At 41.4% G+C, this 72,089-nt stretch overlaps 2 protein-coding genes and 2 non-coding genes across 6 annotated transcripts in view; 2 read left to right on the forward strand and 2 right to left on the reverse strand.

The window, feature by feature from the left end:
- Positions 1–6,845: 6,845 nt before the first annotated feature.
- On the forward strand, positions 6,846–55,380 carry fam110b (family with sequence similarity 110 member B). Of its 3 annotated transcripts, none has more exons than XM_088311389.1 (5): positions 6,846–6,984; positions 41,977–42,123; positions 44,865–45,504; positions 48,047–48,459; positions 50,176–55,380. In XM_088311389.1, exons 3-5 carry the CDS (start codon positions 45,382–45,384, stop codon positions 51,080–51,082), a joined length of 1,443 nt encoding a protein of 480 aa, XP_088167515.1. In that variant the 5' UTR covers positions 6,846–6,984; positions 41,977–42,123; positions 44,865–45,381; the 3' UTR covers positions 51,083–55,380. The 3 variants fall into 3 exon arrangements, with proteins under 3 accessions (XP_088167515.1, XP_088167517.1, XP_088167516.1); XM_088311390.1 differs by lacking the exon at positions 6,846–6,984 and adding an exon at positions 32,783–33,109; XM_088311391.1 differs by lacking the exon at positions 41,977–42,123 and having other exon boundaries at positions 6,871–6,984.
- trnat-agu (transfer RNA threonine (anticodon AGU)) lies at positions 11,098–11,170 on the reverse strand. The gene has a single exon. It is a non-coding gene; the product is annotated as a tRNA-Thr (tRNA).
- Positions 17,610–17,682, reverse strand: trnat-agu (transfer RNA threonine (anticodon AGU)). Its single transcript has one exon. It is a non-coding gene; the product is annotated as a tRNA-Thr (tRNA).
- A 2,815-nt stretch (positions 55,381–58,195) lies between the features above and the next one.
- atg10 (ATG10 autophagy related 10 homolog (S. cerevisiae)) overlaps positions 58,196–72,089 on the forward strand; it is a 20,407-nt gene continuing 6,513 nt past the window's right edge. The window contains exons 1-4 of the mRNA XM_088311524.1: positions 58,196–58,339; positions 65,046–65,152; positions 65,244–65,384; positions 68,610–68,781. Coding sequence (XP_088167650.1) covers positions 58,306–58,339; positions 65,046–65,152; positions 65,244–65,384; positions 68,610–68,781 — 454 coding nt within the window. The 5' untranslated portion in view covers positions 58,196–58,305. The remainder of the gene's footprint in view (positions 58,340–65,045; positions 65,153–65,243; positions 65,385–68,609; positions 68,782–72,089) is intronic.

A 72,089-nucleotide genomic window follows, 5' to 3' on the forward strand; every position in this document is an offset into this window, starting at 1 on the left:
GAAGCTTTGTGTGGCCGTGTCTGTGTGTGTGCGTCATGACAGAGAAACAGTGCTGTCTTTCAGCTAGTATATACTTAGCGACTCTTATCACGATCTCTTCTTTCACTAGTCTCCTAATCCTCACCAGCTGTGGAAGACGAAGCAGTGTAGTTTATATTATGAAGTCTTAAATATTTTATCAAAACTATCAATTAAACTTGCAAAGATAGCCTTCATTGACGTTATAAACTGATTTCAGTGTGGCGCTTATGTTTAATGGAGGCGTACAGGATGAACTGTGTGACTGGACAAATTTGAGAACTTGTACAGTAAACTGTAGATAGGTTTGGAACAGGGTATTATCATGATCAGCAAATACTTTTGCTATATTAAAAAAAATACAAATTAAATGCACTGTGTCAGAGGTCGTGGATTCGATTCGGGCTGCTGCCTTCCTGCGTGGAGTTTACATGTTCTCCCTGGGTGGGGTTTCCTCTGGGTACTCCAGTTTCCTTCCACATTGCAATTGTTTGCATTGATTGGACACTCTAAATTGGCCCTAAAATTGATTGTAAGCGTGAGAGGTTGTTCATCCTTGTGTGCCCTGGAATTGGCTGGCAACTAGTTCAGGGTGTCCCCCGCCGACTGCCCATTGTCAGCTCGGTTAGGTTCCAGCACGCACACGACACTTGAGAGGAGAAGCGGTTCAGATAATGGATGGATGGATGGACGGATAGACAGACGGATGGATGGATGATTATTATTATAATAATGGTGGCCAACTGTTTAGCACATCCCGCTCACAGTGCACAAGTCCCGGTGAGGGACCAGCTGCAGCCTTGCTGTGTGGAGTTTACTAGTTTACATGTTCTCCCGGTGCCTGAATGGGATTTCTCCGGGTATGCTGGTTTCCTTAGGTTAATGGAACACTCTAAATTCTCCCTAGGTGTGATTGTTTGTGTGAATGGTTGTTTGTGTGTGCTACGATTGGCTGGCTGTCACCCAGTTCAGGTTCAGTTCCCGAAGAAGGCTGGGATAGGCTCCTGCATGCCAGCCACCCGCATGAGGAAAAGTGGTTCAGATGATGGATGAATGGATGAATCAAATTTTTCGGGTCCAGAACATGCACAAAATCTCACCAAACATACCACACACATCAGGGCTTGCAAAAATTTATATTATATTTGAAAGTTTTCTTCTATGATTAAAGAATAAATGGCTCCGTAGCGCCACCTACAGTGGGGGAAAAACACAATCTTGGTACATTTGACCGATGCCAACAAAAGTTGAGAGGCAGGTGTAGCATCATAAAGGCAAACATAGTTTAAAAAAAGACCATTGCAGCCATATGCTAAGCTGTGCAGAAAGTGTGCAGAAATATTTTTATGATATAAATGGTCAGCAACAGCATGTTAATTAAATGGTATTTTGCTCTATTGACATTCTGCCAGTTGATTGGTCACTTCTTTTAAGCTTTTTTAAGCTGATGTATTTTTAGGGTATAAAGAGCTCTTAAATACATGAGTGTGTGGTCATGTCACATAGAGAAAGTGGCCGCAATGGCTATTTTTCACCACTCAAATACATTCACGCACAAACGACAGCACAGATCTCATTTAAATTAATATTAATATTGTATCTCTACAGTATGTCTGCGATATTGCAAGCAATCAAATCTGGTGATTGATTGTGAACTTCACAATGTGAAGGGAAGAAAATAGTGACTCTCGAATGAGAGTCAGCGTCTGACCATCAGGTTGGACCACACTCTCTGAGAACCACCCTGTGGCAGCTCTTAGAAGCTTAACAGGTAGTGGGAGAGGTTATCCGACTCCTACACACACACACACACACGCACACACACACACACACACCCACCCCCTCACGCACACATACAAATCACAAGTTCATATTTCCTTTTCTGCATTCTCAGGTCTTTGTTTTTTGTGTGTCACCTGGTAAGGACCGTTGAACACAGTTCTTAGAGCGACGAGCTAGCAAGCAAAGTAAGTGTTCTTTTTTTGTGACGTGATGGTTCCTGCATCACCTATACACCAATATAATTGTTGTTTTGTTGAAAATAAATGTGCGTTTACTGATTAACGACACTCCCGTAATCCTTAGGAGACAATAAATTGCTTTCAAATTCTAGTTCGTGTAAACCAAGGTCCATGCTCAAGCAAGCAGAAAGTCTCACTGTAAATTAGTTAAGGTTATCAACTGCTGCAGCACCTCGTTACACACAATATAGTAAAAATGATCAATTTTATATGTTTATATATATATATATATATATTTTTTTTTTATTTTTTATTTTTTTTAAATGGGACACATTACATTAAAGGGACAGTGTGTAGGATTTAGTGCCATCTAGTCTAATATCCCACGACCCCTGGCTAAAATGGCATAGGTAGCCAGCCTGTCTATATACAAGTGAAATGTCTGTGTTCTTCACGCATTTGTTGCTGGATTTACCTCCTTTTTCTTTGACTGTCTTAAATTGAATAATTCCAGTGAATTCCTCTCGTCTTCTTCAAAGAAGGACAAAGGATTTAAGCTGTACATATGTAATTTTGAAGGTAAATGAGTGCGCGTTTCCTCAGGTGTCTGCACTGCTCTCTTCTTTGGAAATCTTGGTTTTCTGTCCCAAACACTTGGTCTTGAAGGGGACATAGAGTAATTGTTCCACTCAAACAATACAGGCACAGCTCCTCTTTTTAAAAAATGATGTTGGCTTCCACATGTGTTTTTTAAATGCCTACGACACACCCGAGTGTTGCATGTAATTTCAAAATTGTCCCTCCGGATGCTGATGATCCGCCGTCGTCGAGTCTCCTCCTCCAAGGAGAATCCCGAAAAGCTACTGTACTATTGAATTTAGCTGAAACCTGACATGAAAGCACACAACAATGTTGATCTTAAGGGCTCTTTGTTTGCTGGTATGTACGACGATGTGGTAGAGCATGTTTTTCTGCTGATTGAAATAAATAATGTGTTTCTTTTTAAAAGAATTGGCTGATTATCTGATCATTTGAATCAGGTGTGTTCCAGCAGGGAGGGATGGAAAACAGGCAGAAACAGGATTGAGGACCCATGCATTAATACATTACATTTGTATCGTGTTCCCTCAAACGCTGCATCCCACCTACGAAAAACTATAGAATTACACTTACGGTAAGCATTCATACATACAGAGAGTTAGATTGCTTTGAATATGTGTCATATTCTGATGGTGTAGTGCTACCAGGGGCGCCAAAAAGGGGGGAATGATTGACAGGGGCCCAGAAATACCCTTAATAAGGTAAGAGAGAGAAACTTTTACCAAAACTACAAAATTTTAAACCCTCACAATGTGCGAACAATCTGGGCATCATTCTTGACTCTGAGCTCAGTTTTACTCCTCATATTGTTTTTTTATCACCTTAAGAATATAGCCAGAGTCCACCCATTTCTCTCTCAGGCTAACACGGAGGTGCTGATGCATGCTTTTATTTCCTGCCGCTTAGATTATTGTAATGCCCTGCTCTCTGGTCTTTCCAAAAAGAGTATTTCCAGTCTACAACTACTTCAGAATTCACCCGCACGGGTGCTGACGAGGACCAGAGGGCGGGCACAACATTTAAAATCGCTGCATTGGCTCCCCGTGTGTTTCAGGATTGATTTTAAGGTGCTTCTATTAGTTTTTAAATGTCTTAACGGTCTTGGGCCATCTTATTTATCTGACCTTTTCTTCTCGTATCAACCCTCGCGGACCCCGAGGTCCTCTGGCACTGGTCTTTTAGTTATTCCTAGGGTGAGAACTGGAACACATGGTGAGGCTGCATTCAGCCATTCTGGTCCTCGTCTATTGAATAGCCTGCCGGAGGACATCAGGGCCGCAGAGACTGTTAATAATTTTAAAAGGAGGCTCAAGACTCACCTTTTTAGTTTGGCTTTTAAATGATTTATCTTAGCCTTTTAATCCAGGACTGTCATTTTATCTACTATTACTGTCTTTAATTTTTTAGCTTCTTTGTCTTTTAGTATTATGATTTGTGTCATTGTCATGTGTCATTATCCACACCGCTTATCCTGTACAGGGGAGGGTGCTGGTGCCTATCCCAGCTGACTACGGGCGAAAGGCGCACTCCGCCAGCCAGTCACAGGGCAGATGTATTATCATTTTTCTTATATAATTTAGCTCCGTCATTTTATATTATTGTCTTTTAATTCTTAGCTTCTTTGTCTTTTAGCATTATAATTTTTCTTTTATATAGTTTAGCTCCAGTGTTTCCTCATGGGGGGGCCTCTGCGCTGGGAGGGGTGGCTGGCCTTCTCACGGGGGGCTTCATCCCAGCGGCTCCTTAGGCCCGAGGGACCGGGGCCCTCTGCAGGGGTCTCGGTGATGGTGGCGCTCCCTGTGGCCGTGGGCTGTCATCCCTCTCAGTGCTGAAGACCTACCCTGGGTACATTTTCTCATATGGGTTATCTGTGCCTTGCCATGTCTTTCTGTCTTTCTATTAAGACAGTTTATTAAGTTGTGTGAATGCGAGTGTTCTGTGTGTATGCGAGTTATGGCGTGCATGTGGATGTGTCTGGTGTTTATGTTGGGTGAGTGGAGTGGGTATTAGTTTTTTGTTGTAATTTGGATGTTTTTATTGTACAGCACTTTGAGATGCATTTTATGTATGAAAAGTGCTATATAAATAAAATTAGATTTGATTGATTTGATAAAACTATCATCCTGACAAAATAATATGATAATAAATTTACAATTACCCATATATTTAAATTACAATGGATTGGTGGCAAGAGGAAGGGTATTATTTTAGGAAGCTTTTTCAACGCCCCTCCCTCTCCAGTTATATAAATTGTTCAGTCTCCCCGGTCCAACCTGCAGAGACCAACCGCCAGTCCGGTAGCCAAAAACGGAAAGCGAAGTAGCTTAGACAGGAGAAAGAAGCCAAGGGTCAACAATATGTCACCCAGTTCTTTCAGAGGCAGGGTGTATTAGGGTTTCATGTGATGGAAATGTCAGGGTCGCCGGTCGGCGAGGAGGGGGGTGGACCCAAAATGCGAGGAAGCAGGGATAAGGGTAACTTAAAGGGAATTTATTTTACAAAACAAAACCAAAAGGCAAACAAGGTACTAGGACAAACAAACGTGGCAGGGTGCAAAATAACAAAGTCGAACTAAACGTGACTAAACAGAACAAAAACCAAGGAACAAAGACAGTGAAAAAAACTAGGGACAAGAGCGGGAGCAAGAGCGGGAGGAGCAAGAGCGGGAGCAAGAGCGGGAGCAAGAGCGGGAGCGGGAGCAAGAGCGGGAGCAAGAGCAAGAGCGGGAGCAAGAGCGGGAGCGGGAGCGAAGCGAGATCAAGAACATGAGCGTGAACGAGATCAGGGAGCGGTCGTGACAGTCCAAACGGAGCAATGAGTTGTTGGAGTGAGGTGTTCATATAGTCCAGTAATTAGGGGAGCAGATGGGTATCAGGTGTGTGAGGCTAACGGGGAACAGGTGCGTGGCTGGTGGGGACGGAGTGCTGAGGGGAAACGCCCCTACTCAGCTGACAGAAACCAAAACAACAACAAAAGGCATGGGAGACGCAAAAACAACAACAAAAACCCTGCCATGACCGACACGGGTCATGACAGGAAAGTCCTGGAGTAACAGCTTGCTGATTCCTGTGATGTTCACATTACAATAAATCATAAAAGGCAATTGGCCATTTTGTTTTTGGTGGTGTTTGCAGAGATTTTATTTGTTTCTCCACATATTATAATTGTATTTCATTTTAATGGAAGAGGATATTTAGTATTTATGTTTTTAATTTTTAAAAATTATGATTTTATATTCAATTATTTAAAGAAAGTGACGGTTTGGGGATACAGGTCTCAGTCTTGCAGCAAAAAATTGAATCTACATGAATTCCATTATATTTTCAGTGCTTACACTACCAAGTAACTGTCATATTGTTTTGACAAATTAATAAAATGTGAAATGGTATAAAAATTCCTGAGTGGTACATTTGCCTGACTTTTGTGCGGGCAGCATGGGCTCGCATCCAATCAATGAAGGTGCCTGTGAGTGCCCTGCAACTATCTGGTGACCAATTTGGGATATATTTCGCCTTTCGCCCGAAGTCAGCTAGGATTGGCTCCAACACTCGTCCGGGATCCTGTGTCAAACTCATTTTTGTGGCTGGGCACATTATAGTTAGAGTTTCCCTCAGAGGGCCGTTATGACTGTGAACTCATATAAATATATGATCACCTCATGTTATCGCATCCACACAACAAATTGAAGGAAGACAGTTTTAAAATCAGAAGCCAGTCAATAATTTTTTGTTCAACAATTCTTCCATTTATTTCAAAAGGGGAGGATTGGTAACGGAAAAATGGCAACATCTCATATCTCAATATTGTTAAACGTGAACAAAATGTGCGAGAAACATCAAGTTGACACATATGATTTGCCCTATGCGGGCCAAATAAAATGAGGTCATGGGCCAAATCTGGCCCCCGGGCCTTGAGTTTGACACATGGGCTGTCCAGGATAAGCAGTGTTAAAGATGACGTGTCAAAGGCATTTTTTACAATGCAAAAATGGTAGAAATGCTGAATTTATTTCTTTGAAGGGGGCGTTTTAGTCTCACTACAGACTGCTATAATGTAGCATCTGAACAAATCTCTCAGTAGTTAATTGGATTTTACTTTCAAAACAAAGGTGGACGTATTTGTTGGCTTAGCCTAAGCGTTCAAATATTAAATTCTGTAGTGGTACACCTAGCTTATTAATATTTCTGAATGCGTGAATCAAATTTGATCTTTTTGAAAATGAACCGTGCGATACCGTTGTCGCCTTTTATTGTGAAAAGTGTGAACGGACATTCTCGTGCACATGCTAAATGACGTGCCAGCATTGCTGTAGCTGCGAACAGGATGCTGTCAGGCCGAAAGACGCACCTACCAAGCGGTTGGCAACCGTAGCTCCATCCTTTGTTTTCCTCGGCTAAGCATCAAGGTAAGACCCGTTAACCTACGTTAATACGACGCGAAGCTCCCTGACGCTTTTAATCTATTGACTATGCATCTTTTGCGGTCAACGGGACTTGTAGCTCTTCTTTGCTGTGATGTCAAAACACAGCCATTGTTCTCAAACTGTTTTACAGGCAACCGCTCATTAGCGTTAATTTGTACGTCATAGTTTTATTAGAATGAAGAGAAGTAGTGTAAGTAGTGATTTTGGAGGCTTTTAATGTGTTCGAAGATCTGCGCGTGTGTTGACGCGGCGACGCTGCTAGCTTCCCTGCATGGCGGTGCTGATGTCGGTGAGGGTTAGGCATTGCTTTGCTGCATCACGAGCGCGAGCGTGCGCAAGTATACTTTGTGTTTACGGTGTATCAGCTGCTATATAGCATCCACCCAAAGCCCTCCCTGTCATCGAGCACGGGTCCGACTGTGCTTCCGGTGCACAAACAATATGGAAACGGTTGCTTTTTTATGTTACAAGGTGGCACAGTCAGTGGATTTTGAGCAGACTCGAGGGTAGTGGTGCCCAAATCCTGTCCTCGAGAGCCCCATTCCAGCATGTTTTCGATGTCCCCGCCTCTAAAAAGCACAGATTTTAAATGATGTGGATCGTTAACAGGCTTCGATTTGTTTACTGATCATTTGACTAGGTATTTTTTTTAGAGTTCAAAAAAATCCAGTATATTAGCTTCGAGCCATACATTTTATCAAGCAATGTCTTCCCAATGAATGGAAAGTATAGTGCAGAGGTAGCCAAATTGACAAGAGACAAACAAACAAATAAAGCAACATAGAGCCCACAACACCCCAGCAAAAATATACAGATTTTGACTTCCATTAAACAAAGAACAGTAATTTACAAACTCAGTTTTCATATAAGTATATATGTATGTATGCATGTCTCTCTCTCTCTCTCTCTCTCTCTCTCTCTCATATATATATATATATATATATATATATATATATATAAGTGCTGTCAAGTGATACATTCTTTAACTAATTAATCACAAAAAATTCCATGATTAATTGTGGTTAATCACATTTTTCAACTACTATTTTTTGCTAAGCTTGTAACAGATATTTACTTGAATAATATCTTGGAATTGATGTAAAATCACCAAATGAAGTATATTTTAATTCAGACTGTTCTAATAGCTTTCTTTGATTCTTGAATACGATCTACATGGAGACATTTTTACTGGCATTTTGGAAACATTTCTCAAAACTGCCCACAAGCGCCACACTCCAGCAGAGTCGCTTTGCAAGGCCCAGTGGTAACTTGAACATGGTGTTTTGTTCTGAGACGTGCTATAGATGAACAGCTAATATGGCCCAATATTTGCAAAGTATGCAAATGATTTTTTAAGTAAATCAAACTGAGTTAATTAAGTTAAAATATTTAACTGAGTTAAAAAAAATTTGGATTAATCACCTGAGTTAACGCTTTAATTTTCACAGCCCTAAATTATATATACGGGACTTGTAGCTCTAGATTAATCCAAAAAAACTCAGTTAAATATTTTCACTCAGTTAACTCAAATTGATTTACTTAAAAAATAATTTGCATACTTTGCAAGTATTGTGCCATATTAGCTGTCTTTAGCAGGTCTCAGAAGAAAACACTGTGTTTAAGTTACCACTGGGCCTTACAACCCAACACTGCTGGAGTGTGGTGCTTGTGGGCAGTTTTTGAGAAATGTTTTGAAAAAAATGTCTGTAACGATGTCTCCATTTAGATTGTTTTCAAAAATCAAAGAAAGCTATTAGAACAGTCTTTGAATTGAATATATATATATATATATATATACATATATATATATATATATATATATGTATGTATGTATGTATGTATGTATATATGTATATATATACATATGTATATGTATATGTATGTATGTATTATATATATGTGTCAAAGCTAACTGTAAACAAGATGGCATGCCAGTCAGAGCACAGACTAGAAGGGACAGGACTCCAAGGGGCGATTTAGTATCCTTTAAATTACAAATTTCCTCATTGTGGGACATCTTTATTTTTACTGAACTTGTCTTGTAAGCAAACATACATTGATGCTCAAATAATAATATTGACTGATTGATAAATTGATTGAGTCTGCAAACAAACAAGGGGAAATATGAATTAGTTTCAACTTTCAATATTACAAATAATATTCAGAAACTATTGACAGATACACTGAACACGTGAATGTTCCAAATTATATGAATGTACACAAATGAATCAGAGAAATGACAGCATAACAGCACCATCTAGGGGCCACATAAATAACTATATTCAGTGACGACAAGGAAAGAATGACACATGCAATGCTAATTCAATCACTCCTTCGTCAACATAGCAAGGGGGCGGTGGCCATCTCTACACTCAAAGACGACACAACATACAATTTGAGAAGAATCCATGCCCCTAAAGTCTCATATTAATGACCGTGGACGGCAGAAGCCTAATGCTAGCGGGCTAATGTGGCTAACTAATTTACGAGCATACAAACCGTAATTAACTTAACAATACGAGTACAACTAGATGTACGTAGGTTTTTGTCATCAACCTCAAGGCTTAAATATTAAGCTGAACTGTAAAGGATGCAACTGACCTAAGTCAGAAACAGGAATATTGCATACAACAATGCGAGAGAACAATGCACGAACGTGATCTCACACGAACCAAATTAAAGAGAAAGCTGAGCCTTTACTACACATATACATAATTACCCATAAATATGCTTCAAATTTCAATCAAATGTATTCTGTCCCACTGAAAAAGAAAACCATAACTGATATAAAGTGATCAGAGCATGTATGTTGTGATGATGTTCAGTGGTCATGTTGAAGATTTGACAGCCTTTGTGCGCATGGTGAATGAATAATTTTTCATCCAAGTGAGAATGCAATTCGTTAGAATTACGAAATAATTTGTGCTTATATTTTAATTTTTCAAAACAGCCACTTAGCGTTATCGGTACCAGGACCCAAAAAGTGGTATCGGAACAACATTAGACGGTACTCTTAATTTTTTTTCAGAGAAACCCCAATTATGTTGCTTAACTGGGAGCAGACAAAACACTCACCTAATGACATTCTACACAATCCAATGATGATTCTGATATACCACATATCCTTGCTTGATACCAATTCCTTCACTTGCTGTCAGATACCTCAAAGAATTGAACTCACTGAATCGCTCAATCAACTCACGACCACAGCTTTACAAGACAAGTGCTCTAACCACAAGATTAGTGGTCTAACCACTGAGTCATTTTAGCTATTGGGTTCATTAAAAAAATGCTGAACGACAGTAAGATGCCTTAGCATACTAACTAGAACCACAGAGCAAAGAGATGTTCTATCGATGCATAGCATTAGCATTTTGGTTAATGAGCTCACATTGCATTTTTAGGCGATAACACGAGAGAGGCTATGTAGTGGCTGAGGAGGCTTACACGCTTGGCTCCTCTTTTCACCCCCAGAAGCAGGGGCTAACCGGCGGCAGTAACTGAAAGCAGAAGGCAGCAAGCAGAAAGAAAAATGCAACATGCACTACTACTCCAACACTACTGTACTTCACACACTGAACCCACAACTACTGGTTAATTTGAGCAGTTTGCTAATGCTCAACACTGAGATACAAGTAGGAGTAGGACAGTAGGAGAGACTATTCAAATGACCACATTTCATTGTTTAAGACAAATTCCTATGCGGGTGTCAGGGAGATGTTCTATAGAGATGGACACTTGATAGCAAATACTTGGACTGCTAACAGGCCACTATGAGAATTTAACTCACAACCCCTGGTTTACAAGACCAGTGCTCTAGCCACTGAGCTATGAGGCCTAGGATTTTTTTTAACGATCCAACAAAAGGACAGCAGAAGGAATTTTTTTCAGAGAAACTTTGACTCACAGGAGACAAAAACCATACCTGTTTATCTTCTACAGATTCAGAAAATGATTCTCATAACTACGACTCTTCAAAAGACCACATATCCTCATTTGAGAAAACTTCCTAAGCTTGCGTCAGGTAGATATTGAAGGATGACTATTCAAATAACTAGTTACCCTCACTTGAATCCAAGTACTTGTCTTGCTCAAAGGCCTCAGTAAGATTTGAACTCACAACCCCTGGTTGACTAGACCAGTGCTCTAGCCACTGAGCGATGAGGCCTCGCATAGTATTGTGCCGTTAGCATTTTTGTTAACGATTTTACAAATGCTCAGCAGAATATTTTTCAGAGAAGTACTTTATTTGACTTACAGCAGACAAAAACGATACCTGTTTCCCCGTTTGAGACAAATGCCTAACGCTTGTGTCAGGTGGCTGTTGTACAGAGATGGATGACTATTCAAATAACCACTTGTCCGAACTTGAAACCAAATCCTCGGCTGGCTAGCCGGCCGCAATGAGAATTGTACTCACAACCATTGGTTTACAAGAGCAGTGCTCTAGCTAATGAGCTATGAGGCCTTACATGGTGGTGTGCCGTTAGCGTTTTTGTTAACGATCTAACAAAAGCACAGCCGAAGGAAATTTTTTCAGAGAAGTACTTTACTTGTCTTACAGCAGACAAAAACCATACGTGTTGATCTACAGATTCAGAAGATGATTCTCATAACTTTGACTAGTCAAATAACCAGTTATCCTTATTTGAGACAAATTCCAAAGCTTGTGTCAGTTAGATGTTCTTCAGAGAAGATGACTATTCAATTCACCCAGTATGCTCACTTGAGAGCAAATACTTGGCTTGCTAACAGGCCTCAGTGAGAATTGAACTCATGACCCCTGGTTTACTAGAACAGTGGTCTAGCCACTGAATTATGAGGCCTTGCATGGTAGTGTGCCGTAAGCATTTTTGTTTTCGAGTTAACAAAAGCACAGCTGAAGGGATTTTTTTCAGAGAAGTACTTTATTTGACTCACAGCAGACAAATATGATACCTGTTGATCTTCTACAGATTTAGAAGATCATTCAGGTAACTAAGACTATTCAAATGACCACATTTCCACGTTTGAGACAAATTCCTAACGTTTGTGTCAGGTAGCTGTTGTCCAGAGATGGATGACTATTCAAATAACCAGTTGTCCGCACTTGAAACCAAATACTCTGCCTGCTAGCCAGCCTCAGTGAGAATTGAACTCATGACCCCTGGTTTATAACACCAGTGCTCTAGCCACTGAGTTATGAGGCCTAGTACGTTAGTGTGCCGTTAGCATTTTTGTTAACGATCTAACAAAAGCACAGCCGAAAGGAACTTTTTCAGATAAGTACTTTACTTGACTCACAGCAGACAAAAACCGTTGATCTTCTACTGATTCAGAATATGATTCTCATAACTAGGACTATTCAAATGACCACATATCGTCATTTGAGACAAATTCCTAAGCTTTGTGTCCGGTAGATATTCTACAGCGATGGATGACTATTCAAATAACCAGTTATCCTCACTTGAAACCAAATACTCATCTTGCTCAAAGGCCTCAGTGAGAATCGAACTCACGACCCCTGGTCTACAAGACCAGTGCCCGAGCCACTGAGCTATGAGCTCTAGGACGAGACTGTCGTTAGCATTTTTGTTAACGATCTAACAAAAGCACAGGCGAAAGGAATTTTTTCAGAGAACTACTTTGCTTGACTTACAGCAGACAAAAACATTACCTGCTCATCTTCTACAGATTCAGAAGACCATTCGGATAACTATGATTATTCTAATGACCACATAGCCTCGTTTGAGACAAATTCCTAAGCTTGTGTCAGTTAGATGTTCTCGAGATGGACAACTATTCAAATAACCAGTTATCTTCACTTGATAGCAAATACTTTGTTTGCTAACATGCCTCGGTGAGAATTGAACTCACGACCCCTGGTTTACAACACCAGCCTTATAGCCACTGAGCTATGAGGCCTTGCATGGCAGTGTGCCATTAGGATTTTTGTTAGCGATCTAACAAAAGCACAGCCGAAAGAAATTTTTTCAGAGAGGTACTTTATTTGACTTACAGCAGACAAGAACCATACTTGTTGATCTACAGATTCAAAAGCTGATTCTCATAATTTCAACTATTCAAATAACCAGTTATCCTCATTTGAGACAAATTCCGAAGCTTTTGTCAGTTAGACTTTCTTCAGAGAAGATGACTATTCAAATGACGAGTTATCCTCAGTTGGAATCAATTACTGGGCTTGCTAACAGGCCTCAGTGAGAATGGAACTCATGACCCCTGGTGTATGAGACCAGTGCTCTAGCCACTGAGCTATGAGGGCTTGCATGGTAGTGTGTGCCGTTAGCATTTTTGTTGACCATCTAACAAAAGCACAGCCGAAGGGAATCTTCAGAGAAGTACTTTACTTGACTTACAGCAGACAAAAACCATACCTGTTGATCTTCTAGAGATTCAGAAGATGATTCTCATAACTACGACTATTCAAAAGACCACGTATCCTCGTTCGAGACAAATTCCTACGCTTGTGTCAGGTAGATGTTCTACAGAGATGGACGACTATTCAATTGACCCGTTATCATCACTTGATATCAAATACTTGGGTTGCTAACATGCCTCACTGAGAATTGAACTCACGACCCCTGGTTTAAAAGACCAGTGACCTAGCCACTGAGCTATCAGGCCTAGGATGGCAGTGTCCCGTAAGCATTTTTGTTTTCGAGTTAACAAAAGCACAGCTGATTGGATTTTTTTTCAGAAAAGTACTTTACTTACAGCAGACAAAAACCATACCTGCTGATCTTCTACAGATTCAGAAGATGATTCTCATAACTACAACTATTCAAGATAAGATAAGATAAGATAAGATAAGATGTCCTTTATTAGTCCCACAATGGGGAAATTTGAGGTGTTACAGCAGCAAAGATATAGATCACACAGAGTCGGCGGCGTAATGTAGCCGTTAATGTATAACATTAGCAGCAGACATTCATAAAAAGCATGCAAATATACACAGTATAAACGTATCTAAGTGTAAGGAAACACTCCTAATGCCTGTCCATTATACAGAGGGGGAAACGCTGTAATGGTAAAAACTACTGAATGATTGAAAATACGGCAATCATAAAAATATTGCAATGATAAAAGTACTGTAATGGTAAGAGTACTGAAATGATAGAAAAGTACTGCATGATAGAAAATACTGCAATGATAAAAGTACTGCAATGATAAAATATACTGCAATGGTAAAAGTACTGTAATAGTAAAAGTACTGCAACGATAGAAAAATACTGCAATGATAAAAGTACTACAATGATAAAAGTACTGCAATGATAAAAGTACTGTAATAGTGAACGTCCTGCAATGGTAGAAATGCTGCAGTGATAGAAGTACTGTTATAAGAATACTGTAATGGTAAACAAAATACATCATTGGTCAATATTTAAGTACACCATTGGCTGAAAGTACAGTAGTAGTATATATTGCATCCTAAGACTGCACAATTGCACTAATGCCCTCCCGTTTGTAGGCCTGACCCAATGTTCTTGTTAAAAAGTCTGACAGCAGTCGGCAGGAAGGAGCGGCGAAATCTCTCTTTGGTACAGCGAGGGTGTAACAGTCTATCACTGAAGGAGCTGTGGAGTGTTCTCAGAATGTCATTGAGTGGGTGGGCTGGGTTGTCCAGCATTGATGACAGTTTTGCCGTCATCCTCCTGCCCCCCACTGAGTCCACAGAGTCCAGGGAGCAGCCCAGGACAGAGCTGGCCCTCCTCACTAGTTTGTCCAGTCTCTTTTTGTCCCGGCCCGAGATGCCTCCTGCCCAGGAGACCACTCCATAGAAGATGACTGATGAAACCACAGAGTCATAGAAGTTCCTGAGGAGTGTTCCCCGAACGCCAAAGGACCTCAGCCTCCTGAGTAGGAAGAGTCTGCTCTGACCCGTCCTATAGAGAGCGTCTGTGTTGTCGCTCCAGTCCAGTTTATTGTTCAGATGAACACCCAGGTACTTGTAAGTTGAGACCCTCTCAACGTCTGTTCCCTGGATATTCACTGGTGCAGGTGGAGAGTGCCGACGCTTGCGGAAATCCACCACCAGCTCTTTGGATTTCCCAGCGTTGATTTGGAGGCGGTTCTGCTGACACCAGTCCACGAACCCCTGCGTAACCCCTCTGTACTCCCGATCGTCTCCGTCAGTGATGAGGCCGACAATCGCAGAGTCATCAGAGAACATCTGCAAGTGACAGGTTGTGGAATTGTATTTATAGTCCGAGGTGTAGAGGGTGAACAGGAAGGGAGCCAGAACAGTTCCCTGCGGTGCTCCCGTGCTGCAGAGGAGCACGTCAGACACACAGTCCTGTGTCCTCACGTACTGTGGCCGGTTTGTGAGGTAGTCGTGGATTCATGTGATGAGGTGGTGGGCCACTCCCGCCTGTTCCAGCTTGTCTCCCAATAAGGCGGGCTGGATGGTGTTGAAAGCACTTGAGAAATCAAAGAACATGATCCTCACCGTGCCCCCCGCCTTCTCCAGGTGGGAGAGTGAAGTGTGGAGCCAGGCTGATGCCAGGCTGGTATGCGAACTGGAGTGGGTCCATTGAGGAGCTGACCAGGGGGCGCAGATGGACGAGGACCAGTTTCTCCAGGGTCTTCATCAGATGAGACGTCAGCACCACTGGTCTGAAGTTGTTGAGCTCCTTCGGATGGGGTGTCTTTGGAACCAGAACCAGGCAGGATGTTTTCCACAGCTGAGGTACTCTGCCCAGCTTCAGGCTCAGGTTGAACATGTGCTGGATGATTCCACACAGCTGGTCTGCGCAGGATTTGAGGAGCTAATCCCATCTGGGCCTGCTGCCTTCCTCGCCTTCATCTTCCTCAGCTGGTTCTTTACCTGAGATGTTGTGAGGAACAAGGCTGAGCAGGAGGAAGTGGTGGTTGTCTGATGAGGCTGGGAACTGGAGGCTGTGGAGAGAGAGAGGGTCTCGTTCGCAGTGGCAGGAGGGGTTGGTGGGGGCTGCAGCAGGGGAGCCTGAGCGGGGTCAGGCATTTGATCAAACCTATTGAAAAATAGGTTCAACTCATTTGCCCACTGAAGCCCCCCCCCCTTCTGGGTCTTACCTGGTTGTCCGTGGCCTGAGATGGTCTTCAGGCCCCTCCAGACATCCCTGGCATTGTTCCGCTGCAGTTGTTCTTCCATCCGCATCCTGTAGGACTTTTTCCCCTCTCGGATCCTCCTTCTCAGCTGACGCTGCACTCTCTTCAGCTCGTCCTTGTCGCCTGAAACAAAAGCCCTTTTTTTCTCCTTCAGGAGAGCTTTAATGTTCGGTGTGATCCAGGGTTTGTTGTTGGAGAAACATCTTACAGTCCTGGTGGGAATTGTGTTCTCCATGCAGAAGTTAATATAGTCTGTAATTGTGTCTGTTAGACCATTAATGTCCTCACCGTGAGCTTCGCTGAATACCTCCCACACAGTTGTGTTGAAACAGTCCTTTAAGGCCTCCTCGGCTTCTCCGGACCATCGCTGAACTGTGCGTGTCACAGCTGGCTGCCTGCGGACCAGAGGTTTGTACACAGGCAGGAGAGCAACCAAGTTGTGGTCAGCTTTGCCCAGCGGGGGGAGGGGCAGTGATGTGTACGCCTCCTTGGTGTTGGCATAGAAAAGGTCCAATATTTTATTGTCTCTGGTGTGTGAATGAAGGCAGAGAGGAGGAAGGAGAAGCATGATTGAAATCACCAGAGATAAGGAGCAGGGCATTTGGGTGCTGTGTTTGTAGCCTGCTCACAGCTGCAGTCAGTACGTCACAGGCTGTCTCACTGTTAGCAGAGGGTGGCACGTACGCCGCCACCGCGATCACATGACTGAACTCTCGCGGTAAATAGAACGGACGCATGCTAACAGCTATCAGCTCATTGTCCCGACTGCAAAGTTGATCCTTAACAGTTATGTGCCCAGGGTTACACCATCTATCATTAACAAACACAGCCAGCCCTCCCCCTTTTCTCTTTCCGCTCTCCAGTGTCCTGTCCGCGCGTAGTATTTGGAAGCCGTCCAATTCCACGACGGCGTCCGGCGTTGGCTCTGTTAGCCACGACTCCGTGAACACCAACAAGCTAGCCTCCCGGACAATCCTCTCGTGCCGAGTTAGCGCTGTTAGCTCGTCCATTTTATTGGGGAGGGATCTAACATAATATAATAACGGACGGGAGGACGGGGTTGTATCATCTCCTCCTTGCCTGGCGTTTAGCCCCCGCACGACATCCCCGTCTCTTCCTCCTGAGCTCGCGGGGGATATCGGGTCTCGCTCCGGGAGCCGACGCGGGGTTAGCACGGAGTGCTAACAGCTGATCTCTTGAGTACACGATCGATCCGTAGCTCCGAGTTTCATCTCCGGACACAATCGCGCAAAAAACAGCCCCCAACAGCAGTAAAACCACCGCAAGTTGTATGTCCACTGCTGAGATGAGGTAAAAATAAAATAAAACAGGGTAAAGGGAAAAAACACACGAAAAAGGCTCAATAGTGAGCCACGCTGCTGTAAACAGGCAGCCACTCGCGTGGCGCCGGAACCGGAAGTGACCACACATCCTCATTCGAGACAAATTCCTGAGCTTGCGTCAGGTAGATATAACTAACCAGTCATCTTCACTTGAAACCAAATACTTGGCTTGCTCGAAGGCCTCAGTGAGAATTGAACTCACGACCTCTGGTTTACTAGACCAGTGCTCTAGCCACTGAGCTATGCGGCCTCGCATGGTATTGTGCCATTAGCAGTTTTGTTAACGATCTAACAAAAGCACAGCCGAATGGAATCTTGAGATATTCAAATAAGTACTTTACTTGACTCACAGCAGACAAAAACCATACCTGTTGATCTTCTACTGATTCAGAAGACGATTCTCATAACTAGGACTATTCAAATGACCACATATCCTCATTTGAGACAAATTCCTAAGCTTGTGTCAGGTGGATGTTCTCCAGCGATGGATGACTATTCAAAAAACCAGTTGTACCCACTTGAAACCAAATACTCATCTTGCTCGCGGGCCTCAGTGAGAATCGAACTCACGACCACTGGTCTACAAGACCAGTGCACTAGCCACTGAGATATGAGCTCTAGGACGGTACTGTGTCGTTAGCATTTTTGTTAACGATCTAACAAAAGCACAGCCGAAAGGAATTTTTTCAGAGAAATACTTGACTTGACTCGCAGCAGACCAAAACCACACCTGTTTTACTTCTACAGATTCAGAAGATGATTCTCGTAAGTACTATTCAAATGACCACGTATCCTCGTTTGAGACAAATTCCTAAGCTTGTATGAGGTGGATGTTTTACAGTGACAACTGTTCTAATAACCAGTTATCCTCACTTGAAACCAAATACGCGGCTTGCTAACAGGCCTTAGTGAGAATTGAACTCACAACCCCGGCAAGACCAGTGGTCTAGCCACTGAGCTATGAGGCCTTGGATGGTAGTGTGTCACATCTTAAGACTTGCAGCGTGTTGTCTCCCTTGTCCAGTGCAGATCCAGTGTTAGTGTACAGTACAACTCCAGGGGGATCCTGGATGCAGGTAATGTGCTTTTGCTGCAATTGCCACACCCGGGACATGCTCTCATGGTTAATGAGGTGCAGTCCAATGCTGTCAGTGAGAGCCCACATAGAGTCCAGCAGACCTTTGATTAGGGCACGGGTCCCCTCAATCCCCCGGGTTCTCCTGCGGCAGTGGTTGGTTAGCTCACTCGTACTGATGCTTGCCAACACCTGGGCATCTGTTAGCTCATGGCCCTGCTGTTTCTTCCTCAGCTCTGCTTGCTTGGCCTCTTTCAGGGCAGTGACGTCCGTCTCGTCCCACTCAAAAATGCAGCTTGAAAGTTTAGAGCAGAATGTGCCATACTGTGGATGGTGTTCTGTGGTGAGGCCATTGGTGAATCTCCCCATAAAATGAAAGATATCCAACCGCACAGTAGACGTCCATGGCCGAAACGAACGGAGAAATGGGCTCCCTCCTGTATAATTCCACAAGATCGCTAATAGAATTAGCCACTTCACTAGAGCTGGGGAGATAATATTGGTTCCCAGAGATTGTAATCTTCAAACAAAACAGTTTCATTCATGTATCATATTCGTTTTTTTTAATACTAAATTGGAGGATAACTCACCTCTGTCACTGCAGCAGTCTCTGTCGACATAGATAGCGTCTGGCTGTGGTTCACCAGCATCCCTGTAACGCTTGACAATTCCCTGACACAGGTCTTCCAGCCCAACCCCTTCACCAGTTGTGAGAACTGAATTGAGGATTTGACCATACTCATTTCCGACATTGGTCATCCACGCCGCAGTTTTCTAGTTATCTAAATTGTAACATCAACAGCACACATATATACAATATTTAGCCAACCGTAAAACTGCATATTAAATCAAGCTTATAGTAGTTTACATTTACTTTCTTGGTGGAGTCAAGTTTCAAAATTCTCCCGAACACTGACGTGATGACAGCGTTTAGTTCATCCACATGAGCCACAACATTGTTGGTATGATTGTCTTGAACCACTGGGCCAAGGGCAGTGGGGAGAAGGCGGGAGCTGGCGGATACACAGTTTTAGACTGTGTGAGTACAGCTGATCTTTTATGGAGTTCACAATCCTTCAAATAATCAATCGTCCTCCTTGCCCACTCCTCACTGTGTGCCTCTTGGAAGGCCGGCTGCAGGAAACTGAAACTATTCCTGGCTGTTTGAGGATGCAGAAGTGTGACACATTTTCTGTCCAGTGCTAAACGTTTAGCTAACACAGCAGGGAATTTGTTGCAATTGGAGGGATCGAGCTGTTTTAAAATGTCAACACTCCAAGGACAGAATGGTATTTTGCAGGAACTGCACTTTCGGTAGTCCCCCCTATCAAATAATATTTGGAGTCCACATCGATGACCTCTCTGACCTTGGGATACAGGCCAGAGTGGTGCATCTTTCTATTGCACTGTACACATTTCAGAGGGATGCCACACATGCGCATTGGAGCCCACAGGAACATCCTCTGCCTAAAATAGTGGTGGGGGTCTGGGGGTGTAGCAGATCTAATAGGGTTTGGAGGATAGTGCCATGTGTTTCTTTATGTTTTGTTTAAATTGCCCATTTGCGTTGTATAGTACACGAGCAATCCATTCCTGGTCTGTAGGTTTAATAATCCGACGAAACTGCGGCGGGAAACGGCTTCCAGGGCTTTCCTCTGGAGAGTACAGAGGTAATGGGTGCATTGGTTGTGCAGTAGGCAGGGCAGCAGCAGGGGCAGGAACATGTGGTGGACTGCTATGAGTCGCTGGTGCCATCTCAGTAACTCTGGGAGGGACGGGAACATCTTGGGGTGAGGGTGTGATGTTGCGCATCGCTGGAGCTTTCTTTTGGGCTTTGGAAGGGGAAGGGGCAAGGATTTTGGAAGGAACTGTTCAATGACAGAAATCCTGGTGGAATGCCAAGTTAAGAGCATCCAACAACTTCACACCACAATGTTCACATTGTTCCGCAATGTGATAATCTGAAAGGTGCACCGTGTACTGATTAGCCAAAACTTCTTGTCCACACAGTGAGCAGCGAATAGACTCCCCCTCATTTGCTGCAACTGCCGAAGATGTGGTTGCAGCACTCGACCCCGGCTGACAATGAGGAGCCTGAAAAGTCTCCATGTTTACAGCTGTTGCACTGCCCTGTGGATCTGAACTGGCAGCTGATCTCTCCATCTCCTTGGTTGTTGACTGGGAAAACAGAACAGGGTTTTACATGAACAGTACACTTTTACTGAGCCAAAATAAAACACATCATCAAGTTTAAGGACTAAAGTGTCATCCATTTTCTATTATAGTTCTCTTAATTGCGCAGTACAGTTTTGCAACTAAATTATATATAAATTACCTGATGGTAGCCACATTTGCATGAGATTTTTTTCCCAAATATGTCCAGTTTGGGGACATTTTGACCTGGAAGGGGGTTGAGGGGGCAACCTTTAATTTTTTCCAGCGTTAATCTCCATGTTTTGGATCCGGGCTTCTGGCCAGTTGTACATGTGTGTTTTCCCCGAGCAAACAGGGTCATCACCCCTGCCCAGTAGGAATCTGGTTTTCCGGTCTTGGTCATTTCTGCTGAAAAGGGACAATTATGGTTATTAGCCTAGTAGTAGTATAAGGTAAAATTACTCTACCACCATAAAATAATTACGACAAACGTTAACAGTTCCGTTGAAAGTAAAAGTTATCCGTAATAATTAATCTACAATAAATATGTAAAGTAGTGGCTTCGAGCCACTACCTTACATCTACTAACTAACTATTCCGTGGTAGTTCACAGCATACTTTCTGTCGGTTTCTGTTTCAACGAATATCAGTCTGGTCCGGTTCGTATAGCCACTCGCCAATAAGCCACGTCGCCCGCATAAGTTACGGTAGTAAGTATTAAGTTACGGCCGCTATTTTTATATACAACACATACATATGCAACGTATTATTTGGCATATTGATCAAAGTTAAAAATGTCATTCTTATAAATTATTAGAAGCCTACATTATACGATATAGCAGGCATCACCAAATGGCGGGACCGCGGGATGATTCGGACCGGACCCATGGCCAATCTTTGATAATTTTTTTTCAGGGCGCATTCGCAAACGTTGGCGCTGCAATTCTAGTAAATACGGAAAAGGCGTCACTTGTCAGGATCGCTTTTCGGCCGTAATCAGGTATCTACAATTACAGCCGTCGCAGGGACGAGAACGAAAAACGCTGGTGGACACAATCACACCAGGAAAGAAAAGCGACGAGTAAACTTAAAGCGCTTGCACAGCAAGGGATACGAAAAAACGAGGATGGCTTACCACCAAAGGATAAGAGAAATCCAAACAGCAAACGAGAACGAAAAGCGAGCCGAAAAGTAGCTGAGACAAAAACAAACGTAAACGCAATAATCTACACACGGAACAAGAGGGGCAAGAGCTAGAGCAAGGAGCATGAGCGTGAGCATCGCAGGATAATAATCCAACACAGACAGGTCTGCGTCGGTGGCTTAAGTAGCCCGAAATCAAGAGCGCGATGTGGTTCAGCTGCGCGGCTCGTGGGCGCGTCTCTACCTGCCAGTTGATGTGCGGCGGGTACGAGCGCGGAGGGAACGCCCACTCGGCTGAAACACAAACAGACGGATCGTGACATCACTGATTTGAGCCAATCAAATCTTTTGTTTACAATCCACTGCCAATTGCGCAGCAGACCGGAAGAGAGTGCTGCTGACAGTATGCCTTGATAAAAAGTTAGCGAGGTCGATGCGTCTTGTTTTAAATGAATGGACGGAGAAATTTAGTTTCGATCTGGCTGCAGCCAATTTAAAACCAGTGTGCATCATATGCGCCGAAACCGTCGCAACATTGCGATGCGCCACTACGAAACAAAGCACCGCCCTTTTGTGCACAGTTATCCGCTGACGTTTGAGATGAGCGCATGCAAAAACATCGAACTTCGAGTGCAGTACAACAGATTTTTACATTTTCGTTTACATCCCAGCGGCATGCAAACGAATATTCAGTAAAAGTATCATGGATTTTGGGGAAACATAAAAAACGTTCAAGTGATGGGGAAGTTGTGAAGGAGTGCTTAAATATGGTTGCACAAACATTATTTAAAGGAAAACACAAAACCCAGATGTGTGAAATAATCTACCAAATCCCAATGGCCCTGACTCCATTCCAACCCAGATTTAAGTCACTGGCAGGGCAGTGACAAACTCATTTTTCTCATTAAGAGAAGTTAAAAAAATATTCAAAAGAAAAAGTGGTGTCAAAGCTCATTTTGAATTAGTTTTTCATGAGGACAGCCATTTTTATTGATTGTGTACTGAACATGTTCACCTGGTTTACTTGGATAATTAGGCTTTCCGTTTTTTTTAGGCTGATAACTTTGAGAAAAAAAGGTAAAAGATGTTAACTCAATGCTTAGCACTTGATATATTTCTGCAGGAGGTATTTTACAGTTTTTTTCTGGAAGCGGCACCCTTAAATTCCTGGAGCCGCATTTTCTTGAATGTGAAATAAACGCCTTATATTTGTTTGACTGGCAAAGGTGTTTAATGGGAACATTGCTAAATATTTCTTATATAAGTGTGCTCTGTTGAAAATGACTAAATATTGAAACTATATAAAAATGTGAACATAGGCTAGGCATTTAGGGAATTTGGACTTTGGTTCGGACCTTTTAATTGGAAGAAATTTTCGTCGTGGACCTCTGTGACTTTTAATTGAATACCTCTGCGATATAGGATATCACCTGCATGGCGACTCGTTATCAGTACCTACGTTGAGTTATCAAGCGGTTAGCATACGACGAACGTCAACAGTTACGTTAAAAGTAAAAGTTATCCGTAATAATTACTCTGTAATACATGCTAACTAACTATTCTGTGGTAGTTCACTTTCTGCCGGTTTCGGTTTCAACTAACCTCCGTCTGGTCCGGTTCGTATAGCCGCACGCCAATAAGCTACGTCGCCCGTATTCTTCAATAATTATGTTATGGGCGTAATTTTTGTGTGTAGCACATACATATGCAACGTGTTATTGGGCATATCGTTAAAAGTAAAAAATGTCGTGCATTTAAATCATTAGAAGCCTACATTATACGCTACTGCCTGGACACGGCGACTCGTTATCTACCCACGTTGAGCTATCAAGCGGTTAGCATTAGCGCATTTAGAGTGGAATATATACTAAAAATCACACACGCAAACTAAACTTTACAGTGCATTTCATGGTAGCACACTTAGTTAAATCTTACCTGATGTGAAGTATGTGCTGCGAAGACGAGCGTCGTTGGTGGGGAAGTACGTGCTGCGAAGACGAGCGTAGTCGATGAACTTGACTCGTAGCGACTGGGGGGGGGGGTCTGTTTAGAGTAGTTTGTGTCATTCGCGAACGATTCGTTCAAAGAATGAATCTTTTCTGTGAACGTGACTCGTTGAGTGAACGATTTGTGTCGTTACTTCCCGTTCACGAACGATTCTGTGAGTGAACGATTCGTGTCGTCACTTTCCGTTCACGAAGGACTCGGTGAGTGAACGATTCGTGCCGTCACTTCTCGTTCCCCAACAGGTCAGTGAGTGAACGAGCTGTACTGCCATTCTCGTTCAAACATTATGGCTACAATGTTTTTGATATAGCAATGAAAATCCAAACGCACAAATTATAATAAGAGGAAAACCTTTGTGGGGATTTTTTGCGTGATGAGACTAACCGTCATTGGTTCATCCGCCCCGCCCTCCAAGTCAACAAAGAGCCATGATTGGTTCATTTCATTTACTGCGCCTTCAAGTCACAAAGTCGAAAGATGATTGGCTCTTTTACCCCCTTTGCCCCGCTGTTCGGAACGTGTTAGTGTTAGGAATTCACGTTAGGAAAGGTTAGGACTTTGTTAGGAAGTGTTAGGATTCGGTGAGGAACTGTTAGGACTTGGTTAGGAACGTTTGAGACCATAAGACCATGCACGTATGGGTGCCGTGAGCATTTTTTGTTAACGAGCTAACAAAAGCACAGGTTTTGTATGCAGAAATTTCCCCAGAGAAAACCCAAGTACTTTGCTTGACTCGCAGCAGACAAAATGCATACCTGTTGATCTACACATTCAGGGGATTCTGATAACCACCTAGCCTTGCTTGATACCAAGTCTTTAACTTGCAAGCAGGCCGCAGTGACAATTAGACTCACGATCTCTGGTTTACAATATTATTGATCTAACCGCTGAGATTTGAGGCGGTTCTTGTGAAAGACGTGTCATCAATTTAGCCATTGAGTTCATTCTTCAGGTTTCGGGCATTAGTGCAATTGTGCAGTCCTAGGATGCAATACACACTACTACTGTACTTTATCCAATGGTGTACTTATATTGACCAATGTTGTATTTTGTTTACCATTGCAGTATTCTTATCATTGCAGTATTCTTATCATTGCAGTACTTTTATCATTGCAGTACTTTTATCATTACAGTACTTTTATCAGTGCAGTATCTTTACCATTGCAGTATTTTTATATCATTGCAGTGTTTTTTTTATCATTGCAGCATTTTCATTTATTTCCCCTCTGTGCCATGGACAGATATTAGGATTATTCCCTTACACTTGTATATGTTATGGCATGTAAGTGTGTATATACATGGGGATTTGTGTTTATACGTATATACTGTGTATATTTGCATGCTTTTTATGAATGTCTGTTGCTATTGTTATACATTAACAGCTACATTACGCCACCGCCTCTGTGTGATCTATATCTTTGCTGCTGTAGCACTGAAAATTTCCCCATTGTGGGACATCTTTATCTTTATCTTTATTAAAAAAATGCTGAATGACAGTAGAATGCCTTAGTATGTAAATATTATGTATAGATGCAGCATTAGCATTTTGGTTAGCTAACATTGGATTTTTAGACAATAATACAAGAACTTTGATAAGCTTTGAGCAGAAAAGAATCTGTTGACCAATGACAAGACAATTTATATTTTTTATTTGAGTTGGATTTTTTCTGTGCAAGAAGAATGGAAACACTTTCTTGTATTACATTAAATTTAAAATGTAAAAAAATGAACTCACCGGGAACACACAGTGGTATTAATGGTTACAAGAACCAAATTGGAACATATTTTTCTACTGTCCTTCAGAAGCTGCTTGATGTGGCTAGATGACATCTCTATTTACTGTGGTATTGGAAATAGTGCCCTATTCCTGTCTTTGGGACGATTCCTGGGCTCCAGAATATCCTTTTTAGAAATAATGATCAGTGTTGTAGGCTTAGTTTACACAAACAGGATTTTGGGGCAATCACTGATCAGATCAAAATACAATCACCGATCTGATCAGAAGATGGAGCAATATGTTCAATAACAGAACACTACTTGCATTCTGATCAGAAGGGCCGTTTCTCCCAACTATGCCTATCCAAGTCTCACTGTCATTGCCCGCCTGAGCAAGGAAGTCTGCAATGACCCGCGTCTGGCCAAGGGAAAACCGAATCTATTGTTATAAGTCAAGGGGCCTCTGAGCTGTTCCTGGTCTGGCCGCTAACCTCTGACCTGTTTGCCATGGTTGACTCGAGGGCGTGGAGGCGAAAAGTTCCGCCTCCCAGTGCAAAGGCTTTATGTGCACACGACACGCGACAACGTCCCTGGAGTGAACAAGGTGGTGTTTGCTGTAATGTCTTATTTCGTGGACCCGATCAATTACGTTGTTGATCGGACAAATTGTGACAAATACATAATTTCAACCAATCCGGATTCACCTGATCAGATCTGTGTCAATCATCTAATTATAGTTTATGTGTGGAAATGACAACGCACATAATTTGTTACAAACATTTTCTTCCATTCAAAATGTAAACTTTGTCATGTAGTGTAGGATAAGTCATGGAGTTTTATTTCAGGGCCCCAGTGGTAAGCCTGCTGACAATGCTCTGCTTCTGTCTGCATTCATGATGACTAAAGCTGGATAATTTAGTGCAGGCAAACACAAACAGTCAGGACTTTTCCTGGCTCAGATTGGAGCTTCAGTGTTTGGCCCAGGGCTGCTCTGCTGAAGAACTGTTTCGCAGTTTATTTTTTTTTTGCAACTCATTGAAAATTAGTATACTTAAATCTACAATTCACTTTCTACTACCGTAAGAAAATTTCAACTAGGAACTTGCCAAAATATAATTGACTTATGTAAGATGATTTTGAATAAAGAAATTTTGTCAGGAAAACATCGGAAGAGGGATGGTGGCGTGGCTGTATAGCTGAGCAGAAAGGGGCGTTTTGAGTATTGGTTTCTCCAAAACAAATTCATAAAATTGAAAATGAAGGCTGGTTTTATTATCATATAAAAAAAAATACATAGATTTTTTGAGTGACAAATGGGTCATTTATGGACCACTTCTTTGCTGGTACTATATTATTAAGAAAAAAATGTAATGCTGGCGCACACTACCTTTCGGTGAGGTTTCTGTCTAACCTAACGTATATTGAGATGATTTGGGATGGTCGGGAGGTTTAGATCAGGGGATGTTGCTGATTTTAGCCATTGTGAGACTTGTCAAGCTTTTACAGACTCAGGTGATTAAGGGACTACAAATAAACTTGACTTTGCTTCTGTTTTGACTAGCATCTCTCCTATTGGATAGGCACGGAGAACACGCTGCAGCCCAAATTGAATGGTGTTCTTTTTGGGCCTGTGTGCCACCTATCACACACACCTCGTGTGCCACCAGACTCTGCGGCATAATGCAGGGCTACAACAGCACTTGCACAATGAATGGGTTTGTTGACATGGCATCAGAGGCCGGCATTCCAAACGTCATTCCATCAGTATTTCTGGCTGACCCGCTTACCTTGTTGATGACATCCAATCGGCATCAATAACATAATTTCCATATCACACAATCACCGCACAAACTGACATGCAGCCCAAAAAAATTAATAAATAAAAGCAAAACACGCACACACACACACATACGCACGCAGTGTGGTGATTAAAAACAATATGGACACATATCACACATCATGTCTGTTGGGCTAAAAGGGATACTACGCTGTTTTATTTATTTATTTATTTATTCATTTAATTCTTTGTATTTGGCTGGCACCTGCGCGTGACGTAGTACTTGTAAGTCCGTTCCCGACGCCGTTTGGCCGTCGCCGATAACTCTGCTCTCAAATGGGGCTATGGGTACCCCTGGGGGTACTTGAAGGAACTACAGGTGTACACGATATTTTAAATAAAGCAAACAAAAATCCTTTCTAAATAAATATTTAATTAATTAAAAATTGCAGGCAAAATATAAGGCCATAAAACAAATTTTATTTTCAGTAGGTTATTCAGTATCATTATTTTAAAAATTCAGATTCTACCCCAAACGAGAATGGTTCAACCCAACTTGTTATGTCCCACCTCTCGCTACCTGTCAATCACTTGAATACGCAAACAATGGAGTTGTAGTTAAAGTGTAAGTATTAAAATGTTTAAAAGAAGGCCAAACCAGTCGGAAAAATTCTGGTTGTATGTTGCAACAAACTTGAGGCACAGTATTTTTTTTTTTTTGTGGGAGAAACTTGCCAACTTGCACGAAGCCAGCGCATTTGCAGCGCCATCTCAAGACGAAACGTGGATGTTTTGTTCCTAACAGGAGGAAACTCTGAATTCAGATCATCTCAAGATATGATGTGGAAGCTTCTTATGTGGTGTCTTTGCTCGTAGCTAAAGCCAAGAAGCCATTCACTATCGCTTAAGACCTGATAAAATCTCTTCTATGATCCAAAAGAGGACACTGTTTTTTTGTCTACAATACAAATGAAGCTTGAAAGGTTCTAAAGTTTAATAAATCAGACACTATTGGCATGTTTAAAGTCTTGCGCTGTTTCAGGCGTACTTGGCTGAAAAAAATAATTCAGAGGGTGTACATCACTGAAAAAAAGGTTGAGAACTACACTAGCCTATCCTCAGGCTCTGTTAAATATACTGTATGTTCACAGCAATGTTAGATAATATCTTATTATGTAAGCCAGATTTCCTCAGCAGCATCTGCTCCTGATGGTATAGTCCATACTTTATTCAAACAGCTGCAGCTAGGATTTAGTCATGAATGTTTTTACAAGATTGGATTTTAGGAGGTTACGTGTGTAACTCTCGCATAAAGCAGTTCGCAAAAAACGCCGTTAGATGTTTGTTGCAGGAAAAGGCTGCCACACAAAAGGTGCATTGCTAATACTTAAATATAAATATTAATTAGTAGGGATCACAACCGTGGGCAGCAAGTAGCCCCCATAGATCACATCAGTAGCCTTCCGGTCTGTTCTGAAAGCACACCAGTGATGGAAAATTGTATTTCCTTGCATGTTGTAGAAGTGATCATATGAAAATGTAAATTTATAGTAATAAATTGTTGCATATTGATCGTGATGTTTATCCTAGTCACTGTAAGAAATCTTTAAAATTATTAGTGTATTCGCAAATGAATGTCATTCATTAATATAACAGTTGCATTGTTAAAGGAAATTTGAGCAATTTTGTTTTAGGAAGTGTGTACCAAACTGGTAAGGCTTTGCATTAATCCATACTCAAGATTTAGCTGTCAGTTTTAAAAGGGCCACCACACGTCAAATCACACAACCTCCCTAGCAACAACTCTTCAATTTGACTGATGTTTATTGTATTAGTGCCATAAGTAAAAAGCAATCAAATGATAACTGACAGCTCAACAATTTCAAATTTGTTGTATTTGTATTAATTCAACAGAATATGGCAAGGATAAAAATTAGAATGCTTTTCATAACATTAAAAATACATTTAAAAATGTAAACACTTTACATCAATTGAACACAAAGAACATTTAACCTTTTTTTTTTTTTTTACACACCGCTTATAATTTTATTTTTATCCAGGACTTTACAAAAGTCCAAAGGCACCAAAAGATTTAATGTTTATTAGTTAATGCCTTTGGGGATTATAAAATATCATTGAATATTTAATGTTTGACATCCCAAGGACTAGAATGGAAAATGGAAGCCTATAGTGCAGAGGTATTCTATTAAAAGTCACAGAGGTCCACAACGAAAATGTCTTCCAATTAAAAGGTCCGAACCAAAGTCCAACTTCCCTTAATGTCTAGCCTATGTTAACATTTTTATATAGTTTCAATATTTAGTCATTTTCAACAGAGCACACTCATATACTAAATATTTAGCAATGTTCCCATTAAACACCTTTGCCAGTCAAACAAATATAAGGCGTTTATTTCACATTCAAGAAAATGTGGCTCCAGGAACTTAAGGGTGCCACTTCCAGAAAAAACAGTAAAATATCTCCTGCAGAAATATATCAAGTGCTAAGCATTGAGTTAACACCTTTTATCTTTTTTTTTCTTAAATCAAAGAGTTATCAGCCCAAAAAAAAAAGGAAAGCCTAATTATCCAAGTAAAACAGGTCAACATGTTGTGTACACAATCAATAAAAATGGCTGTCCTCATGAAAAACGAATCCAAAATGAGCTTTGACACCACCTTTTCTTTTGAATATTTTTTTTAACTTCTCTTAATGAGAAAAATTAGTTTGTGACTGCCCTGCCAATAACTTAAATCTGGGTTGGAACAGAGTCAGGGCCATTGGGATTTGGTAGATTATTTCACACATCTGGGCTTTGTGTTTTCCTTTAAATAATGTTTGTGCAACCGCATTTAAGCACTCATTCACAACTTTCCCATCACTGAATGTTTTTTTTATGTTTCCCCAAAATCCATGATACTTATAGTGAACATTCGTTTGCATGCCGCTGGGATGTAAACGAAAATGTAAAAATCTGTTGTACTGCACTCGAAGTTCGATGTTTTTGCGTGCGCTCACCTCAAACTTCAGCGGATAATTTTGCACAAAAGGGCGGTGCTTTGTTTCATAGTGGTGCTTCGCAATGTTGTGACGGTTTCGGAGCATATGATGCACACTGGTTTTGAATCGGCTGCAGCCAGAACAAAACTAAATTTCTCCGTCCATTCATTTAAAACAACACGCATCGACCTTGCTAACTTTTTAGCAAGGCATACTGTCAGCGGCACTCTCTAATGGTCTGCTGCGCAATTGGCAGTGGATCGTAAACAAAAGATTTGATTGGCTCAAATCAGTGACGCCTTTTCCGTATTAACTAGAATTGCTGCGTTCAACGTTTGCGAATGCGCCCTGAAAAAATTCATCATAGATTGGCCATGGGTCCGGTCCGAACCATCTGTCGGTCCGGATTCGGACCGCGGTCCGCCATTTGGTGATGCCTGCTATAGTGGTGTGATTAGGTATTATTACATAAGCGAGTAGATCGACCATAGCTTGTAAATAAGTACCTGAAATAGCTAAGTGATTTCTCCTACATCATTCTTCATGACAAAAGCTTACATCAGATTTTATATATTGAAAGAAAGCCCACATTGTTCAGATATTATTAAAGTTGAATGCATTGATGGACTTTTTTTCTATTTGAATTTGTAATTTATGACTTAATGTGACTATAACTCGTGTCTCAATGAACGCAAGAGATGTCAATGTCCAATATAATCCTGCATGGTGCTACATTGGTGCTAGGAGAGGCTATCGCTCTGTTAGAAATCTGTCTAGCACACCTTAAGCCCACCCAGTAATTTATTTATTTATTTAATTAAGAAAGAAATTGTTTCAAACTTCACAAGTATTCTGTTCCAGTACAATTCCTGTTTCCGTGTTTGTGCTGCACCTACACTTTGTGTGTTTGTGTGGGCAGGAAGTGGTGGGGTGAGTCTTTCTGTTATTTGGCCACCAAACAGAATTCTGATTCTGATTCATAGGGGTGGGCGATATGGGCTAAAAAAATATATCTCCATATTTGAAAAAACAAATTCAGAACGATATTTTGACGATATTATACATATTGCTTCACAGAACAATTATGGATAGACAGCGTTTGTGAACAACCTTTGTTTATATTTTAAATTGATTCATACCTCTGCAAAAGATTTTACAATGATATTCGACATTAATATTTTGCTATGAAGAAGTTCAAATTATGTCTAGACTTGCCCTGATTTTTGGGAAGATTTATGTCACTGAAAGGAGGACAAGAACTAAGATGGCTCATTTTTCATCAGCAAGCTCTGTCTATGTATTTTTGATCTGGTAACTGAAATTAGATTCATTAACTATTTTCTTTTTTATCTCTTAATTTTGGAGGAATTAGGAAAGTGATGACTTGAAAAAGGCCTACTTTTAATGAGGAATATGGTCGCGCACCCCTCCGCTCTCTCCATGGATACTGCAGAGTCCATAAAGGGGCCATTTTACAAACACTCCATTGGAAATTGTTTTATTTTCAGTGTTTGTAATGTACAAAAACAGTTCAATTCAAATCAGTTGGCACCAAAATTCAAAACTTCAACATAATAATTAACCTCTCTGTGGCTGATTTATATGATAATGAGGAAATGTAGAAGTGAGCAGATGTACATAGATTATGCTGTAAAGTCACTGCACACTCCTTTGCTGATCACGGTGAGGACGCACGGCATAAAAGCACCAGTCGGGATATTGATAGAGACTGAAGTGAAGCATCACACAAGCGCAAGAGACAAGCACGGCAGCAATTAAATTTAATTTTTTATAAAATATCAAATTGAATTGAAATTGGGAACTGAAAATTAAGTAGAATCTGGGTTGAGAAAATCGTTACGTCCTGAGACGTCAGGATTCATATCTCTACTTTTGGGCAAATTCACACCTTATATTGGATATATCTAATGTAATTTTCTTGTTATGATCCCATTCTTTTAAGCTAGCAATCATTGCTAGTGAAATTAGATGGCTGTTAAAGTGACAAAGTCGACACATTTGGATATTTAGTTATTTTATTTGTACAGGAACAACTATGACGCATATCACACCTGCCTCCCCTTGTGCACACAATCTGAAAGACGGACCTAAAGTCGTAGTGTCTTCTGCTTGTCACATTGGCACTCTTATTGTCTAATTGTTTATCTCTTTTTGTATATTTCATTTAGTAAATAATATTTTATTCATTTATCCCTTATATGTTTCATTTTAGGGGATTATGTATTTCTCGTTTTACTTCTATTATTATTATTATTATTATTATTATTATTATTATTATATTGTTCTGTTAGAGCTCATGTACAGCACTTTGTTATAGCTGCAGTTGCTGTTAAAGTGCTCTATAAATAAGTTTGAGGTTGAGTTCAGTTGAGGCGTACTCTAAATCTTTAAGAATTGATCACTAGCGCTGTGTTAAACCCATTAGCTTGGATACAACTGTGCTTTAGCTTAGTGCTTAGTTACCACTTTCAACAGACGCTCCAAACGGGAGCCAGGAGTCCCTGCTTCAGTGCTGCCCCAAGAAGTTTATTACTATATTTTGGCCCATTTATTAAACTGTATTTGTTTAGCGGTATATTTTGGAAAACAACTATGGACATAGATGTCCTGATGCCTCTGTTGTCAGCGCAACAAATGTAATTTTTTTAAGGTCATTGTGAGCCAAGGTCGATTAACCACTGCTGTTGCGATGGACAACAATGTGTACCATGGTCGTGTGCTTCCTTCTTCGTCAGGTTATCAAATGCTTGATAAGTTTGTGGAATTCCAGAAACTGCTCTTGTGGTAAGATCATTTGTTTTAAAGTAATATGTAGAAGATAGATAGATGGATGGATGGATGGATGGATGGATAGATAGATGAGTTTTGGGTGAAGTTTAGGGTTGAGCATTGGGGACTTAGATGGGCACAAGAGAAGTGTCTGGTGTGTCTTGTAATTATTTCTACAATTTTCAGCATGAGAGTATGCTTCTGACGGTTGAGCGCTTCCCTGTCATTCTCATACACAATCAACACTCGATGCAGATATGGCCCAGCAGAGCATAACTTAACAGAGTAACCTTCGTAGCCTTTTTTTTTTTTTTTTATCTTAATTTTGTCTGCACCTTGAATTCCTGATTCCCCAGCAGACTGCTCCTTGGACTTCAAAATACCAAAATTATATTTTTGAGTCTTGAGTTAAATGCTGTGATGAACATTGTTACAGAAACAAGTAGAGATGCATGATTAATACAATTTTAATTATGATTCGACTTGGGCTCTCATGATTAAATTAACCTGATTATCGGCAATATTTAAATGTAAAGTGCATGCTGTGTTGCATATTTAATCAAGCACATTCTAAACCAATAACCAGATGGCTAAATAAAAAGCGAGTGGCAAGCGCACCCTGCAACATGATATCTGGGCGGCACGGTGGACTACTGGTTAGCACGGTAGCCTCACAGTTCGGAGGTGCAGGTTTCGATTGCGGCTCCGGCCTTCCTTTGTGGAGTTTGCATGTTCTCCCTGTGCCTACGTGGATTTCCTCCCCCGTTCTAAAAACATGGTTGTTCATCTGTGTGTGCCCTGCGATTGACTGGTAACCGCCTACTACCCGAAGACAGCCGGGATGGGCTGCATCCATTATACCTTGGAAACTTGAAGCGAGGTTATGATTGTAAAAACAGTTGCAAAGCATGTTTAGTGTCAGGGGAAATAAAGCAATTCCCAAAAGGAACAAATATGACCAAATTAGTGGAGCAAAGTTTAATTGATGGGTCATTCGACACCAAGTCACCCATTATCCCCAGTGACACCTCTTCAATTTCCCTGATTTTTAATCTCAGCAGTGCCTTATGATGTCAAATAAAAGCATCCAAAGTTTACTCCTCTTAGCTCAAACGGTTTTCAAGTTATGGCCCTTCATATTTTGAGTGCAATGCCCATTTTGGGGATCTGGGAATTGCATGCAAAATTTTGGACCATATTTGTAGGCGCTCATCTTCTGTTTTAAGGTAGGCACAGACCTGTAAATTGCTGTATGTATTCTGTCCCTGTCCTATTTTTACAGATATTAACCCTTGAAAAGTGGATTTGTTCATGACACAAGGCCTTTTTTTATGTTTTGGGCGTCCATATCTTGGGAATAGTTTGTGTAGGTAGGGTTTCAAGTGATTTGTTACATTTGGGAACGCTGCTATGTATTGAGAGCGTTTCAAGGCACTCAGGACTATGGTGGGGGGGCAGGAGGCTCCAAATATAACAAAATTACCATTTCGGATAAAACGTTTCAGTACAGTACACACTAACCTACATATTTGCAGTCTTACATCATAAAAGGATGTTTGTAATGTGTCAGCCAATTCTAGGTAGAGAATGCGAATTTGATCAGACAGTATTTTTCGAGCCTGTTTCATCAAAATGGATTCTTCATAAGTAGTGATGAGAGAAGGATGACCTTTAATGCCCATAATTCTCTTGGTATGTTGTACCAGATGATTAAATTGTGTCTTGATAATTACCATCTGCTTTTACTTTGGAAAAACCGTGATCAACATTTCTACCTATTTTCAGACATGTTACAGACCAAACCAGTAACCGAATCATAACGAAATTTTACGTGCATTTTGTTTTTAAATAAAGGGATGGAAACTGTAAACATGTTTTTATAATACCTATTCATCGATTAACTGAAAAAATAATCGACAAATTAATTGATAATTAAAGTCATTCTTAGTGGCAGCCCTCGAACAAAATTACACCATTGTAAGTTGTTTGCATTGTACTTTTTTGTCATTTCTTTTGTTATTATTTAGTATTAGTGTTCTGTTTGTTTCCCTTGCACACTGTTTTGAACAGACTTTACGGACTGTCTTACTTATAAGTTACAAATATAATAATGTAGATTGCACACACGGCACACGTCACTTCGTCTACCTCTAAGAGCTGAAAGCCTGTAATAAGATTAGAAGACTTGCAGGAATCTGGCAGTGAGCTTGAGTTCTACGGAAGTTGGGGGTGATCTTGGGGTCATTCTTTTCACTTTTACAAGATACGTAACACTTATTTTCATGTTGCTGCATTTTCCATTTGCGGCTACACGTGTTATGATGTACATTATTATATTAACATGAATGTTGGGTTTGATAGTGGTTTCTCGAAATATCTTGTACTGTATGTGGTTGCAGCCTCACGGTGGACGACTGGTTAGCACGATGGCCTCACAGTGCAGAGGTTGTGGGTCCGTCCTTCTTGCGTGGAGTTTGCATGTTCTCCCCGTGCCTGCGTGGGTTTCCTCCGAGTACTCCGGTTTCCTCCGAGTACTCCGGTTTCCTCCCACATTCCAAAATCATGCATGGCAGGTTGATTGGACACCCTAAATTGCCCCTAGGCAGGAATGTGAGCGTGTATGGTTGTTCGTCTATGTGTGCCCTGCGATTGGCTGGCAAACAGTTCAGGGTGCACCCTACTTAGGCGCCTACTGCCCGAAGATAGCTGGGATAGGCTCCAGCACCCCCTGAGGCCCTTGTGAGGAGAAACGGTACAGATAATGGATGGATATATGTGGTTGCATGAAGCAACATCTTTGCGCCCGTCTCCCTGTGAATTATACGACCGCCTTTTTTAAACTATGACAATGGTTTTTCTATGCTAGTGCATCTTGCGACGCTGCCAGCCCAAATGGTACTGTGTACAGTGGTCTCCAAACTTGTTTCCACCAGGGAGCAATTCATGGTAGGTTGGTAGCAAACTGTTCATTCAGCTTTCCTGCATTGCTTATCTTGCCAGATTCGTGGGGGACAATAGTGGGTGGCTGCCAACCGCCAAACCATCCCTGCTCTAGAATGTCATATTACATTAATATGCAGCTCCTGGCGCCAAATCACGAACCTTTTAGCTTTGTCTGGTGGAGAAAATAAGATGAGAGTCACAAAATCCTCAGTTTATTTACAGTTAAACTCGGCACGCCTGTTGGAAGGATGGCTGTTTGGGCATACGTGAGCCCTAGTAAAGACCAGACTTAACATTGCATCATGGGTGAGTTGAATATACAAGAAATGAAGCATTGGCTGTCTGTCGCATAGGCCTACCTGTTGAACTCCTACTCAAAAGTTCAGCGAGAGTTTGGTGGTGTATCTGGGTGTTGGTGATAAATAGCTTTTGCTTTTCATATTAGAGTAGTTACTTGCAATTCCGAAGTGTCACTGATGGTGTAGTGGTACACTCGCCCAAGTTGTGTGCGGGCAGCGTGGGTTCAGTTCCCACTCAGTGATGGTGTCTATGTCTGCCCTGTGACTGGCTGGCGACCAGTTCAGGGTGTAGTGCGCCTTTCGCCCGTAGTCAGCTGGGATAGGCTCCAGCACCCTCCCGTGACCCTGTACAGGATAAGCGGTGTGGATAATGACACATGACACACTTGCAATTCCGAATGTAACTGAACTGTCATTACTGGCATTGGTTTTATAAAGTGTTCCTGAGCCCATGTGGTGATCTCCTCTATAGGGATCGAAGGTCGTGAGCATTCAATGTTAGTTTTCAGCCATGTCGCTTCCATGCAGTGATTTGTCCAGATTCTCTGAACCTCATGGACGGTACAATACAATACAACAATACAACTTTAGATGATGAAATCCCTAAATTCCTCAATATGGACCAGCTGCAGCCACATATGGGCGTTCCCGTTTTTTAACAAGAAAGCCCTGTTCTGACAACGGGAACGCCCCCTCACACCATGGGCCACGTCAGCGTTCTCTATGGCGTTAGATTTATGCCACAATTACGTAAACATAATGTCAAATACCGGAAACACAAACAGTCGCATTCTAACACGCTGTTCTTATTGTTTTAGTAATACTTCAAAAATATATTTTTTCAAATATCTTTGATTGGCTTAACTTTATTGTCCCTTTAGTTCTATGTGCTTCTATAAACGTTTTTCTGTTCGTTTTATTCATTTATTTTTTTATAATCAAAAATCACCTCTCAGAGTTGTGCATTAGCGTCTTCATCATTAGTTGTTTTGGTAGTTGTTTTACAATAGCGGCACACCATTCTATTCATAATTATATTACACCATAAGGAAAGCGCTTTGTTACAGCCCCAGCCAGCTGTTGTGAAATGCGCTATATAAATAAAGTTGTATTGGAATTTTTTTTACCCCACCTCTGAGTTATGAGTGACTCTAACAGCCAATAAGAAACAGCCCTAGTGTCCGACTCCTGATTGGTTAAGAATTGTGGCACAATTGTCATGCCTGCGTCGCAAGTGTGAATCAGTGTTGTGTATGGGTTAAGGAGAAAGAAGCCGTAAGCGTAAAACCTTTTTTGTGTGTATACTTGGGGGTTCTTTTACACACGAAACACATTTTTGTACGCACAAGTCATGTTTTCATGTGCGGTATTTGACATTATGCTTACGTAGTTGTGGCATAAATCTAATGCCATAAAATAGGTCGATCATATCACCAAGGCCCACGGTGCAACACTGTTGTATTAGGAACACCCGGTTCTAACTGGATCCTTGTCATTGGTCAACTAAACGCTGACAGAAACGCCCAGTGGGCATTCTTGTGTTCTAACAGTAACGCCCCAGCTGCAGCCGGACCCTTTTCAAATTCCTTGCAATTTTGGGTTGAGGAAACATTGTCCTCAAACTGCTTGACTATTTTGTCACACAGTTGTTCACAAGAGTTGAAGCTCACCGCATCTTTGCTTGTGCATGACTGAGCAATTCAGCAAAGCTCTTTTTACACCCAATCATGTCCCCCAAATGTCCCCATTTAGCCTGTTCACCCTTGGGATGTTCCAAACAGGTATTTGATGGGCATTCCTCAACTTTTTTTTTTTTGCCACCTGTCGCAGATTTAAAATTCTACATTCATGATGCTTTGTTGAGAAGATTAAAGTTAATCAGTGTGAACATTAAATATATTGTCTTTGTAGTGTATTCAATTAAATATGGTTTGAACATGATTTGCAAATCATTGTATTCTGTTTTTGTTTATGTTCAACACAACCTCCCAACTTTGTTCAAACTGGGTTTGCAGTTCTAGTTCATCCGATCTGGATCTGACGCTGGAGGTAGAGAGGCTCGGCAGCAGAGGTTTGAGTGTTTAGCCATATTATCCATTAGCTTGGCAGCCCCACTTTTGTTTACATTTCATGCCAAACCCAACAGCAATCCCGCTGCTTGTTCTGGTGTTGGAAATTTTCAATTTGTTCTGTAATCAAATGTCGATTAAATCCGCACAATTATAGTAACTAGCAGAGAAGGTAAAAAGTATATTCTCAAAGGAAAAGGAACGGCTTGTCATCACTTTCGGGCGGCTGTAAGCGAGAGCCACGTGCCCATGACCCTTTTTTATTTTCATCCCAAGCTTCGATATTTATGATAAATATGTTTTTTAGAGTCGAGGAGACGTGGGTAGTACAATGTGACAACATATTTATTTCAGTCTACACATGGTGAAGTTTGGGCATCTGTGCGCCCAAAATGGGTGTAGCATAGAGCACTGAAAGTACTTTACAGTAATATGTTCCCCGCACTCCCAATAGTCTAAACACGGCATTCTGATTAATACGTCACGTGACTAAATAAAAAAAAAACAAATCAGTCATTTTGCCAAATGCAATATTTATCAGAATGCCGTGTTTAGACTAGTGGGGGAACATATTTTGGTAAAACATTTTTTGCCCTGGCTTCCCCTAAATCACTAAGTCCCACTTGTCGACTTTTACCTTACTTTGCAGTTGGCTGCGCCTTGCTTGCTTTGATAGTTATGTCGGAAATGGATGGATGGATGGAGCAAAGCTTCCGTTAATATCGCACAGCCGTCCTTCATGGTGTTTTTTTATAGGATCCTGTAGTCTCAGTTGATCATCTTTGCAAGGAATCTTGTGTTTGCACAAAAATGCTGGGAAGAAGTGGCTTGCATGGGCTGCGCGCCATTCCTGTGTCCTTGCTTTCTTCTGTGCTTGCTGGGCCGCTTTTGTCTCCTCTCCCTAATAATGATTATCCAAGGAGTGCCGGGGCTCATGACGATGACTGACTGAATTTTATGTGAGTTGACATGGTCATAACAGTCTGCTCCCTGTGAGTTTTTTATAGTCCTATTTGTTTCTCTGCACATTGCACTCTCACATAGCCACACATAATAAACAAAGCACCTCACACAGTAGATACCAGTCGCAGTTTCCTTGTGCGCAGCCATGTTGTTATGTTATGTAGCTGTTTGCTACACCTGTTTGTACTATATTCCTTCAGTGTCTCCCTCTTCATTAATTTTTGGAATATTATTTGCAATGATCATTTGTGATTCAGCAATAGAGCTTGAGAGTACCAAATTTTAATTCATTCATTTAAATCAGTATTATACTTTGAAATCTGAACAATTCAGTTAATTTAACAAGCTTGTGTTTAACTAAATGACTAAACATTTGGGCTCCTATTTTGCCTACCCGGAGCCTGCTAAGTAGAAAGTAGAAAGAGCCAGACATGAAGTGATAACTGTGTGATGAGTAATGGGGAAAGTGACTTTGCTTTGCAGTCTGTGGAAAGGTCATCAGAAACAATTGATCAGACGTCTGCGTGTGAGTGCATGTGTGTGTATATTGCGAACGTCCCAACAGGAGAGAAGCTGACAAGTAAATTTTTCCTCAATAGACTTTTTCCATATTTGTCATATTTAGTTTTCAAGTTATACCAAAATGGCATCCCAGATAAACTATTATCTCATTGTCATTTAAAAAAAAGAAGTTGCTGGGGTGAACAGTTTTTAGTGCGGAGAGGAAAGCGTGAGTCTTGCAATCTGGCTTTCGCCAGTTTGAGGAAATATACAACACGCATCCAAGAGTGGAATGTAAAATTGTTGCCTTTGTGCCAGTTTCGATCAGATATTAAGAGTGACTTGGTATCGATATTAGCAATATTTGGATCAGTGCACCGACCGCAAGTGCAAAGAGTCCGTTGAACCATTAGCTGAGAAAAAACAAGATTTGAAAGGAACATAAAAGCCATTAAAATTGGAACACATATAGAAATTGGAAAGAAAAAAAATGGAGTCAACAAGATTTAACTATACACTGTAATATTGTATGTGTATAAAATAAAAAAGAAATATGGAAACGAACAATGCGATTGGTTGGCAACCAATTCAGGGTGTAAACTGCCCACTGCCTGATGACAGCAAGCTCCAGCACGCCTGCGACCCTAGTGAGAAGCGTTTCAGAAAATGGATGGATGGAAACATACAGAAATAATATATTTAAGATTATAAATTACAACTGTTAAAATGAATAACGGCAACTATACTGATAAAGTTTTTTTGTTTGTTTTTTTTACTTCAATTTTATTTTGTCAAATTGCTGCAGGAAATAAAATCAGTAGTAGTAGAGTTGAATACACAGTACATCTCCTTAAAAATGTATCTGGACCCAGATGATTTTATTTTGTGCAGCCACTTGATGAATTAAAATTATTCTAATAAATTCAACACAATTTTTTTTCAAGATAATTTCCTTGTGTAGCATCAATCGTATTTCCTTCATGGTGGAGGGAAGTGATGAAATTGCCCTGGTAATGATTTGGGAGAATGTTAGCACACTTAAAACATATTTGGAGGGAGTATATGGACACTGGAGACATGTTTTTGTGTGAATCTTGATTTGATAGTGATTTAATGGGGGAGATATGCCATTCGGATGTGACTGCTACTTGTTTTCATCAGTTTTTAATTCTAATTTCTATTACTACATGATACACCAGGGCTACAAAAGTGGCATTATATTTTACTGCTTTATTAAATTTATATTTACCACAAAGGAGTTTGTTGGCAACCGTTTGAGTTATTCTATGAGACCGCTAGTTTATTTAGCACGGTTCAGTTCTCTTGGACGGCGCCCAATCTTTTTGGCACCCCAGCTCGCTTTCAAGTACCAACAAGTAAAATTTAAGCCACAGTACAACGAGATGGAGATGACCGTCCCATGGGCAATGTCCCCGCATTCGGTGTCCCTGCGTTCGACAACTCGAGTCTAGCAGATATTACCGTGAGAGGCAAGTCAAGCCACCTAACTGTTGTTCCGACTACGCAATGCGCTGTGATGCCATCTTCAGAACAAAAGCTTCACAAATAATACTGTACAAGGACATTGATGCATTAGCGACCTTTTATTCTGAAGTTAACAATCGATGTGGCTGCTAACTTGACTGAACTGCAATTATAGGCGTCTATGGATGTGATATTATTTGAGCACAAAAGCGCACTGAGGCAATCAAATCTGGAGCACACATACAGTACACATGCTTACTGTACATGCACCTTTGGTTATAAGGATGTTAGCTGCTGAGTTAATGAAAATTGTTGGTTTGAACATTAGCTTGGAACAAACACCGCCTTTATGTGGCATCAAAACAAGGCAAAGCAAATCCTTAGTCTTTTTTAGTTGCCAAACATTCTCTCTTCTAGTTATCATTCTTCGGAATCACTTATTTTCTTAGATCTCTTCTCTACTTTTGCCACAGTAATACAATGTTCCCGAATAAGCTTGGCATAGATTTTACTACACAGAGGTAAAACATATTAATCTAAGGAAGAGTTGAGGCAGATCATGTACTCCTGACAGACTATGCTTTTCTTGGTGATCTAATGTCAACGTTTGTGTTTTTGACAGCTGTAGTTTCTTCTGACAACCTGCCGAACCGGGAGAAGACGGAGGTATCAAGTTGTAAGAGCCAATTACAAAGCTTGGAAAACCAAGGTGGCAGGCAGGGTCCTTAAATCTGCTACTACACTATGAAACACTACACATATAACTCCGGCAAGTACTGTATTTTTTTGTTTTGTTTTCCATGGTTTACATACATATACAAAGAAAGCCACACTATTTAATTTCAGCCTTTTTAACAGATTTGTATTTGGCTTTGCTTTGGTTTTATGACACCCACGTGTCAGGGAGAGACATTTGCACAGTCACTGCTGTAGGCCAGTGAAAAAGCATACTTTTTCTTTCATCGTACAATGAGTCAACAAGTCATTTGTCAACATGTCCTTGTGGGTGAAGGTGTCACATCAAAACTAAAATTATTACACAACAGCAAACTGAATATCATACTCACAAATAATGAAACGATCAAATAAAGAACGAAGTTATAATTGAGACAAAACATGCATTTTAAATGCTATTTACACACGTTTGTGCTGCAAAGCATGTTGGGAGTGCATTATACATCCTCAGACTCTTGTCACACGAGGCAGTCACACAGAGAGACAGAGACAGCATGCGTGAGAGAGAGAGAGAATATGAGAGAGAGAGAGACAGTACATCAACAAAATTTACTTAATGAGACAAAACCCACTTCCAGCTTTGCCTTTTAAAAAAACTTTCATCCTCCTCCAAAATCCTCTTTTTCAGGGTAACACTTCTGCCTTTTGTTGAAAATGTCTTTCTTTAAAATTAGTCATCATTGACCTAATAGACAATTTTTCTGTATGAAGAGTACCATACTTTTCACAATTTTTCTCCAGAACAGCAAAGCACCTTACAATGCAGAATACCATAGGTGTGAGCAATGTCTCAAATCTGCTCTCATGTTTCTTTCAAGAGCTTTGGTTGAATGACTTTACTGGGTACACCAATATGTTCAGCACCCTCGGTTGGTGAAGGAATGCAACTTATGAGAACTGCTTTGACTGGAAGCATTTAAACAATCTCTTGCTACCCTCTGTCGGTCATGGTTTGAAAAAAAAAAAAAAAAAAAAACACACAACCAAAAAAATAAAAATACAGACGCTTCCCAAAGCACACCAATCACAACATCTCTCTAACCAGGCATCCGATTAGCTGAGGCCGAAGCACTCCCAGAATGCTTTGCAGCACTTAGATATGAATGGCATGAGAGATAAATGTTTTGTGTTTAACTGTATTTCTTTGTTCCTTGTTTTGGTTGTTTCATCGTTTGCAAGTAGGCTGTTCAGTTGATGTTTAGTGATAGTTTTGGGTTTGATGTAAAACCGTGACTGTACATGCCTATGATGACATTTTGTGATGAGTACTGTGAAGTTAATGAGTCTCCCCTACGCTAGTGGTTAAGCTGCCGCGAGTGTTGGCATCGTGTTTGAGAACCTGTGCAGCAATGAGTCTAAGACTAACCTGTGTTAAGTTTAATATAATACATTAAAATAGTACTTTGTTAGTATTAAATAACACTCCCAATATTATGGTGTACCCTAGTGATGGGTAGATGAGGCATCCTGTATCGTTTCGACACAGTGACGCAATGTATTGACACTGTGTTGACGCTGTGTTGCTGAATACTGACACCTGCTGGACTTGCAGGAAACATTTGACAGGGTCATCAGACACTGATCTGTCAAACTAATTTTATCCAATTCCATTGATTAGCGACGTGATGTGTTTTTATATATCCTATTTCGTATAACTTTCCATCGCACTAATTATTCTCTTATTTATCTAATTTATATATTTAACTGAATTATAGTTGTATTGCACTGGAGAGGGGAGCTCTCTAATCTCGTTGCACACTTGAGTGCAATGACAAAGGGATTTCTGATTCTGATTAGGCATTTGCTTTCACATACACGCAATTTCAAAATCTTTGATATTCGAGACGCAGTTGATAAATTAAGTGAACATCTGTCTGAATGCCCAAGTAAAAGTGTTGTGAATGACGATGGACTCATTGTAATTATAGATTTTTATTCAAAAAAATTTGTTTCTCCAGCGTTTTGTTATTCAGTCTATTTCTTTTTTTGAGGCAATTTCCCCCGCCTTTGAGAAGATCCTCTCACAAGGCACTGAAGAGGCCGGTGTGCACAACGCCTGTGTGGCTAATATAAATAGGTGAGGGAACGTTGCCTCCATGGACTTCCAGTATAAGAGCGGGTCTTCCGTACGTGCAACGTGTCCTGCTGACATATAGCGCTGCACCTCTGGGTGCGCATCAACAGTGACGTCTTCCATCTTGCGGATATTTAACGCAAAGTAATGCGCCAATAACTCAATGCTTGTTTTGAGCGTCCATCCTGTTGACAGATGCGCTTCCTTATGAACACAGTTTGGCGCGCGACCGCTGTGTCAACACGATTCTGGTAGTGGTCACGTGACTTTCTTAAAGCGGTACGCGCACCGACGAGGGGTTTGCCCTGGAAGTTCGGCTCGCGCATCGACGCCTCAGTGTCGCTGGACCCATCCCTAGTGTACCCTGTGTTTTGTGTTAAATACAGAAACACCACCCGCTCCTTTAATACAGTGCGCCCTATGGTCGTGAAAATATGGTACGACTGGTTTCGTTTACTTACTTTACTTACTATTATTGGTGAGTACTCAAGAGTTGAGTCTGGTCTCGCTTTGAAAAAAAATTGGTTTTGAACATCCCGAGTGTGCGTGGGCGTGTGTGCGTATGTGGCAATTTGAAGTGCTCTGTTCTGATTGTGTATCGCATATCTACTCCTAATATTGTTTTAAGGTGCATGATGTCATTTTTAACATTGTTGCTAACCCGAGTGGCTGTTGCTTATTTTCCATTTGCTCTATTTCAGATAACAAGGAGACCTGAAGCAAGTGTGTTGACTGACAGAGGGTGGGGGTAGTTTTCCCTTTACTCCCCATCCTCTGGTATTCATTCAGCTTTGTTTAAATACCCTGCATGCACGCACACACACAGACACACATGCGCATACACACACACCATTTCTTCTCTTCCATTCTGTCTTTGAGCTTGTTCCTGCTTGATGGATAGGTTGCTGGCAACTATAAACACCCTCGACCAGTAGAGGCCAGTAAAAGTAATTGGGCTCACGACTTTGAGTGTAGCACTTAAGTCGAAAAGCAAAGATTCCTCTCCGAAAATAATACTTCAGTAATAGTAGTCCAGGGTAAGGTTCAAGCTAAGCTCGCTCTGGGTGATGGTGAGGGAAAGGGTGTTTCTCTCTCTCTAGGTGGTCTTGTTTCCTCTTTGTGTCTTCATGTTTTGGGGGTCCTTCAGTGCCCCCACCCTCTGTCAATCCCCCGGCTCCTGCTGCCACCACGGCCAGCCACCCCAGCCACTTCGTTGCCATGCCAACAGAGACACTGTCTCCAGCTCTGCCAGATAGCAAGGCCACTGGCACTGCGACACCTTTCAGTTCCACTGTACCTCTCCGAATCCTCAACAAGGGCCCAGACTACTTCAGGAGACAGGTACCGGTTCTTTACTCTGCACTCACTCAATTTTGACTTAAATCCGTATCTAATTTCAAATTCCACAATTCCACATCGTTAAATTAATTAATAGAACGTCACACAGTCAACGTTTTAAAACACATTTTTTTTAAATCACACTGACAGAATCACTGATAATTGTTTGTTTTATGTAGTATGTCATTTAATCGAAGGCTCTCTTTTTCTCTTTTGATTGACTCTCGTCAGTGAGGTATACACGCAGTAAATTAGTTTGTTTAAATATTAAAATTATTTGTTTAAATTTACTTTAGTATGGCCCTGCACAGCTGCATACTGAGAGGAGTTTCCAACAGTGATGTACTGGCAGAGGAGAGCATCATAAAGAGTTAAAAATAGGTTCAGTTTTAGTTCTCTCCTTTCTGGTTTATACAGATGATGTAAAATAGCATCATCTGTTGGTAGAATTAAAGTGCTACAACACATGAGGCTTACTGTCAAGTACCTGTTCACATCTCCTGTGTTTTCAGAACGCTTTTAATATGCATTTGAATCTTCCATAGTCATGCTAATGTATTTTGTATTCGTGTTTTGTTATTTTGTAGGGCTGTGACTATTGAATATTTTGGGGTGGATTATTTGATCGATTATTCATTGATGAATTGAAAGATCAGATTTTACATTAACGTGTTTGAGAAAAAAAAATTTTACTTGCTTACTATTAATTAAGCAATTATTGATTAGTTGTGGATTTCTAATTAATTTTGACATCTAATCGTTTGTTTTGCTGATCGCGTAAAACCACAGATAAAAAGCTGATGAGGGAGTATTCTGCCTTAACAATTCACTGTAAAACACAGGCAATTGCCTGGCGCCCGCAGATATTCAGGGGCTCGACTCAACTTCGTTCATAGAGTATTTTACAAACACAGCTGCATATAAAGTGCTGCACAGAAAATAAAAATCAGATATACAAACACAACAACAGTTAAAACAATAAATAAATAACAGTAAACACAATAAATCACGAGAACAATGCCTGTTACGCTCGGGGGTCTGCGAGGTGGAGGAAGAGGGAGAGAAGGACCCAAAATGCAGGGAAGCCAGGCAAAGGGTAACTTAAAGGGAGTTTAATTAATCCAAACGAGGTACCAGGGGAAACAAACGTAACGAAGTACAAAACAATGAGGATGACAAAAAACGCGGCTGGACAGAACCAAACTTGACTAAGACAAAGGGACAGGAACAAGCGACCGTGGCAAGGCAACATGAACAATAAGCGTGAACGAGGAACAGAGGGTAACAGTGGCATCAAACGGTTAATGCACCGACCCGAGCAGTCCGCGCCGGGCGTTTAAATAGGCTGATTAAATGAGTCAACGAAGATCAGGTGTGTGTGGCTGGTGAGCGCGTTCCTCCCGCCGCGAGGTGATCAAGAAAGTCACGAGTAGCAGGTGCGTGGCTGGTGGGCGCGTCTCTCCAGCCAACATGACAAGCGCTGGAAGGGAACGCCCCCACGCCCGTTGAGCAAAACATAAACAAAAACATGACGAGACGGAACGGACCATGACAATGCCGAGCCTCATGCTCATTCGAAAGTCAAAGAATAAAAATGTGTTTTAAGACAGGTTTTAAAAATGGGGCCTTGCCTCACATCAAATGGGAGTTTATTCCAAAGAGAGGGACAGGCAAAGGAAAAAGTATTTTTTCCTTTTTTTTTAACAAATCTGAACAGCTCAATTCTTATTTTTTTCAAATCCGACTTGGGTCACTTTCAGATAGAGTCCTCGATCGGATCAGATTTTTTTGCAATGTGACCTCAGTCTGAACGGACAAAATCCATGTGTCCAATCTGTACGCCATCAAAAGCCCAAATGCGTGGGTGAGGGAGAGTGCTTGGGAGGGAGATTGACAGTTGTTAATGAATCTGCAAAGTTGTTTTGGGGGACAGTATTGACTATATTTGACTCGAATTGAATCTCCCTTGAAACATGAAGCAGAAAGTAGACATTTGTGGTGATGGTAGTAATTCAACCATTGCAGGCAGTTAATTTATGACACTTAACAATGACGCACCATGATCTTTAAGACGTCACCTCATTTCCCCCAAATATTTCTACCTCCTCCAGCATCACTCCTCCATAGATATTAGATGAGAAAAAGACACCAGACAGGATGAGGTTGAAATTAATATGTAATTTGAATGATTACCCCCCCCCCCCAACACACACACACACACACTCAGCCACATGCCAAAAAAATAGTGGAATTCACCATAAAATCCAAATTGAAGCATTAAGACCTGCAGCCTGAACATAGCTTACAAGTCCACTGTTTGCATTGCCTTCATTTTGTAGCAAACTGAATTAAAAGGCAGTGGACCATGAAATTAATCGTAAAAACGCTATCATGCATAAAGGCTTACTTTTGTTCAGGTATATTTGTCCTTTCACTCAACCTTATGTTCTTTATGCATTGTGGAAGAAACTCCTGCACAGAGGAACTGTAGTACTGGTGTTTTTTTTCCTTGCTGAGTGTTAATGTTGAATTTATCTGTTTTCAGGTTGAACCCAACCCAAAACGCCTCAGTGCTGTTGAGAGACTTGAAGCTGACAAAGCAAAGTATGTTAAGAGTCAAGAGGTTATCAACGCTAAACAGGAACCAATCAAACCACCCATTCTGGCCAAGCCCTCTATTGTTCATACCCTTCATTCTAAGAGAACTTCTGGAGTGTGTGGTGGAGTACACGGAGGTGGAGTACCTTTAAAACTTTCAAATAACAACGCCAAGTCAGACACATGTGCAACGAGTAGCGCCAGCGGCAAACGGGAGAATTTAAACCTGGAGATTCTAAAAAATCTCCTAAACTCATCGTCTTCTTCGGGAGCAGGCTCTGAAGGGCTCGGGGGTGGAGCTAAAAGTGCTGTGTTGATGAGGTCATCTGGAGGACTAACAAGGAGTTGGACACCTTCCAGGTAAAAGATCAAACAGTGCTACTGGTTTGTGTTTATACAAATAAAATTGTCACCCGAGACCCAAAAATGGGCAACGGGCATCCGGCTGGGCAGGAGGGCCGGACCATTCCGCCCCCGGGACGGACTGCCCTGCTCTGCTACATAATCTCTTTTAAAATGGATCAACAGATCAACTCTGATGGAAAATATATGTATTTTTTCTTTTAGATGAGGATTTTATTTCACTTAAAGCCTTTCCTTTGTGTGAATTTGAGAGTGATATACATGCATTTGTCTCCATCCGACTTGAATATTTCAATGACCACTTGGTTGGTTGCAATAGGTCCAGAACGTTGCTGCTCGACCTGTAAGTGGAGGACGCAGGCGAAAGCAAATTTCACCTATACAAATGTCGCTCCTCCAGCTCCAAATGCATTTTTAGAATTCAGTTTAAAATGTTTTCTTACAAAGCTTTAAATGGGCTGTCCCCATTCTACCATTCTGAACTTTCACACCCATATTTTCCAGTATGGTTTCTAAGGTCTGCTGACCGATTATTTCTGATCCCAAGAGCAAGATTAAAATTCACTTGAGACAGGGCCTTCACCGTAACAGCCCCCCACCTCTGGAATGAGCTGCCCCAAAGATTGGGCTAGCCCCCACCTTTTAAACCACATGTGTCAAACTCAAGGCCCGGGGGCCAGATGTGGCCCGCGACCTCATTTTATGTGGCCCGCGAAGGGAAAATCATGTGCTTCAACTTGCTGCTTCTAGCACATTTTCTTCACTTTTAACAACATTAAGATATGAGATATTGCCATTTATTACTGGCTTCTGATTTCAAAACTAGCTTTGTATTAATGTGTTGTGTGTAAGTGATAATGTAAGGTGATTTATATGAGTTCAGTCATAACGACCCTCTGAGGGAAACCAGAACCACAATGTGGCCCGTTCACAAAAATGACTTTGACACCTCTGTTTTAAACCTTATTTAAAAACACATTTGGCTTCCTTGGCATTCTCTGACCCTAATGAGAGTTGACATCTGCTTTGGCATTTTTTGTTTTTATGTCCTGCTTTAGTTTTGTTTATAGTGTATTTTTCCTTGATTGATTCCTTATCCAGCACTTTGGTCAACTTTGTTATTTTTTTTGTTTGTTTTAAGCAAATTAGATTGGTTTGGAAAGGAATCATGATAGCAGCTGCAAAATTAACTCAAAAGTCTAATTATCTAATTATCTTTGTTGTCTATTCAAATGAATACTACCAAACTATTTGGGAAATATTTCAAAATGTAGCAAGATAATGACCCACTAAAGGAGTTCATCACGTGCAAGTTTGAGATTGGCCAAGTAGAGCACGCCTTTGCCTGCTAGTGGGGACACTGAAAAGAGCAACCCCCGAAAACAAACAACAATTGAAAGAGGCTGTGGTGAAAGCCTGGATATGCATAAGAAAATAATTCATAAAGGTTTTGTGAATTATGACTCACTTGATGACTGAGAATTTACACATACTGCCCATGTCAATCTTTATAGCCCATATGTAAGTGTTAATGTGTCTTGTAAGAAGTCTCATCCAGTCAGATGCAGGTGTTTGTGTGCATTTAAAAGGCTGGTATTAATGTAAATGTAAAAGTTCTGTTTTCTGTAGTGCGTGTAAAAGTGCTGAATGATTTCGCCCCTCCTTGTCTTTTTCTGTAACACACATTCTGTTCTATTTGTTTTATGCTCCTAGGATGCCATTAACCTACCGATCTACAATGGCTCTAAATGAGCAACCACAAGACTCTGCTCCCAGTCCAAGCACCTCACATTCCCTGCGCTCATTTTCCCATTCCTTGAAGGTACCACCAGGCAGTAGCGGTGGACGGCGCAGCCCCCAGTTGGTGGGAAATCTGAATCTCAGCAGAGTACTGGATGAAAGAGGGGGTGAAGGAGGGGTTACGGAAAGATCACGATCTCCACTTCCGCCACTGCTGACGTCCCACTCCTCCTCTGACCTTCTGCGACTGTGCAATGGCAAACCACTCCGCACTGCTCGATCGAGCAGCTCCTCTGCGCCACCGCTCCCCCCAAAACCAAACCCTGCTTTCCTCCCACCGCCTGCCCTCTCATTGTCACTGCCTCCCCCTCGTCCAACTTTATCCCCGTCACCCTGCAACAACACAACACTCCAGTCGTTGTCATGCAACAGTGGAGAAGCCGGCAATCCTTCAACAGATCCCAACCCGGAGATAGAGCTAGGTTCCTCCATAGCACGTCGTTCCTCTCTACATCGGTCAAAATCAGACCTGTCGGACAGGTATGCCCGAGCTGGAGCTGACGTGGAACGTTTTTTTAACTATTGCGGCCTCGACCCAGAGGAGCTGGAGGCTGTCTGTCCAGAGAACTTTGCAAGGGCCAATTCAGACATTGTGAGCCTAAACTTCAGATCAGCTTCCATGATTTCCTCTGACTGCGACCAATCACGGCGGTCCTCAAACGATGGATTGTCGGATGGGGATGAGGGAGAAGATGAGGATGAAGAGGCTGGAGAGCGAGTTCCTTATGGAATCTCTGCTGTGGAACGTAACGCAAGAGTCATTAAATGGCTGTATAGCATCAAACAGGCGAGAGAGACGCAAAAGGTCTCGCATGTCTAGGTGACATCCTACAATCAAACTGTTTTTTGTCTCATTTGCGATGGACCAAGTGTCGAAGACAACTTTAAAGTGTGACATGGACAGGTGCGAAAGCAAACGAAAATTATAGCAGGCAAAATGGAGTTTTGCAGGACATTTATGAGCATCACCTTGTTCATTAGGAAGTGAGACGCTGTTCATTGACAGGAAATATTTGAACATTGGCTTCAGCAACACGAACAATGAGACTGCCTCTTGACAAAGAGCAACTGACCTATCAGAGGACAATCCTTCAATTCACATCTAGTTAAATGAAATGAAATTCACATCTCTTGTGAGTGTAGCTTGCTTTTGAGTCATAACCCGCTTGCCAGTTCAGCTGTTAAAATAGGTCAAGCAATGTGCATGAAAGAGACACAGTGGACCAGTGAAGCCTGGAGAAAATAAGGGCGGAACTGTCAACGGCTACTTCAAAGATTTTGCGTTCACACAAAATGCCATATTTCCTCAAATAGTTGCCTTGACTTTAATTGACAAAGACAACCTTTTTTTCATTCTAAAAATTAAATACAGTCACACTTGCCGTGGTTCCACTAAGAGGTACAGTTTGGTTGGGTTCATGTGGGTAAGGTTTAGCATAGTACACTACACCCGTATTTGGTTTACATTCCCATCAGTGCTGCTGGCATATCAGCTTAGCAGACAGTAATACAACATACATAATGTGACATCGTATCAGCAGTAACTCGCCTCTAATGAAGTCGGCCTGACCTTGAGTAACAAATATTGTCGAATCCTCTTTCCCTTGTAATCCACTGCATTTTTTTAAACAACCCTTTTGTTTTGTCCATGCATTCTGTAGTGTTCCAAATTAATATTAGTAGTGCTAAAAACAGGACATTATTGCTTATAAACCAAACACCGGAATTTGGTTGAAAATAAATCAGTTACTACAGCATGTACGTAATACTGTATGCATAATTTTAAAACTCTATTTTGTCTGGCTCACACATTCTTCTGGCAGGTACTAACCGTACTGCATTTTTGATTGTCAAGAAAGAAAGGACACACAATTAGAAATGGATAATGCGAGGTGGAACATCTGGCTGTTGTGTATGTAAAGTCCCACGGCCAGTGTTTGAGGAAATGCGGGACTCAACAAAAGAAATTTCCTCCATTTTTGTGAACGAGACCCCTCAAGTAGAAGCAGAGCCATCAAAAACATCACCCTTTCTCACCCTGTTAGGACAGATCAAAATGTGTTCTTGAGAAATGTTTATGTTGCATTGTCAATGTGTCAATGAAATGAAGAGAGATGATGACCTGCCAAAGTCTGTTCAGCAGGTGCACCGTGTCACTGTATTGAGGTACATATTAGCAATGTTTTATGAAAAGAAGAAGAAACGACAAAGCAACATCTGTTTTAATGGGTCCTGACCAAGACCAATCTGTTCCTTATTGAATATTTAGCTCAATTTGGGATTGGTAAATGTTATGAGACTGATGTGGCTGTCAGGTCGGTTTATCCCTGCAAGAAAAAAAAAACACAAAGATAACAGACTCAAATATTGTGGCGCACACGGTTTGACCGACATTGAACTAATTAGTGCTTTTGCAAATACAAAGTAAATTGTGTCATTAAACATTTCGCAGGAGAGTTTAGAGGTTCCATTATTTATTGATTGAGAATCAGCGTTACCTTTTCTTGAGCGCATGTTCAACATACAAAAGTACATAGTTGACATATTCAGTTACATCCATGGTAATATTTCATTACTTCACTGTCTTGGGTCTTAAAAAGGCTGCTGAGGGTTCAAACTGTGGTGGGGAGGATTCAGAACAATTGCTATGAGAGAAGTGCTGTTTCTGTCTTGGACCTTTGTGGGTGATTCGGGCGCTCAAGCTAAAACGCAATATTATGCTACGAATGTCTGTCTGGGGAATACAATTCAAGGTGATGATCATATCTTACCGGGAGAAAATGAATGTTAATGCAAGTATGTCAGCAGTATCACTGCACCACATTGACACTGATACGGGAGACGTCTTTTAGATGCTATTACGTTACGTTAAAGCAATACTAATGACATTTGTGTGTTCGCTGTTACAGGCCATGTCAGTACAGTAGGAAGGCCATATAGGGAGATTGTGGTCATGTCGTGCCAGTGATCTCCAACTAATGTGTTTGTACTTGCTTTTGCTACTGACATCCTTGCATCATGTAGAACAATTTGCTACCTTCTGTCTAGTATCTCTGATTTCAGCTCTCCGTCTCCATCTCTTGACAATCTAGTCTCCTAATTGTTCAGCTCCACCCTCACCCCCCAATTTACCTCTTCACCTCTTATACCAGCACACACAGCACACTTGGCTACATAGCCTCCATTTTCATTCTTTGCTTCAGGGTGTCAGAGAAAAGCAATGTCAATGTGTGCCAGAATACTACCAGAAGACAGAAGAAAATCATTACTGTCATTTGTGCAAGTAAAGTGGAGCAGAACATGAGTCACAATTTAGATTGATCTTACAGATAAACAGGTTGGAGTAGAGTTGAGTGGTTTTGCAAACACGATTCTGACCTGAAAGCTCAACGTTAGACACAAGTAGTAAACACACATTTCAGCCAAATGTTAAAAAAAATGACTACAAAAACAACCATTTGGTTTAAGCTTACAGACTTTCTCTTTACAAAAGTGGTTTTCAGATTGTTAAGTGTGCCTCACACCAGACAACTTGAAAGGAGCTGCAGTAGCTTTGGAAAAATGAAATAAAATGTGTTTCTACACCTTCTAAGCTAATTTCTGCAGACTGAAATGAAAATGTAAATGGTTGTGATTTCTACTAAGGGTGGGACAAAATATTGCGATGTGTACGTTATGATAAGATGACATCGGGTCCTGCTGCTGTTGGATAGATCACAGTTGTGCACTAGATGACAAGAACACGATGACGGAATATATACTCCTGCTAAATCTTTCAAATAATTGTAGTCTTTGTTGAGTTTTTAAGTGATCCACAGATGTATCATTTTCCTAGCCATAAAAACGAACACATTACTGCTTTCATCAGAGTATAATTTTTAGTTGATCCATTTTGTAATGTTTAATGTGTTTCTACAATATTTACTTGCATAGATATTGTGATGTATCATCACAGATCCAATATTGTGCAGTGTCCTTCACTTATCTTTAATATTGCAAGTTACTCAGCGATTCCCGCCTCCTTGTTTTTTGTAGAGGCCCAACTATTTTATGTTCTCTGAGGGGAGGCACACAGTCCCACACTTTGGAAACCTATTTTAAAAGAATTTCAGTATTTGAGCGCTTCAGAACTATTTCTTCAGTATTATTCTCAAAGTGAAGGGAAGCTCGTCTACCTTCCTGCTGAAGACAAAGTAAGTATCCATGCACCCATCTGTTATGTTGCAGTTAAATACCCTTGTCCTGTCATTCATGTGTCATTACAGTGGTGTCCAGAAAAAGTCTCTACCTGTCAGAATTAAAGGGACAGTGTGTAGAATTATTTCTTTTTTCAAAAGAATTTTTCATTAAATATATTACGTGGGTCACACCTCACCTTCCAGGACGCTGACATGATTTGCTGCCATCTCTGTGCCACAGATTCCTGAGCAAAACAAAGTTAGCAAAGTTACTTCCTCATGACTCAACATCATGACTACAGCATGAGTAACAAATACAATGCCGTTACTATGTCACTTGAAGTAATGCCAGAATTTGTTAGTAATGTCATGTTGCTTGCACCTCTGCTGAAGAAATTGATGGTAAGCTTGTAAAGTGAGGTGTCTCTAAGGCACCGTCATGCGCGTTTCAGAATGCTCGTGCTTCGAACTTAGGTCGTTGCATTCTATTAGTTCACCACGAGATGGCAAGTATATTTTACAGAGGTCGTTGCATTCTATTAGTTCACCACTGGATGGCAAGTGCTTTTTACACACTGTACCTTTAAGAAAACAATAGCGAACTGTTCTTGCAGTGTCCTCATACTTTGCTATCAGTTTTGTCTACCAGATTTGTTTCATTGTTAGATTTGGATTTGCAAAGTTCTTCTGTCGTACTTTTTTCTTTCTATGTGTAAACGATATAAGAAGAAAATATATGGAGCGGAAATCTGTGTGTTTGGTTCCTGTCTATTATTTGTTTATTTGTATTTTAGAAACAATTCCGAGCAGCATTGTTTGGTAACTGCCCTCAGTACAGAACTGTCTGATCTAACCTCTGCGAAAAGCTTAGTGTTGGCTGTGTGTTGCTGTGGAAAAGTTTCATTTTACTTGACTGAAGAATAAAAAACATTCATGTTCAGGTTCTTTTGTGCATTATTGCAATAAATGGTGTTTTGCCATTGAACTTAATTTTTTTCTTGACCAATATAAATCAAACTCTTGGCTTGGGTATCGCTGTGCTTGCATGGGTTTTCTTTCTCCCGGTATTCCCTCTGCCTCTTACATGGTAATAGGGCTAGGCAATTATAGCTAAAATCATAATCATGATTATTTTTATAGAGACTCACGATTATTCAAAAGATAATTAATTGAATTCAAAACTATAACTAGGGTATATTTTCCACTACTAAAACAAAATTACACCTCATGCCCATTTACTGGAACATTCTATTCTTTTTGTCAGGTTCAGAGTGGCCTTATATGGTGAGTATGTGAAATTGAAACTTGCATTTTCATGCTGCTACATCCACACCTTTGATGCAGTATGGTCCAGCTGCAACCACAAATGGGCGTTCCTGTTTTTGACAAACACACCCTGTTCTGAGAACAGAAACACCCCCTCAACCCAAGGGCGGTGTCACTCTGGCAGGATGACGCCTTTTATATCTTGAATGAGCGTTACCCTTATCTCTTTTTTTTTCTCACGTTATTTTCACATGTCTGGACTTACTGGGCTAACCTGGGATCTCATGTTTGTATTTCGTGTCATGTCATGTAGAAATGTGTTGATAGAACAACAAAATGTCAATGGATCTTTGTATCCTTGGATTTTTAGGAGATTTTAGTAAGCCGGGAACGCCCACTGGCCGCAAGGCTACTTTGACCCAGTGTGTGAGTGACATCATTAGCCCAACTGGGTCGTCTTGAGACGATGACAACCTTCGTGTTAGTACAGGGTATGATTACAGTCCGATTGTGTTATACTACTTATTTTATTATTATTTCACCATCATTGGATATTGAAAGATGAATGGGGCTACATACAAACATATTTTACAGATTGAACGTGAAGGATTGTATTACGATTGCTGGCATTATTTTAAACACTTACGGGACAGAAGGTCAATTATTTAATTTAGCAGCTTTATATTTACTGAATATGTTAAACATTGATGAAACAAAAAGCATTTATCAAATGAAAGTAGAAGTACTGTGCATAGATAGGATTGACTGGGATTGTAGTCATGGTGTTTACTGATTGATTATATTATTCTCATATGCTAAATTTATATTACTTAGTTTAAATGTAAGACCTCAAACTTGCACACATAGTATTTTCATGACCCTCACTCACATTCAGAACAAACAGATTCAGCCTGCTCAGGTCAAACTGATGACAAAACCAGATAGCGCTTCATGGACAAATACGATAAAACACATTCTCCACATAGGCCATAGAAGATACAAACATATCAAATTGGGAAGGGGAGGACGTCACAGGGACGCTATCAAGAACACCAAAAAACATGACAATTTGATCTGGGAAAACATACACCACACAATCTGCACACCGACAAGATTACAGGGGAAGGAGAGACGGTGAGACGAAGAGACTGCCGCCTGCCTGAGGAGGTCAACTTTGGACGTGGAGCGTGGACCGGGCCGGGGGAAGGAGCAAGGACGACCGATTCAACCTACATGACCCTTGACATAGAAAACCTCCTATAGAATGTGAGGCTGGGCTGAGATTAGCGCTCCATTTTTCGATTGTACTCGTCTGAGTACAGTTTCTCGTGAGATTAAGAAAAAGATGCCCAGATATCTGAATTTGTACTATTTCCTGAACTCCAGAAATCAAAGAAACTAAAATATCGGAACTCTAATCAGCTGTTGTTGAGTCTTTATTTGACCCTTTTCTTCTTGAGTACAAAAACCGAACACGCATTGGAGTAAGTTTGGTTTTTAAGGTTCATTTACTAAATAATTCTAATTTTCTCGGTGGCTCAACTCCAACAAACGTAATTTTCCTCGTGATTCTGTGGTGGAAATGTATTTCAGGATAATAATAATAATTTGTGCACACGCTGTAACTATATTGTGGGCACGAACTACTACTTCGGGCGCATGGACTACTATATCGTGTGCACAAAATAGTAAGAACCCCAACCATCAGGTTATTCTGTGTACCATGTACCATGAAGTTATCGCAGGTGTCTTCTTTGGGCTTCATTAGGCGAGTCTGTGACGGTGCGTTCGATTTGTTTACCCTCTTGTCCAGTAAGGAATCAGCGCTACTTTATGTGCACGCTGTACCCACTTCGTGTGCACAAAGTAATTGTTCATGTATACGAAGTACTATTTAGTGTGCACAGATAAGTAGTTTGTGCACACGAAATTTTTTTTTATGTCATGTCTAGGGCTCCGTACAAATCACCCTAGCACCAGCAATATAATCATCATACATGTTCGGCATACCCTAGGACATTTTCTTCCTCTAGAAATTATTGTAATAGATCTACTGTAAATATACAAGGGAGTCAAAAATATTTATGCAGCTATAAAAAAAGTAAAACCTTTTTAATACTTTGTCTATTAAAATTAAAAAGAAATAAAATAATAATTCATTCCTCATGTTACTAATTCCACCATAGTGAACTACTGTTTACCGACCAAACAATGCGTAAATTCCTCTTGTAGAGTGTCATAAATAAGGAGGACATTTGCACTGATTGATTCCAAACACTGCAAATGAAAACTGATGTAGATAAATACAATTCCACCCTTTTCATAGCATCCAATAACTGGTGTAGTATGTATATATTTATTTCTTTATTATTAAAAAATAAATAACACGCATTGATTTCGTAAAATAAACAAAAATAGACATTTACTGCACGAACCTAAGACAACTTGAGTATGATTTTTCCCACATACCTCGAATGCAGCACAGGGGTGGACATTCGAGCACAGCCAAGGTGACGTCGATGTATAAAGCTGTGACGTCGGTTGGCACGTGATCTGATGTGACGTTGTTCACGTTGCAGTCAGTTTGTTGCTGTCGTTGATGCTGCGGCTTCTGCTGTCAAAGTCGACTGACGGTAAGTCGTACCGTTTAGGTGGAGGTTTAAATGAGAGCGGATCTATTTTTTCACGCCACACTTTTGTATTGAGAGCAATTGTTTGGGCTGCATCTCAGTATTGAGACTCAGCCTTCATAGAGTAGCACTTGAGCTCGCTAGCATTTACCGCACACAAATGTTTTAAACCAATTAGTCACAACGTACTTTGCAGTAATGTAGTAACACTAATATTTTGAATTGGTGCTGCTGCTCTCCGTTTGAAAGGCCGTTCTTCGCTACCTCCATATTTTGCACTAAAGGTCGCTTTTTACCCCCGTCTGTTCGGAGGCCGAAATGACGTTCGAGGGAAACAGTCTCATGTCTCTTTGTTAGTCAAATCACGTAACCTTAGAGCCACCTTCCCATCCTTTTTGTATGACGACGTCATCAGGTCAAGGAGAGCTGAAAGGGTGCTTTCTTTCAAACATGTGAAAGGACAGCACTGTTTTATATGAATTTGACTGCACTTTTCCATACCACAACACGCGTACTGACAGCAGTCTCGAGCTTGCGGAACTTAGCTGGAAAATATTAACTTAATAATAAAATGAAAAATATACAGATGCTACGTGTTGTCTTTACGAACGATCGCAGGATGTTTTTCATTAAATTATTATTATTATCCACTAGGGCTGGGCGATAAACCGAAAATTTACCGTTACCGAAATGTATTACAATGAGCGACATCATTTTTCCCATGTCGGTAAATTCGGTGTCTTAAAAAAAAGAAAAGTAAAGAAAAGTCTTTTCTGTCTGCGGCGATGTTCATGCCCCTTTAAGACGGCAACAGCGCGTTCGTCACGTGACTCCACCCATCTGAACAAGAAAGTAAACAGAAGATGCGTTCGTAGCTGGCGAGTCAAATCCAGAAGCGGCTGACACGGCTGATGACGTTGGTTGAAATTGTTCCTGTCGCGCTTGTCCCGAAAAGAAATTCGACATCTGTCGTTTGGCAATGTTTTGGGTTCCATAAAGACGATGTTTGAGCAAAAGAACATGAACTACAAAGTTTGTCGTAAGCACCCAAAACAGCGCGTCCAACCTTTTCTTTTTCACCACCCACAACACAACCATGCTGCTGACATGGAGCTTGTGCAAAAAGTTCAAAGTGAGAAGCAAGGTTCGACAAGTGACAACAGCCCATAACGGAGGCGACGCCATACGAGAGAACGTCTCAGAGGTGGACGCGATAGCCTAGCACATAGCTAAAGATATAGCTCCTTAGTTACAGTGGAGCGCACAGGATTTAAACGCCTCATGAAAGTAGCTGACAAGAGGTACGAAAATATTTGTCACAAACCGGGAGCGTAGACATGTCAAGCATTTTGCGTCCACATCCGGCTTGGGATCGAGTCGCAACATGGATCCCTGTTTGAGCCTGACTGTGATAGACAAGTGGCGACTGTGCATCAGAGTACTCGTGACGGTACATTTTCCTGATGATGCACACTTGTTTATTTGGCATTGGCATTCCATTGACATTTTTTTCAGTTTATTTAGTATTTTATTTAGCATTTTGTTTACAGGCGATGAGTTCCTTCTCACATTGCATTATCCCTCCATCCATCTTCTGTACCACTTCTCCTCACTAGGGTCGCGGGGGGTGCTGGAGCCTATCCCAGCTATCTTCGGGCAGTAAGCAGGGGACACCCTGAACTGGTTGCCAGCCAATTGCAGGGCACACAGAGACGAACAACCATCCGCGCTCACACTCATACCTAGGGGCAATTTAGAGTGTTCAATCGGCCTGCCATGCATGTTCTTTCTGGAATGTGGGAGAAAACCGGAGTACCCGGAGGAAACCCACGCAAGCACGGGGAGAACATGCAAACTCCACACGGGATGGCCGGAGCCGGGATCGAACCCACGCCCGATGCTGTCTCTCACTGTAAGGCCATCGTGCTAAGCAGTCGCCCACCGTGCCGCCCACATGGCATTATTTATATCAGGCATCAACAAATGGCGGACCGCGGTACGGATCGGTCCCATGACCAATCTATGATGAATTTTTTTCAGGGCGCATTCGCAAACGTTGACGCTGCAATTCTAGTTAATAAGGAAAAGGCGTCACTGATTTGAGCCAATCAAATATTTTGTTTACGATCCACTGCCAATTGCGCAGCAGACCGGAAAAGAGTGCTGCTGACAGTATGCCGTGCTAAATAGTTAGCAAGGTCGATGCGTGTTGTTTTAAATGAATAGGCGGAGAAATTTAGTTTCGTTCTGGCTGCAGCCGATTCAAAACCAGTGTGCATCAAATGCTCAGAAACCGTCGCAACATTGCGAAGCGCCACTACGAAACAAAGCACCGCCCTTTTGTGCACAGTTATCCGCTGACGTTTGAGGCGAGCGCATGCAAAAACATCGAACTTCGAGTGCAGTACAACAGATTTTTACATTTTCGTTTACAGCCCAGCGGCATGCAAACGAATGTTCACTATAAGTATCATGGATTTTGGGGAAACATGAAAAAACATTCAGCGATGGGGAAGTTGTGAAGGAGTGCTTAAATGCGGTTGCACCAACATTATTTGAAGGAAAACACTAAGCCCAGATGTGTGAAATAATCTACCAAATCCCAATGGCCCTGACTCTGTTCCAACCCAGATTTACGTCACTGGCAGGGCAGTCCCAAACTCATTTTTCTCATTAGGAGAAGTTAAAAAAAATATTCAAAAGAAAAGGTGGTGTCAAAGCTAATTTTGAATTAGTTTTTCATGAGGACAGCCATTTTTATTGATTGTGTACTGAACATGTTGAATAATTAGGGTTTCCGTTTTTTTTAGGCTGATAACTCTTTGATTTAAGAAAAAAAGGTAAAAAATGTTAACTTAATGCTTAGCACTTGATCTATTTCTGCAGGAGATATTTTACAGTTTTTTTTTATGGAAGTGGCACCCTTAAGTTCCTGGAGCCACATTTTCTTGAACGTGAAATAAACGCCTTATATTTGTTTGACTGGCAAAGGTGTTTAATGGGAACATTGCTAAATATTTAGTATATAAGTGCGCTCTGTTGAAAATGACTAAATATTGAAACAATATAAAAATGTGAACATAGGCTAGACATTAAGGGAAGTTGGACTTTGGTTCGGACCTTTTAATTGGAAGAAATTTTAGTCGTGGACCTCTGTGACTTTTAATTGAATACCTCTGATTTATATTGTTTACAAGATACCTTTACACAAATCTAGGCCTTTGCAGATGGCATGACAGCATCTCGGCGCAATCTATTTGTAGAAAAAGATTTTGTGAGAGGTACCCTTTTTCTCCTGTTCTTTGTGACATTGTTCAAGTCATGCAAAGCAAGCTATTTGGAATGTTTATACAAATGATTTTTGAACTTTTATTTTTCATTGAAAGTAATGTGTACCAGTTGGTCAATAAAAAAAAGCAGTTAATATGCATTTCCTGCATTTATTTTGATTTTGGTCCACGGGGGGAATTTATCGTGCATTTATCGTTATCGAGGTAAAATTGCTCAGTTTATCGCGATATTGATTTTAGGTCATATCGCCCAGTCCTATGATCCACCTTACATGCAAGCCTCGTAAAATAAGCGGATTGGATAATGGATGGATTATTATTATTTTCTATAAAGTCTTGATTTGGAATCACGTATTTTCTATTAAATTATGTAAATGTCTATATGATTTTATTTCTATTTTGGAGGAATGCATGTTTATTATTTTAACATTGTTAAAGTCTTGTGCATGAAACTTGAGCGTCTTTGTGTAGTCTGTCAACTATGTTGGTGTCCTGTTGTTTGAAATGTTGCTGTAGTAAAGAGTTGAGCGTGATAAACTTGGTTGGTCAAGAGTAACCTTGGCCAAAGGAAATTTTGAAGGTTCCATCGCGGCACCTTGTTGTGTGTTTGTAGAATTCGATCGATCCTATCCTCCAACTACTCCTAGGTCATATCGCTCACATAGGAAAGTAAATTTCTTAAGACGAAACGGGAATTCGAAGAGGCCCCAATCAACACGGACATATCTACATTATTCTTATACACATTAGCCTTTTTCTAGGAATTATGTGCGCGACTTCTGTATGAACCAGCGTTTTGTTTACAAAGAAACCGTTCGTGTGACGAGTCCACATTCTGTCACAGTTACAAACTTAAACATTCGGTCATTCCATCCATGCAATATATCCATCCATCCATCTATCCATCCAGCCATCTATCCATCCATTATCCAAGCCGCTTCTCCTCCAAGGGTTGCAGGGTTGCAGGCAGGGTACTCTGAACTGGTTTCCAGCCATTCGCAGGGCACAAAGACGAACAACCATCCACGCTCACAATCATACCTAGGCACAATTTAGAGTGCTCAATCAAGCTACTGTAACATGCATGTCTTTGTAATGTGGGAGGAAACAGTAGTACCGGGTGGACACACACACACACACAGGCACACGCTGAACATGCAAATTCCACACAAGAAGCAATCGCACCAGTGACCTCTGCACTGTGAGGCAGACGTGATAACCTGTCAACCACCATGCTGCCCTTCCATACAATACAATACATCTTTATTTATATGCCAAATCACCAAAGAAAAATTTAACCAAACAGATCTAGATTTTATTGAAAGTTTGTGAACTTGTTGATTGTGATGTTACAACACAAAATTCCTTCCTGTTGTTTTTCACGCGACATTTGCAAAGGCTAGACACATCAACCGTGTTCTTAAGACGATCTCTCTTGCAAAATCCAGTGTTTCCGTGAAAACAAACTCATTGCTTAGTCTGAGAAATTTCCGCTATGAACCATGTTCATCTATTAATATCATGGCTGTACACTAACTTTTTCAATAATCACACTGGTGCAAATAACTTTTTCAGTTGGTCGCACCAGCACAGACTTGGTCGCCATTGTTGTTTTCGTCAACGATGACAAAAATATTTAGTTAACACCCCTTTCTTTCCATGACGATGACGAGCTAAACGAGGTTATTTGATGACGAAAACATGACGTGACGTACATGAAATCTTCGTTGACGAGACAAGACAGGACGAAATTGTTAGCATGTGGTTCGTCAGACGCCCTAAATTTATGACATCCCTTCCTATTGTACATGTAATCTGTCTTTCAAAACATTGCAATGTAGTGCAACCTATCTTTTGTTTGTGCACGCCCACCACCGGGGCAGGGTGCAATGCACCGCACACACACAGGCACAACAAAACACAAACGCGTCTGCGGTCATTCGTCTTGGCTCGCACACACTGACACGCGTTCCTTTGACAAACCATGGCGACTGTGACACATACTGTACTATTGAACAAGTCTACTACAAGTCTATGTTGTTAAAAGTTTTTTTTATTTTCTGTTGCTTTAAGTGAAACAAAGCCACAACATTTGCCAAATAAAACGTTTTGGTTCTCGGCTTATTTTGGAGCAATGAGCATTGATTCCACTGTTACGTTATCTGTTTGTAATGAACAATAGTTAATAGTCCAACAGAAAGTCGTTGCAATTGGGTGGAAACCTTGAATGGCTATTTTTAAGTAAAACGGACTCAAACCTTTTAGAGTTTTGATCTCATAAATTTACAAAACCTAGACTAAAACTTTTTTATTGCGTTTCCGTCGACTGAAACAGACTAAAACCTTTTTGAGTTTTCATCGACTAAAACTCGACTAAAACTATCACGAATAGGAATGACTAAATTTGACGAAAACTAATAAGCATTTTCGGCCAAATCACTAAGACTAAATCTAAACTGCCTGGCAAAAACAATACTGTTGGTAGCACCCTTTTTTGGGCGGTACAGCGTGACCATATTTGTTGATGTATAGCTGCCTCAATTGGCACACTGCAGTTTCATATGATATAAGTAAGGAGTGACAGTGACTGAAGTATTTTACTGGAACAAGTACTCTATTTGCAATAAGCGGCGGGTGATCAAAAGGTGAGTGATTTTATCATTTTAAAGGAAGACAAAAAAGGAAATGATACTACAGCAATGTAAAAAGCAGTGAAATAACAGCTGATGGCTAAACAACTTCAAATTTGTTTTATTTGTATTAGTTCAACAAAATTGTTTAAATATACCTATCAGATTGCTTTCAATAACAACAAACGTTTTTTATTTTTTATTTATATTCAGGACTTAACACAGTGTTAGTGCACCAAAATATTTGTTGTTTATTATTTAACTCGTTGGGATGCATACAATCTCATTGGATATTGAAACATTTGATATCCAAACCACAAGACTGAAGGATGGAAGCCTAGTGATTTGATCAGGTAGTCTAACACAAGTGACTAGATGGACCATTGATTGCAATTAAGTAAAATAGTGAAATGTCCATCCACCACCCCCCAGCCCCAACCCAAAAAACGTCAGCAAAACATGCCTTCGTCAGTAACCTGTCCATCAGACTGACGGAATGCCCACCTCTGCAAATGTTCATGCAGATACACGGAACATTGGTTGCAGGCATTGCAAATATGGTTTTAATATAATAAGTAAGTAATTGATTAATAGTGTTGAGACATTTTTGTATCAACCAATTTTTGTGGTGGACACAACCAATTTGGTCAAATTTTTTTTTTTTTTTAACAGCCCAAGCTGTACCATAAATTAGGAAAGAATGAAATGCTGTGAGTACTTTCTGGCTGTACTGTAGTTTCTCATGGGTGTATTTACTGAGTCATCATATGGGATATTCATTCTGTGCAGAAATGAGCTTGCGTCTGCAAGGGGAGAAGACGTTCCGTCAGTGCTGTCAGGTCCTCCTGAAGTTGTCTGATCAGTTAAGAGATGGCTGGAGTTGGGAAACCCTCCAGGTGAGGAATTGCTGTATTAATTGCAAAGCCCTGGGTTATAATGTGACAAATATCTGTCGTACATGTGTGACTAATGTGTGTTCATCCTTAGGGTTCAGAGGAGGGCTACATGAGAAAGACTGCTCTCAGGTCAGTCTTCATCAATTCCAGGGCTTCATGGAACCAGGATGGCGATCATTCTGACAAAGAGTCATACACTTCTTGCCACAGCATATGTGATCAACTAGAACAGGTGAAAAAGACGCAAGAAATTTGCCTTTGTGTTGAAAAATTTTTTTTTTTTTTTCGTTTTACCTTATTCTCCAAAAAAATTATAGGTTTGACTTTTAGCTTGTTATGATATTGACTCACGTCCTACTCCGTTCTAGTTCTAGTCCACGGATTGTTTTTGTTAACACTACGAGAGGAGTGTGTAGAAGCAACAAGTTTAATTTTAAAATTAATAATTAATTTGTAACTGAACGTCCAGCTCCTCCTGGGTGATCCCAAGTATTCCCAAGCCAGCTGGGCGCCATAGTCTCTCCCGTGTGTCCTGGGTCGTCCTCTGGACCTCCTCCCAGGTGGGACAGGCCCGCAACACCTCACCAGGGAGATGAGGTGGCATCCTGACAAATGCCCGAGCCACCGCATTTGTGTCTTCTCAATGCAGAGGAGCAGCGGCTGGACTCTGAGCCCCTCCTGGATGTGTGAGCTTCTCGCCTTATCTTTATGGGAGAGCCCGGACACAATGCGGAGGAAGCTCATTTTGACTGCTTGTTTCCGGGTGTTACGGCCCTTGGCTAGGGCCCACCTACAAGGCCACGCCCTTGTGTGTTGTGTTAACTCTTCCACCCTTTCGTAGTAAAGTCAATGGACTTGTGCCTCAGCGTTGGCCTGGTTTCCTGCTCGTTCCTCATTGGTGGACTGCTTTCCCCCTCGTTCTTCGTTGGTGGACTGCTTTCCCGCTCGTTCCCCGTTGGTGGACTGCTTTCCTGCTCGTTACTCATGGACGTCCCAATCAACGAGCTCCACCTGTGCAGCTGGGACCAATAAAAGGACCTCGGTTCTGCTGCTCAGGGCGGCTGGGACTTAAGAGTTCGGTTCGCCTCGCTTGCGCTATTTGTGTCTCTCGTATGGACTTTCGTAAATTTTGGAGACACTTGCTAGTGTTTACTTATACACATTTGTGAACGTCGTCAATATCTTTATTCAAGCTCATTTGTTTGAAACCTACCTCTTTTCTTCACTAAAAATAAATTGTAAACTTGCTCCAAACCATTTTACAACGTGGTTTATGTTACTTCCCTCCTTCCCTCGCAGAGCCGGTCGTAACACCGGGATCTTATTCTTTCTGTCACAACCCACAGCTCGTGACCATCGGTGAGGGGAGGAATGTCCATTGACCTGTAAATTGAGTTGTAAATCCCATGCTTGCAATAATTTCATCAAGGCTGTGACCCACTGACATCATCAAATTTTTGTAATCTTTTAGATCCTTTCCTAGGATTTGTGAAGGTTACTAGCTTGAGTCCCTTCTTTCGCAAAAGCTTAACAATTTTGCATCAGGTGTCCTCATTTTAAAACGCTGTATAACAGAGCTGGCAATATGACCATATACAGTGTATCGCAAAGATGATAAAAAAGATTCCATCATGTCACTTTTTTACGATCGTGTCTATCATCGTTTGTCATCTGGAGCAGACTGGGTTAAATAAAAACATCATAGGAAGCTTGATTTTTTTATTTTATCTTGGGGTCTTTTTAATGAGTGAGGGATAAATGGAGCGGGAGAGAAACGGGCGGATTGGTGCGACGTCTGCAGTGATGCAGACTCTGCATTTCTCTGTCATGATGAAGGAGGAGCTGAGCCAAAAGGTGACGCTTTTAATTTACTGGTCGATTTACGCTTCCACTCTCGAATATGGTCACGAGCTGTGGGTTGTGACCAAAGGAACCAGATTACGCATACAAGCGGCCGTAATGAGTTTCTCCTGCCAAGTGTCCAGTCCCTCTCTTAGGCATAGGATGAGAAGCTCAGCCAATCCTAACCACTGGCTTGTGCTTAAGCTCTTCGTCCGCTTCCCCCTTGGCCCGCCCACTCTATAGATGTACGAGACGCCCCACCACGGAGCAAGGACACTTAGACACGGTCACACTGGCTGGGGATCAAAGCCCCAACCTCTGAGTTGGGAGACGACCACTCTACCACTGCTGCCCATAAATTGAGTTTGTTATTGAAAAATAGAACATCCTGGTTGGATGATCCCTTTAACTTTTAATTAATTTAGGATTGGGACGGTACAGGATAAAAAGTTCATGGGAGCAGACGGGACCGGGTTAGTCCAAGAGGACGAGGGCAGACCTGGCAGCATGGGCGGCATCCCTGTCCTTGATTGGAAGATTTAGTCATTCCTATTCATGACAGTTTTAGTCTATTTTTAGTCTAAAACTCAGAGGTTTTAGTTGGTTTTAGTCGACGGAAACGCCCAAAAAAAGTTTGTCTAGTTTTTGTAAATTTATTAGACCAACACTCAAAAAGGTTTTAGTCCGTTTTCGTTAAAAATAGGCCTACGGAGTTTCCACCCAATAGCAAAAGACTTTCTGTTGGACTATTAAGGATTTTGCATTACAAACAGATAACATATCAGTGGAATCAATGCTCATTGCTCCAAAATAAGCCAAGAACCAAAACGTTTTGTTTGGCAACTGTTGTGGCTTTATTTCACTTAAAGCAACATAAAATAAAAACGTTTTAACATAAACTCATAGTAGACTTGTTCTATAGTACAGTAGCACAAGTACAAACTTTATCAAACATATGTCTTGTTTACTTTCACCAGCTTGCAGTTATCAGAGCGAAGTAGCCTTGCGAGTTTCACTGTCCCCATGGTCCGTCAAAGGAACGCGTGTTAGTGTGTGCGAGCCGAGACGAATGACAGCTGACGTGTTTGTCTTTTTTGTGACTGTGTGTGTGCGGCGCATGCACCCTGCCCCGGTGGTGGGCGTGCCCAAACAAAAGATAGGTTGCACTTCATTGCAATGTTTTGAAAGACAGATTACATGTACAATAGGAAGGATGTCATAAATTTTGAGCATCTGACGGACCACACGCTAACAATTTTGTCCCGTCTCGTCAACGAAAATTACATGTACGTCACGTCATGTTTTCGTCATCAAATAACCTCGTTTAGCTCGTCATCGTCTCGTTATGGTCATTGAAAAAAGGGGCATTAAGGAAATATTTTCGTCATCGTTGACGAAAACAACACTGGACGGGAGTGAAAATCCACTCCTGTTTCACCCTCTAATGAACACCTCTGCTGTAGAGACTGTCTCCCCCGGCTGGCCTGAAAACGCCTCGCGATACGTTAAGTTTGATCATCCTAGCAAAAGCTGATGACCAGTGTTCTGACCCTTAATTAACTCGGAAGATAATGTAGGGATGCCTCAACAAAAACTCTTCCCTTCTTTTCTCCAGGATGCTGCAGTTGATGAAGTGGGTGTTTACGGCACAAACGATGACTTTGATCATGAATACGAAGAAGATGCAGTGTCTGGAGGCAGCAATCGTGTGCTTCAATATGAGTATCACATCCTGTATTCCTGCAGCTATATGACACCTGTGCTCTATTTCAGAGCATCCACTCTAGGCGAGTTATCTTTCTTTCCCTTCATGACAACCAGGTGGTGTCAGCATTGGATATATCATGCATATCGTCAGACACACGCATAATTGTCTAATGCAAATATCTCACGGCCAACGTTTTCAAGTGTGTTCGCACAAAACTTTTTTTCAGTAGGGTTCGTTCAAGTTCCTAAACGGTCACAAAGATGTTCGCCAACAATTCTAACTGTATCAAACAGTTTTTCTTGTCGTAAAGAAATTTTGAATACATTCAAAAATTGATGGCGACCAGAAAATCTGTTTGCGACTATTAAAATGGTTTGCAAACATCTTTGCAACTGTTTGCAACATTGAACGAAACCTAACAAAAAACATTCACGACATGCCTCCACAGCTCAGTGAGATAGTCATATTTAAATGTTTTGTGAAAACAAGAAAAAACACCTATTTTTACAAAACACGTTTTTTTATAGGTATTGAAACAAAACACTCAACCAGATATTTGCCCAAGTAAGCAGAAAAAGTCCCTTCATTAATTGCTTATCAAATAAAAGTGACTTTGGGAGAATGTGCCAATACTAAAGCATTTTTTCTCTTGCATATACAGTCAACCCCCGGTTATCGCGGTTAATGGGGACCGAGACCACCCGCGAAAACTGAAAATCCGCGAAGTAGCGGCGCACCTTCAAAAATGCTTATATATATATATATATATAGATATAGATATATAGATATAGATATATAGATATATATATAGATATAGATATACAGGTAGAGAGAGTGAAATTCATGTTATAACAAAAAAAAACCAAATTATTATTAAAACTTGTTTTTTTATTCCCCAGCCATTATTTTTGTATTTATTCAATTACTTCTTTTTGTATTTATTTAATTACTTCGACTTTTACCTGCTGGTACGCCGTCCGGTGTGCCCTGTGAATGTTATGATCCTCCAGCAGAGCTGGAGGATTGAGCAGGACTCTCCAAACGCAGACACGGGAAAAAAGGTGGTGATACAAAGATATTTATTATAATCACAATATAGTCAGTATCCAATTACAATCTAGGACTATGAGGGTCTATCGGCTATAATATATATAATACCAATCTATCGGCGGAAAGAACGTAAAGCGCTGGTGGAACACTCGCACCAGGAAAAGGGAATAACTATAGAACGAAAAACTCTTGCAAAAGGCAAGGAATGACTAACGAAGATTGCTTACCAAGGAAGGATAAGAGGAGACCAATCATCGACAGAAAAAGAGAACAGAAAACGAGCCGAGCTGTAGCTGATAACGAAATGAAAGAAAAACGCGACAAGAAACACTTGAACAAGCTAACGATCGAAGTACGGGAGCATGAGCAAGTAGGATAACAATCCGACGCCAGGTAGTCAGTGTAGGTGGATTATATAGTGAGTGTAATCAGTGAGTGAATGGGAATCCGGTGCGGGGCTGGTGGGCGCGTCTCGCAGCAGCTGACGGCATGGCGCGAGACGATCGCTGGAGGAACGCCCACACAGCTGAAAAAACAAAAACACGCGGCATGACGGGCACGGATCATGACAGTGAAATGAAAGGTGGCATTCTTCATTTATTTATTTATTCCTTTATTCATTCATAACTGACAGCCTCGCGCTCCGCTCGTGCCCGGGCGGAAGAGGTGCTCCTCTTCAGCTTAATTGTCACGCACGCCGGACCTGCTCCCCCGAAGCGTGTCTCCGTTCGGTTGAACTCGGTTTCATTTCGCCCCGCTCGTGCCCCGGGCGGAAGGTGCTCCTATTCGGCTTAACTGTGACACACGCCCGCCCTCCTCCCCCGGACCTTCCATTCGGTTAAACTTAGGGGCCGCTTGGCACCGCCCGTGCCCAGGGAAGGTGCTCCTCTTCGGCTTAACTGTGACGCGAGCATGCCCTCCTCCTCCGGAGCTTCCATTCGGTTAAACTTAGGGGCCGCTTGACACCGCCCGTGCCCGGGGAAGGTGCTCCTATTCGGCGTAACTGTCACGCACGCCGGCCGGCCTCCTCCGGAGCTCTCGTACGGTCCCGAACGGAGCGAAATGTCGCCCCGCTCGTGCCCGGGCGGGAGGTGCTCCTCTTCGGCTTAACTGCCACGCATGCCGGCCGGCCTCCTGCGGAGCTCTCGTACGGTCCCGAACCGTGCGAAACGTCGCCCCCAATCTTGCCCGGGGGAACGTGCTCTTCTTCGTCCACTCGCCTCTTCGCCCATGCTCTTCTTCGGCGCACGCCGGCCGTCTAACCGCTCCAGCGCCCCGTTGTGCCGCTCGGCGAAACTACTATGCCCCCGAATATTTTTTAGACCCGCGAAGCACTGAACCCGCGAAAGGTGAACCGCGAAGTAGCGGGGGTTCACTGTAAATGCAAACATAACCAAACCAAAGTTTTTTTACTCTCCTGGATGTAACATATATGTGCAACTTGTCAACACTAACGAAGTTGTTCCATCATGTCTAACCTTAACCAGTTTATCTTTCCCACCCTTGAAGAAACACTAACGAGATGTGCATGATGTTACACATGTCCGCAGTTATGTGAAAAAATGTGTTTTTGATGTGTGTCGCGGGTTCCTTTTCGACCTCCTCCAAAACAAATGGCGTAGCCAGAATATGTGCAACAGTGATGTTTATTGTGCAGCCCTTCCAAAGTGCAACACAGTGAAAAGTCCCCCAAAAGTCCAAAAACCCAAAAAGTGACAATATAGTAATTTACAAAAATAAAGGGTGTCTATCTATATATATTTACAAAACCACTGAATGGAGTTCAACCATAACTACCATATCAGCTACTTTACAAAATGCGTCACTGTCTCGCTCTCTAGTACTACCTGCACTGCAGCACCTCTCATCTATCTCCCTTTCCAAACAACTTACTATATATACACGATTCGCCCCTCCTCTTGGGCATCAGCTGACATAATTGTCGCGCTAAACAAACATATTTAAGAAACGCGGAAGCTCCCCCGCTGTTTGGTCTTCCTCTATGTCGTGGCTGTTGTCTGCCGCGTCTCGTGACTGGTGAGTTGTTCAATTGAACGTGCGTGCGTGCGTGTGTGTCCATGTATGCTTCCATTCACAATAAAACTACCAAGTGTGCACCCTCGGTCGCTCGATTAAAACTGTGACGGACGTGGTATTGAAGTGGTGCCAGGTGGGTGCGTAGGTATTACACGGGATGGAATTGAATGCATCAGTATGGGAATGTGCGGTGCATGCGTGTGCGCGATTGCGCTTCCGGGACCATGCTGTGCTGTGCTGTGCTGTCCTCTCCAAGGCCCACTTTATTGCCAAACCCTCTTTCTCCACTGTGGAATACCT

The sequence above is a fragment of the Idiotropiscis lumnitzeri genome, chromosome 12 (assembly GCF_059441095.1).
Source record: "Idiotropiscis lumnitzeri isolate Australia: NSW breed Sydney's pygmy pipehorse chromosome 12, RoL_Ilum_1.0, whole genome shotgun sequence".
In the NCBI taxonomy this organism is placed as follows: Eukaryota; Metazoa; Chordata; class Actinopteri; order Syngnathiformes; family Syngnathidae; genus Idiotropiscis; species Idiotropiscis lumnitzeri.

Coding starts and splice junctions, on each gene's coding strand:
- fam110b (XM_088311389.1), top strand. CDS start 45,382: ATGCCAACAGAGACACTGTCTCCAGCTCTGCCAGATAGCAAGGCCACT. Junction 45,505..48,046: donor CAGACTACTTCAGGAGACAG/GTACCGGTTCTT, acceptor ATCTGTTTTCAG/GTTGAACCCAACCCAAAACG. Junction 48,460..50,175: donor AGGAGTTGGACACCTTCCAG/GTAAAAGATCAA, acceptor TTATGCTCCTAG/GATGCCATTAACCTACCGAT.